Source organism: Triplophysa dalaica, chromosome 21, assembly GCF_015846415.1.
Source record: "Triplophysa dalaica isolate WHDGS20190420 chromosome 21, ASM1584641v1, whole genome shotgun sequence".
In the NCBI taxonomy this organism is placed as follows: domain Eukaryota; kingdom Metazoa; phylum Chordata; class Actinopteri; order Cypriniformes; family Nemacheilidae; genus Triplophysa; species Triplophysa dalaica.
The window spans coordinates 17,626,816-17,698,904 of NC_079562.1; the positions used below are offsets into that span (position 1 = coordinate 17,626,816).

Genomic DNA, 72,089 nt, shown 5'->3' on the forward strand with positions numbered 1-72,089 from the left:
AAACATCGTCGTGTTCAATGTCCTGTGCTCGTTCATTGTACGTTTCCTTGTAGCTCCATGTCCATGTCCATGATCTTGTCTTGCCTTGTTCCTGTACCCCGGTGTCTTGTAAGTTTAGTTTTGTGTAGTTCTAAGTATTTGTTAATTTAGTGAGTCCGTGTCCTTGTTTCAGTTTATTTAGAATCCTGTCTTGTTTTCCCTCTTGTGGGTTTTTGTTTTGCCATTTTTTCTTGTTTTGTATAAATAAATATCTGTTAAGGATTACAAACACAACAATTTGGCGACGAGGATTTAAGAATACGTTGTCGGCAGGATGGCTGGATACATTGGAATAATTAAGTCATTTGACAGTGCCACGGATGATTGGAAATTGTACTGTGAACGGATCGAGCAGTATTTCGAAGCTAACGATATCGCCGTCGATACACGTGTGTCAGTATTATTGAGTTCAATTGGAGGAAAAGCTTATGCGTTGCTGAGAAGTCTTACTGCCCCAGTGAAGCCGGCGGAACTCTTTGATGACATTGTGAAAATAATGCAGGAACATTTAACTCCGAAGCCGCTACTCATAGCGGAACCCTTCAGATTCCATAAGCGGAACCAGGATGAGGGGGAGTACATTGCAGCTTATGTGGCTGAACAGAAAAAGTTGTCAGAACACTGTCAGTACGGAGATGGACTGAATGATGCGCTGAGAGACCGCTTGGTTTGCGGCATTGTAAACGAGAACACCCAGAAAAGATTGCTCATGGAGGCGGATCTTAATTTTAAGCGGGCAATGGAAACAGCCGCAAGAGACGCAGTTGAGCTGCGATCAGGAGTGAAGATGTCAGTGAATAAGGTAGCTACTGTGTACAAACCCAAAATAACAATGCAAAATAATGAATTGTACTGAATTGAAATACAGGAAATGCAACAAACTGGGACACATACAAAGAGCATGTCGTTCGGATATCTCATTTAATGAAAGAGACAGACAGTGAAAGGCTTCAAGGAAGACATACAAAGAGTTGCATGTTGTTGCTCCTTAGTTGGATGATGAAAGCGATACATGATGGCAAATTTGGATATTTACAACCTGAAAAAATTATTTACAGACGCAATTTGGCTAACTCCACAAGTTAATGGACAAACTGTCAGAATGGAGTTAGACACAGGCTCAGCTGTATCAGTGATGTCGCAGGGTGAGTGTGAAAGACATTTCAAGATAGCAAAATTAGACCCATCACCTGTCAAACTAATAACATATGAAGGAGAGCCCATAGTTCCCCTCGGAGTGATGCCTGTGACGGTAAAATACAACTACCAACAGGTCGAGCTAGATCTATATGTAGTGCAGACAGAAGGACCAGCACTCTGGGGACGTGATTGGCTGAGGAAGCTAAAGTTGTACTGGGAATCCATTAAAAGCCTACAAGTATCCAACCCAGGGTTATAGCGTACCCAGAAACAACTAAAGGAAGTGCTGGGTAAAGCTACAACCGTGTTTCAACCAGGTATTGGAACTCTGAAACACATTAATGGAAAAATAACTCTTGAGGAGTCTGCAGTTCCTAGGTTTCACAAGGCACGTCCAGTTCCTTATGCTATCCGCCAGAAAGTTGAAATTGAGCTAGATAGGTGTAATACCCGGGTAAATGGGAGGAAGAAAGGAGGTGGGGTCAGTGATACTGGGAGGTGTTATGAATCTCAATGGGAACCCAATTGCAAGGCAGGACAACAGGAGGTGAAGGGGTAAACAGATCTATTTATTACAAATAACAAGACAAAACAGGCAAAACAAAACCCACAATGGGGAAAACAAGACAGGAGAAACTATAAACTTTAACAAGGACACTAACTTACTAAACTACAAAACAAACACTGGGAACAAACACTAAACTAAGACTTACTAGACACAGGGTTGATAGACAGCATACAAAGAACAATGACTAACAGGAACCAGGCAAGACCTCAACAGGAACAAGGTAAACATCTACAGCATACAGACACGTCTAAAACATGCAAGGTAACACTTACAATGAACGCGCACAAGACAATGAAACGTGAGGACTCTTATAGGGAAGATAACAAGAGGGAACAGGTGCAAGGGATTACAATCAAGGAAAGCTAATCAACACAAACTAGGGAACAGGAGGGGAGGAACGATGACGAGACAAGAGAGAGATGAAATCGTCTCTCTCCCACATGAAACAGAGGATTCTGTATGATTCCACCTCTAAACCAAGAAATACCTGACAAGGAGAGGTGGAACCATGACAGGGAGGTAAGATTCCTTCTTTTATTCGGTGTCTCACAAGACGTTGCGCCACTGTGCTTCAACAATAAACAATATCTCAGAATATTAAACTCCTCTCAACTTTTCCAGAACTTTGTCCATACGTTTCTCCAAGGCAGGTCTGCTGTCACGTCTCTCAGTATCCAGCTCTCTCTCAACTTTTCCTCTGAATCCTGCAAGCCTTTAAGCGGTCTCCTCACCAATCACTGTAATGAGACGCAGGTAATCTTAATCTGCAATCGACCTACTTGTTTACCGTCTTTCACGTGTCTCTCCTACCCGGTGCAGACGTCACTAAACCACGCCTCCCTAGCTACAATAGCTTAGAAGCTGAAGGAATCCTTTCCAAGGTTTATTGGAGCCCCTGGGCAACCCCAGTCGTTCCAGTTGCTGAAATGGATGGGACTGTAAGGCTGTGCAGGGATTTTAAAGTCTCCATTAACCCTGTGCTGCAAGCAGAACAATATCCACTTCCAAGAATTGAGGATATTTTTGCTAACCTTTCAGGAGAACAGTTTTTCAGCAAAATAGATCTAGCAGAAGCATACTTGCAGATGGAAATAGAAGAGTAAGTGTAAAGTGTACCTAGGGCTGGGCGATTTTTCAGATTTTTTTCGATAAATTCGAATATACCTTTTAACAATTTAAATTTTTAAATTGAATCGAGACATCGAGATTAAAAAAAAAAGTTTATCATGCACATCCAATTAGATACGTTGAAAATACTTGTCAATACCACTTGATGGCGCGCCTGATCCACCTGACCGTGTCTCAACCGCTTACTCCGAAATCAGTAAAGTAGAAGTTAACGGCTAACATCATGGAGACGCCTGGCTCTTGGCATCTGGATGAGCTTGTATCAAAGAAAGGTAGTAATGTTACTTCAGTGATTTGGAAATGGTTTGGATTGAGAGGTCAAACGTCAAACAAACTTTGGTCAAATGCAAGATATGTCAAAAGTCAGTTGCAACCGGCAGTGGCAGCACAACTAATTTGTATCAGCATTTCTGACAGAGACATCAGGCTGAATGGCTCGAATGCACCAAATTAAGAGATGAAATCAACACAGTCAGCCATCCGAAGACGACAGATCCACCTCGAAATGCACAACATCAGGTTTCATTAGCGGCATCATTTCCCAACGTCATTCCATATGATAAGAAGTCACACCGATGGCAAGAAATAACAAATGCTGTGGCATTTCATATCGCAAAGGACATGGTTCCCATGCACTGTGGAAAAGCAAGGGTTCATAAAGATGCTACACACCGTTGATCCAAGATACAAGTTACCAAGCCACAAACATTTTACAGAAGCCGCAATTCCCCGAATGTACACTGAAACACGCGATAAAGTGTCGGAACAGCTTTATAACGCATCTTTCTTTTGCAAAGTTGTACTTCTACACCTTCTTGACGACTGTAAAGTACACTGAAAAAGAATTGCGCACTGCGAGTGTTGAAAGAGTTACATACTGGTCATTTAGGAGTGGTAAAGATGAAGTCGCTTTCACAGAGTTTCGTTTGGTGGCCGGGAATTGACCAGCAAATAGAACAACTTGCCATGTGTTGCTCGGGATGTCAGCATGTTCAAAAGATTCCACAGACTGTTCCGTGGCATCCTTGGGAATGGCCTACATCGCCATTGCAACGAATACAAGTTGACTTTGCAGGGCCGTTTATGGGACATACGTTTCTGGTCATTGTTGATGCTTGTTCTAAGTGGCCAGACGTTTTTGATATGACCACTACAATGGCTAGTCAAACCATTGCAGTACTGAGAGATCTTTTTGCAAGGAGCGGTGTTCCACAACAGTTGGTGAGTGACAATGGTCCCAAGTTTGTGGCTGAGGAGTTTCAGATGTTTTTGAGGAACAACGGCCTCAGGCATGTAACATCAGCACCATGCGCTGCGACCCATGACGAATGAAAGGATCTCACTTAGCCAGAAGCTGCACAACTTCTTGTTTGCATACAGAGACGCAACACACGTCACCACTAATCGAACACCTGCCATGCTGTTCATGGGAAGACCTCTACATTCCAGGCTGGATTTGGTGAAACCTAACTTGAAAAGAACTGTAGAGGACAAACAACTGAAACAATAAACATAAGGACAGACAACACGTGAGTTGGGAATTGGAGAGTGTGTGCTCGCTAGAGATTACAGAGGTGATCACAAGTGGATGCCTGATAAGGTTAAAGAACGAACTTGACTGCTCTCTTATATAGTAGAGGTTGCTCCAGACACCACTTGGAGAAGAAATATCGATCAGCTGAAGAAATCAAATGCTTCTCAGGGAGATGTGGAGAACATGTCTCTTCCACCTTCCGTGCCTGTTACCATTTGTAATGATACCACTACACCACAAGATGTTGTTAAACCAATCAGTGAAACACCACATACCCTAACTCCATCCTGTGTTCAAGGACGTTATTCTACACGTTTGAGGAATCCTCCACATCGACCTGAATTGTAAGAATTGAATAGAAGGAATTAAAAAAAATATATATACAGTATATAATAATTAAGCTGGACATTATTATTTTTTGAAAACAAGTTGTATCTGCTCTGAAAACAATTTCCTTGTTAACTGACTTATTATCTAGAGGGGAGGAATTGTAGTTGTTGTTAAGTATGTCCATTCTAAGAGAGTAACTCTGTGTACTTTTTCGGTTGGCCAATCCCGTGTGGGACGCCAGTAAAGATTGTTCAGTAAAAGAAGTAAGACAGTTCGTTGGTGTCTGATCTTTATTGTGTTAAGGAGTACAAACACATTAACTTTGTTTTTGAGAATGGCAAACGTTTGTAGAAGTTTAGGGCAGTCTGAGCAGCAGGTGGTTGTTGATCCAAAAGAAGCCATTCTCACATTAGTTTGAGTGTGGCCAGCTGAGTTATCCTTAAGAATTTTAATTGTATGCAGTAACCTGTCACTGTACAGTTACTATACAGTTTTTACAAAGCATTCTTACTTTTCATTTTACAATCAAATAGAAACATTTTCATTTTGCATACAAAGGTGTTTAATTTGACGATGGAAACAGTCCAACAGTTCTCCAAATATATTCGTTAAAAATGAGAAAATGCTGCTCTTTTAGGCTTTGCACTAGTGATGCGCAGATAGCCGTTAAATCCGCAGGCAGATTAAAAAGGGAGAGTTAAAAACAAAACAAAATGGAGGAAAAAAGCATTTTAGCGAGGTGGTTAACGAGGATGAATCAAGTGCTTGGTATGTAATATGCAACGACTGTGAACGGCTAGAAAATTTACCGTTATCCAGTCATTCATGATATTCAAAGTAAAGTAAAGCCTGTGTTTATATTATAAAGAAAATGGCCAAAGACAAACTTTTGTTTTATGAATCTTAAGATCAGCGTATTATTTTAATATCAGAGATTGGCAGTTTAGTTCTAACGTCTGATAGATCCAACTATGAGATATTGCTTGTAGATCTTATAGATCTAAAGTTTGAGTCCAGTTTCACTAGATCTCTCTCTGTCAGGAACAAATTAAACGTGGAAATATCAACTCCGTTGTGAGTCAATTCTTTAACCCAACCACCAGGGAGATATAGAGCTGAAGGGAAGAACAGCAGGCAGGAGACGAAGTGATGTTAAATAGACAGAAAAATGATTTATTGAATTATCTCCGTTGTGCGTTGATGTTCAGTCAAGCTCTTTCAAACTTCGTCTGACTAGAAACAGATTCAATATGTGTTTTAACTATTCAAGATTACAGTATCAAAACATTATTATTATTATGAACCATGAGATGGAGACCAATGGATACTCATATCAGCATAAGTCACAATACAACTCCCAACGAGGTTAAACAACAGGAAAGTAAGGAACAAATAATAGTATAAAAGAGAATAATAAAATAACTGAATGAATACATTTGATAGATGAATATTATAATAAAAGGGATAAATGAAATAAAATGAAATAAAACAAGAAACAAGTGTGTTTTTATCAAGATCTATCACGTCACTGAATCTGATAACATCATACTTAAAACAAAGAATTAAAGTAATTAAAGTGACGATCAGGTGCGGATATCTATATCAGATTTCAAATCTAGGCTTATGCATGGTGGATCCGAGGATCTCTACTTCGCACATTGCATCTTCATCAACTTTTGAACGTGGTATGTACCAGCTACAGATGCCGTCACTGTCCCTCAGACAGACGTACTCCAGAGACTGAGGAGATTTGGCATCCCACTTACATTCATTCACAGATTGGGGACAACATGGACTGCAAGAACACCTAGAGATCTGTGGAGAGGACAGTTTGACATGAGTTTGAGGTGACATACAGTTTTATATTGACATGAGTTTTGTGTTGTTTAAGGAATAGTTCACCAAGACCATATATATTCAGTTATGTTTTCTTTATCCTCATGTTTCTCCAAGAGATGCAGAGTACAATTTAGAGACTGAAAGCCTCTAAATTATGACAGAAATGTTATCTTTTTGTGAACTTTCTGTTTTAATAAAGCAAAATGCATGGCAAAGGTTGCCTAATTCTTGAAACTACACCATTTTGGAACAAAATTGTGAACAACAAATTAAAATTTTCCAAGGTTTTGTATGCTGTATATCATTACCGTGCAGTTACAGCCCATCATATACGTTTGTTTGAAGTTTTCCTTTTCCTTTAAGGAGAGGTAATCCCATTTCTTGACAAGGCCACACATCATCACCTTGATCCCACCTTCAAACCGGTTCCCTTTTAAAAAAGAGAAATAAAGAAATTGGAAATGGGAAATTTGCTGTAAAGTTTTTATCTGTCTGACAAATTCTTTATTGGACGACTTTTGATATGATAAATTAGAAGAGGGTGAAAAATAGAGGGTGTGATGGCTATAGTTTCCCAATGCAAATGTGGATCTAAAAAATACATATATATATATTTTAATTGAACTTGCAGCAGACTGACAGGTAAAGAGGATGTCTTGCAAATGCTGTCAGAGAAGAATAGCAACTGTAGGGCAGAAATGCATTTTCGATTATGATTAAATATTCTTAGGGCACATGAATTAAAAAATAATGAACCACATAGATAATTAATTTATAACGAACACTGCGTTTTTTCTACTAGTGATGATTTCAGAATGGCAAAACTCTGCACTGCGCAGTTGCAAAAGTGCTCAAGATGTTGTGGACTTGGGATATGGCTTCTTTATTTTGCTGTACCGTTGCTATGGTGCTGTAAATAGTTGCTATAGGGCCTGGCTAAACGGTTCCCAATGTGACATGTACAAACTGGTTGGTCAATCAAAATAAAAGTGTCATATCTTAATAATGTGTTTGCACGGTTGCTAGGGTGATCTAATTTTGGATAAAGTATGGTAGAGCTAGGACTTGCGAAGGCAATTGGCCACTGAAGTAAAAAGAGATATGAATTATTCATATATTTATATGTCGCTAGGGTGCTCTAAATGGTTGCTAGGGAATGGCTAGACGGTTGCCAGGGTGATGTGTAAAGACTTCTTGCCTGATCCAGTGATTTTCCTCTCATACTTTTCAATTGAAATGAATATGGTTGCTTGGGTGTGGCAGCACATTAGAACGTCACTATTTATTTCCTGCATGCTTAGATAATTCAATGTGACCACCAGCAAGCTCTTTGACATTCGGATATGACTAACAAGTTTCTTCACCCGCTCGATTAACATTGTTTAAAACCGTATGCCTCTCCTTAAAAGGCCAGTGGATTTGACACCTCAGTCTTGGATCTACGACCAACAGTGCGGGGCGAGTTACACACCAAATAATTATTTACAGTGAGGGAAATCATTTTGTAAATTTGCCTGCTTACAAAGAAATGAAGGGTCTTTAATTTTTATGGTAAATTAGATTTATTTTAACTGATTTGCATTTCATTCAGTGAAATATGTATTTGATCCCCTACTAACTTGCAAGAGTTCTGGCTCTACAGATTGGTTATGTGCCTATATGTACCACAGATTAGTCCTTCACTTTAAGAAAGTACTCCTGAGTCAGAATGCTACGTACAGTATGTAAAAGATGCCTGCCAACCGAATCTGTATCTTCCATTTCTACCTTTACCATGGTCAAGATTAAATAGGTTTAAAATGATGTCAGGGACAAGATTGTAGACCTTCACAAACGTTGAATATGCTAATAAGAGGCTAAACTCCAATTTACTGAGCGACAGCCAAGAAACCTTAAAGAATTAAAGAGTAGTGGACTAAAATGTATCCTGACACATGTGCAAACCTGGTGATTAACTATCAGAAATGTCTGACCTCTGTGCTTGCCAAGATGGGTTCCTCCACCAAGTATTAAGTTATATTTTGCTCGGGGATCAAATACTTATTTCACTGACTGAAATGAAAATGAATTTGTAACCTTTATATAAAAATATTCCCTTGATTTTTTTATATTCGGTCTCTATCAGTTAAAATATACCCACCATAAAAATGATAGACCCTTCATTTCTTTGTAAGCAGATAAGAAAACAAAAGAAAATAAGAATTGTCAGGTTTCTTATGGTAAGTCTAGATTTACTGTGAGAAGCAGAGGTGTACCTGTAAGCACGTATTGCCCATAAGCCAGTTTGATGCCACACGTTGATGTATCTGTGTAGACATATTGAATTCTGTTTTCATTGATAGAACCTTTCAATACCTGAACAATTGGTAGTAGTTATTTGTGTATATTCTGGAAACTTGAAATTTGTGATACTCTTTCTTTTTTCTTTTTCAAGATAAATGTTCTGCAGACGAATGACTAACATTATCTTGCATTAAATTAGATTAGCTCACCTTGATTATTTCGATTCTATACCGAACCAAGTTGATATGATTCCTAACAGGAATCCTCCCTCCGGTTACGTTAGCTAAAATCACTGATGGAATATAAAGTGGCTTAAATGTTAGAAAATGCTGTTTTGTATAAACATCATATACATGACTATACAGCTCTGTGGAGTTTTCACACACACACTAATATATTGTTAATATAAAATATTTCATTATTATTGTCTCCTAACAACATTCAACTGTGTGTCACGCTCTGTGCCTGTTCTTTTGATTTCACTCGGCTGGGCAGCCATTAGCTGATTGCTGCTCCCCGGACCCATTCAACCCACACCTGTTACTAGTTACGGTCTTCTATTTAAACCTGTCTTTGTGTTTGGTCTGTGTGGGTATATCTTGTATTCTATGTGTATGGTGTATGTATTTTTCACCGCTGGACTATGTTGTGTGATCCCTAACAAGTTAAGGATTATTCTACTCTATCTTTTTGTCCAGGGCCATCAGCAGAGGAAGTAACTTTTTGATCATTCAGGACAGTGAGATTACCTTGAGGGCTGCTGGTCGGATGTGCTTCGGCTTTACCCTCGGTCTACTGTTAGCTAAGGCAGACACTCGGAGTGCTCTGTTGTTTTTCTGTTATCCTTTTTTTGCTCGATCCTGCATCTGAGTCTTTCTGTTCCGTGACACTGTGGACATTGTTGTTTGTTTCTGAATCATGAACAATTCCATCGCATTCCGTAAATAGTACTTTTACACTTGCTTGATTGGAAAATATTTTTTTTTCCAAATAATTGCTTTATAGATAAATGACAAATCAACTGAAATACAGCGTTCCCTTAAGCTAAATGTGTTCTGTTGTTTACAAAATTTCATTAACAAATTATATTGGTAAAAAAAAATGTTGATATTAGATTTGACGTACCTATTTCAGAAGTGCAAAATTGATTTTGGGGGTGACTGAGTGAACAGCGGCAGCTCTCTGCTGTCTGTATATTCAGCCCTACAGACAAGAAGATCAGCACAACACCAAACAGTTGGATGCCCATCACGTACAGCAGAAGTCAAATGATACTTTCTAATGATTAGGTCTGATTTACAGGCTGTGATAGAATTCCTACTTTTCTCTCGATGGAAGTTGATGCATTTTATAGCTCACATGTCTGAGGGAGGGACCTGCCTCTCCTACCAAATAAGTCCCCTCCCACATTCTTGTGTGTTGATGAATAAGTCCTGCATACAAAAAGAAAATACTAGAATACAATTATGTATTCAATTCAATTCAATTCAATTTTATTTAAAAAAGCGCTTTTCACAATGTGCATTGTTCCAAAGCAGCTTTACAAGGGCAAACAGGAAAAACACAAAATGGTAAAACACAGCACAGTGCATGGTGTTTATAGAACGAGCAAGATCATTCTAATAAATCATATCTAATTAAATAAATAAATAAATGCAGTCTCCCGGTGAGCATGCAAACACTGCCCTGCTGTGGTGAGGAAACCAAACTCCAATGATTGGTTAATGGAGAAAAAAACCTTGGGAGAAACCAGGCTCAGCCAGGAGGTCCAGATCCCCTCTGACGTGTCATAGCTGCACTCAGTGACCCCGACCAAAAGCTACCGAGCAAATATCAACGAGGAAAAGGGAGAGCCCACCATCAGCAACCCAGAAGGTCCTACTCGCCGAAAACAGTGCAGGGTCACCCCGGTCCCACTCCACGATCGACACCAGAAAACAGAGGAACAACCAGGGAAAATAGTAATGGCATGTTGTAACTTTATTCCTCTGTTGTCCGACATCAACTACAAAACAAGGCCAAACCGAACCGCCACAGCAGATGAATCCCCCTAAACACAACCAACGAGCCCCCTCACTCCCCACAAACGGCCACCCAGGAACCTCCAATCAGGGCCACTGAATGCAGCTATAACTTCAAACTGCTGACATGTGATGTAAATTTAGCATTAAATACCAAGTATTGTAATTTCAGCATTAAAGTGACAAGTAGTCCGTAAAGTGACTAAACTGTTCCGATGGTCATATTTCTCTTGGGTGGTGGTGGAATTGCCTTAGATGGAGCTGGGATTGTCAATCAGTCTGCAGCTGTAGCTGGCGTAATCTCTAGTTGGGAATGGACATATGTCGATCATCTGGACCTGGACGAACTTCTTCCTACCTCGGGATGGGCATCCCGAGGCAGAGGCAGAAAGAGAATAATAAGCGTAGCTGCTGTTCATTAACTAAGCATTAAGTGAAAGCTTGGCTGAAAAGATGTGTCTTGATTTGTCATGTGTTGTGAGTCTAGATTTAAATTGGGAGAGTGTGTCTGACCCTCGAATAGTATCAGGATGGCTATTCCAGAGTTTAGGTGCTACGTATGAGAAAGCTTGACCCCCTTTGGCGGATTTAGTTATTCTAGGTGTTATCAGAAGTCGTGAGTTTTGAGATCTTAGAGACATGATGAGTTGTAATGTGATAAAAGCTCCGTTAATTAAGTAGGGGCTTAACCGTTTAAGGCTTTGTAAAAAATTAAAATAGTTTTAAAATCAATACGATACATAATGGGTAGCCAGTGAAGCGATGATAAAACTGGGGTTATGTGATCGTATTTTCTTTACCTGGTAAGAACTCTGGCAGCTGCATTCTGAACTAACTGTTGTTTGTTTATTGATGATACAGGACAACCACTAAGTAGAGCATTACAATAGTCAAGTCTAAAGGTCACAAATGCATGAACAAGCTTTTCTGCGTCAGCAATACATAAAATATTTAGTAATTTGGCAACATTTCTAAGGTGGAAGAAGGCTGTTTTTGTGATATTTGAGATGTGATTTTTAAATGACAGGTTGCTGTCTAAAATAACGCCTAGGTATTTAACTGTATTTATTGGAGTAACAGTGCAGCCTTCAATTTGCAGGTTGTAATCTGAGATATTCTGTTTAGTTGTTTTTGGTGCTATTAGTAATATTTCTGTTTTGCTAGAGTTTAAAAGGAGGAAACTACTAGTCATCCCATGTTTTATGTCTTCGATTCACTCTGCCAGTTTGGATAGCTTAAAGGAATCATCAGGGCCCGGTTTTTCAAAAGTAATCCACTAGGATTTTGGATAACGGATTGGATCAAATCTTGAAAATGTGTTTTTCAAAAGAAAAAATGGATAAGATAATCAGATCAGATCACGTAATCCAATCTTGGTTTTGATCCGGATCAAACCCTTTAGTTTGGGTTTTTCAGAACTTTTTTGTAGGATTTGGATCACTTTGAAAAATCGGGATTAAACTGATCCCATCAGAAGGGTGGATTCAGTGTGGAATCAATGCCCAAAATGTAATGAATAATACTATATTTGGATCACGCAGTATCTTACAAGATATCATATTTATTCATAAGGTTTTAATTTATTTGTTCATCCGTCTGTTTGCTGGTTCTGGCATAATGCAGGAGCTTGGTTAGGGTCTCCAAGGGGCTCAGGTGCATCATTGTCAGCAGAGAGAGGGACATTGTGCTTAGCAGGGATGTTGTGCAGGACAATACAGGGACGGTTATGTTGCATGTTTGCTTTCTGTGGTTCCACTCTCAGAACTCCATTTAAAGTCTCAATTGCTCAATTGTTTGTGTCTCAGGACTGCTGGAAGAGGATGGGGTGGGGTTTTTCTTGTTTTTAGTTTTTTTTAAATGTGTGTGTTTCCATTTCAAATAAAAATAAACTTATATTGACCCCACACTGGCTATTCTACTTGTTGCTCTTTACATATCTATAGTTCTACATTGCGATTTCCTATCCTGTTTGAGCACTGGTTATCCAGCACTGGTTATCCAGATTTGGTGATCCTGAAAAGTTCCTATCCGGATCAGATTGATCCAATCCGATGTTGCTTTAACAAACTGGCTCCAAAAGTAAGCTGGATAACGTGATCACGGATCGCAAAAAAGGGATTACTAAATCCGGATCAATTTTATCCGGATTAAACCTTTTGAAAAACCGGGCCCTGCATAACAGTGGAAGCTAATTCCATGTTTTCTAATAATGTTGCCAAGGGGCAGCATGTATATGGAGAAAAGCAAGGGTCCTAAAACCGATCCCTGAGATAATCCATAATTTACTTTCGTGAGATTTGACGATTTCCCATTTAAATGGACGTATTGATATCTGTCTGTTAAGTAAGATCTGATCCATTGTAGTGCCTGTCCCTGAATACCGGTATAATTGTGTTAACGATCTTATAGTATTTTATGGTCTACAGTATCGAAAGCAGCACTAAGGTCAAGCAGGACTACGAGTGAGATGTTACCTTTATCTGATGCAATAAGAAGGTCATTTGTAATTCTAACGAGCGCAATTTCATTGCTATAATGCTGTCTGAAGCCAGACTGATTTTTTCGTGTATGTCATTATTTTGTAGGAAAGTACATAACTGAGTGGACACTACTTTTTCTAGTATTTTAGACAAGTATGGTTAAAATCGGTCTATAGCTTCATTGGGTTCTAAGTTTGTTTTTAGATAAGAGGCTTAATTACAGCCAGTTTAAAGGATCCTGGGACATGTCCTAGATTAATTGACGGGTTGATAATGTTATAAATGGGCTCAATTGCAACAGGTAGTAACTCCTTTAATGATGTAGTTGGAATGGGGTCTAATAAGCATGTTGTCGGTTTGGATGTTGCAATAAGTTTAATGAAATATTCCTGATTTATAGGAGAAAAACACTGTAGCTTTTCTTTTTGGGTGATGGTCGATACTAATTCTTCAGACGCACTTGGAGGTTTGGTTTTAGCAATGTTGTCTCGTATTTTTTCAATTTTCTCTGTAAATTTTTTTATGAATTCATTGCTACCAAGGTGCGCAGGATAGCCTGGTCAGGTGAAGTCTGTTTGTTTGTTTGCTGAGCAATTATAGTAAAAAAAAATTAGTTTTTGTTAGTTTCTATGAGGTTACGATAGTGCTCGGCTTTTGCTGCTTTTAGTGCCTTTTTGTAACAGTTTGCTCTCTCTTTCCATGCAATTTTAAAGACCTCTAATTGGGTTTGTTTCCATTTGCCCTCCAGTTTACGTGTTTCTCTTTTTAGGGCGCAAGTGGTGCTATTGTACTATGGATCTATGATCTTTTCTTTAATTTTTTTTGACTTCATAGGTGTGACCGCTTCTAGTGTATTAGAGAAAATAGTGCCCATGTTGCTGGTCATGTCATCGAGCGATTCTATATTTGTTGGCAAGGTTATTAAAGGAGTCAGATCTGGCAAGTTCTTTACGAAACTATCTTCAGTAGTTGAGGTGATAGTTCTACCCTGTCGATAACAAATTATACAACTGATTTCTGCAGTGCGCAGTGTACATGTTATAAGATGGTAATCGGAAAAATTGTCACTTTGAGGTATAATAGCGATATTGGTTAGATCGCCTCCGTGAGATATAATCAAGTCTAGTGTATGATTAAGTCGATGAGTACGTCTATATGTATAATGCCATGTGTTGTGAAGTATAAATCAATCTGTAATTTATTACGGCTCGGTGCATTATTTTATTATGTTGGCTGGAGAAAGCCAACATTCTGATGTAGCACTTAAACTTATTATTATTATTCTGAGACTACATTTTCTGACTTTAAATCCTCCTACAGCTTTCAAACTACAGTCACCAAACTTCACACGGATATTCAAAATGATTTGAGGAAGTATGCTTTATCTTTTTTTAGGGATCAGACTTATGGTTTTCCTCAAAAACCTGATCAAACTGCCCAAAAGGTCTTTACCCCACTTACATTGATAAAATGTTCAGCTGACTATGTTTAATTTCAAACTTCAACTGTAAACTCTCAAACATAAACACACAATCACCTTCCATAAATCTCTCCACTCTCTTTCTGTTTCTCTAACTTAAACTCACACGCATGCACACACACAGACACACACACACACACACACATTTGCACAGTTATCTTCATGAGAACATATATTGACACAATGCAATCTCTAGCCCCTTACCCTAACTCTAACCATCAGGACTGAGTACCTGACCCTTACCCACACACCTTACCTTACACACACACAAGCAAACTCACTCTAACACGTGTGGGACAAACAGCGTGGGTTGCCCATTAACTAGTGCCCGTGCTTGTCGTACTGTTCGTCCAATCACATGTCCCCCCGGAACGTATAAAAGGGGAACTTTAAGCCATTCTCATGTGACTGCGTATCGCTGTGCGCCTTGTCCGAGGGCTGTTCCTTCGGAGTGCAAAGTTCCCCTTCCTTACAGGTTGGTTGCTGTGTTTAGAGAGCTAATTTTAATGCGTGTTTGTGTCTTTATTATCGTATTCTCTTTTTAACAACAGTAGCTGGCTTGCGGCTACCTGAATTATCCAGGCAATCTATGTGTTAGCTGGTCCATAACGACACATTACTGATCTGCGTTGTTTCCGCTGTGACAGGCAGAACAACGACACGTTCCCGGAAGTGGTAGATACAACCCCGGAGGGTAAGTTTATTAACAACAGAGTGAGCAAAAACGAGCCACAGTGGGCAAAAGTGAGCCACAGTGGGCAAAAGTGAGCACCCCAGTCCCCGGGAGAACGGAGGTAATCCGGAGCGTGTCCACGCTAGACCAGAGGCCGTGGGATTGAGCCGGATGGGTCCGTTTAGAGGGCTTGTAGCGTCCAACAACGGTATATCCTGACTGTCCTACTCTTCGGTTCCTAGGTCAACGAAAACAGAGACATAGCATATCCATTACCATGGGTATAAGCTTGGTTAGAGTGGAGTTGGTGCTCACCCATCTCTTCTCAGCAGTCTCCTTTTAAAGGCTGCCGTGTTTGTCTCCTCATGAGCGGCAGGTGTGCCGCTCTGATTACCTCTGTCTCCGTGGCGACGCTGATGGTGCAAGGGGTGACTCGTCACACCGCTCAATGCTGCTCATTAGTGGTGTGGGATATGACTCCAATAAGGTATGTGGTAGCAGTTTAGTCTATAATGCTTAGTAGCACTGACCTGGTTTTAACGTTCTCCTCCTTCACTCTTGTGCCATGGCGTGGTGTTGCCGTATCCGTGTCACCGGTTTGCTAAAAGTAGCTGCTGTAACGTAGGCGCTAATGAGATGGAAGGTAGGCCCTAGGACTGACTAAAGAGGCTTTTCTTGTTAAACTGTAGAGTAACCTATGTATTTTTAGGAGCATCTGTCGTTGCGCTCTGGCGCAACATTTCCGACGCTGCTGAAAACATGCAATATTACCCTACGCTGCTGCTTATACACAAAGTTTCCTGACGACGCCGTTTATATGCTGCTGCGGCTGCTGTCTTTGGCTCTTGTTGTTTTTGTTTTGTATCTTAGTTTTTTTTCTGTGACATTTCTGATCCAACTTCATCTGGAGTTTATTTAGAGCGCTTTAGGCCATTCCGTTGTCCTCCAGAGAAGCTGTTGATTTATCCAATTGTTGCTATCCTGGGGAGAGTTTAGTTCCATTTTGCTTATTTACGTTGTTCATTCCTAATTTAGTAATGTTAATCTTTCTTAATTTTGTTTTTATACAGTGTATTTGATTTGAACCATTGCTTGTATTGATTCACTGTTTCTTTTGTGTTCTAGGGGCCAAGTCCCAGGGTAGAAACTAGACTTGCGTGGCGTGACTTGTGCACTTGATGATGTAATAAGTGTGACTTGGAAGCTCAAGCTCCATCATTAGCATACCTGTCCCTGGTAACCTTTGCTCCTTTTGTGTGTGTTTGTGTGTGTGTATATGCGAATGCGCATCATGTGCCCAAGTTGTCAATGCGTTGATGTGATGTTTTAAAGAGACTTTTATTGATTGAATATAATCAAGTTTTGTATTTTTTATATCTAGGTCTTGTGCCCCACCTTTACACTGAAGAACCTGTTTGCACACCTTTGTGGGTAACTTCCTACTTCCCTGGTAACAGGGTGGCGAAGTCTTCTACAATTTTCTCAAAATCTTTTCCCCATACCGCTCTGCCCCACAAGCTATAAAAATCTCTTCACTCCCTTTATCATTGTCACGTAAACTCGCTTACACGCACAAACTAACTTACGCAAACTATATAAATCTCTTTACTCCCTTTGTCATCCTATCACATTAACTCACATGCACACACCCTCTACAAATCTCATCACTCCCTTTCTCTTCCTATCTATTCATCCTTCTATCTATATATTCATATATCTATTCATCCATCAATCTACTCATCATTTCTCAACAATATGCATGATAACTAAAAGCAAAGCGCTTGTTGATCAAAACCGATTATCTGATTCAAACAAGAAATGAGCCAAAGGGATTGAGAAAAACTGATAGCAAAACAAAGGTCAAGAGTTCAGTTTCCTGGGACTGTGCCTTTTTTTAGTAAAAACATTGACAGGAGCCAAATACAAATTTTCCACAGTTTCTACTGATTGAGAGAGGAAATAGTGCTGTTGATTTACTTAAAATGCCCTTTTATCTAGCATCCCGTATAATAGCTGCAAAGTTTAGACTTCTTTAACAACTGAATAGCAGGCAAAGGTAACTTGTATACATAATTTAAGCAAATAAAGAGACCAGGACTTGAAATTAACTTTTTCCTTAGAAGCACCGGTAGCACCAACGTCAAGAGTTAGTAGCGTCCACCGAGAAATTAATAGTTTAAAACAAGTTAGTAACAATTTTACCATTATAACATGCATGTGATGCCTGTTGTGTTTTACATAGTCACAATTGATTCATGATGTCCTGAAATCGTATTTTTTATCATAAAACAAGGGCTTAAATTAGATATGTGAGAGGAACGTTATCAGATCGTGCTGTCAATCCTCCTTACTGACCCTTATTTCTCTTCATAGCATATAGAGAAACAGTTCCAACTAAAAACACATCATATTATATGCTTATAATGAGCAGATATGAGGGGAACACGATCGTTTTTTGAAAATATTTGTTTGTGAGTATTTTTTATACAACCTAACTTGCAATTGCTATACTTGTGCAGCTGTTCAGCCGCGAGGTGCGCGCTCCCATTGCGACGGGAAAGAAGTATGTATGTTACCGCTTATGTGCGAGACGCACATAAACATCCAAACACCTCAGTTTAGCGCATGTTTATATAGAAAAATTATGGTAATGTAGTGCTGAGGCATGAAATACTTATTCTGTGTGAATGACTGGTCACAGTGCAACAATGTTAAGGGACCCCACTGAAACAGTGTCGTGCTGCGCCGCGTTCCACACGTTGTTTAAGCGACATACACCGGTCATGTGGTATATTAAAAATTCATACCATAACAACAATACACCGTATTCGGTTTGAACCGGTGTATCGCCCAGCCCTACTTCTTACAGACCAGAATAAATCAGGCAAACTTGTCCAGTTGAACACAGAGCACACACCGCAAACTGCACTATCAGAATCAGAAGAGCTTTATTTTTCCAATTTTCCCTGTCTTTCTCTCTGGAATTGTACAGGTCCTGAAGTGTGGGGAGAGGAGCACCAATAATCTTCTCAGCACTACCAACTGTTCTTTGTAATCTTCATAGGTCTGATTTGGTGGCCGAGCCAAGTGCACAGAACAGATTCGATGACTGCTGAGTAGAACTGAGACAGTAGCTCATGTGGTAGGTTGAACTGCCTCAATTGATGGAGGAATTATAACCTCTGGTGGGGCTTCTTTACAACGTAGTCTATGTGGGATTCCCACTCCAGCTCCTGAGAGATGGTGGAGCCCAGGAACCTGAATGAATCCACAGTGCTGTCCAGAATGTAGGGGGGAGGAAATTATGGGATTATGGAGGGTTACTTCTGAAATTAACTGTCATCTCCAATGTCTTGAATACATTCAGCTCTAGGTTGTTTTTACAGCACCAGACAGCCAGCTGAGCAACCTCACAGACTGTGGTGTCATCTTCCAACTTCAGGAGTTATTCGGAGTCTGTAGAGGTGCATTCGTTTGTGTAGAGTGAAAATAGCAGTGGAGAAAGAACACATCCTTGAGGAGCTCCGGTGCTGATGGTAAATGTACATATACACAACAATGATGCAAATATACACCACAAACTCTGTTTCCCTGCTGAATTCTAGTTGAAATGGTGAATGTGAGCTAAAGCAGTTTATTTTCCTCAAACCTCTGAGTTGAATCAGATCTTGGGGTAATGACCATATCTGTTGTGAAAAGACATGGAATGTGTTCTTGTGTCCTGCGGATATAAACTGTGTGGACACATGTCCAGAGGTCTTTTGAGGTGTGTACATCTGTGCCATTAAAGCCATATATGGAAAGAATGAAAAGGATTTCATCACCGATGGGAGAGCAGAGATTTTGTTTTTTAATAGACAAAACGACTTTCTGATTTCTGAAATTGAATATTAGCAGGTTAATCTTAACACCACATGCTATAAACTGAAAACCTTTTTCACAGAAAAATAAACATGTTGTCTCAGTACAAATACAAGTGGGAACATTTAAAACAAACCCAACTAAATCCGTGACAAATCTTTCATAGTGTTGGGAATAGTTCTTTTATCATATAAAGTTTTAAAACATAACATTTGCCCACAGATATTTAATAAAATATACATCATTATGTGTTAAAATGCCAAAGTAAAATGAAAGGAAGTAGATCTAAGTTTCTCTGAAGCATTTATTGTCATGATTCTCAATGTGAGACATGACGTGAGAACCCAATTGCAGGCAGACATGGACGGTATAGATGGAACAAGGGTGTTTTATTAAACATAAAACATGAACAAAACTAAACAAGCAAAACAAAACCCACGAGGGGGAAAACAGACAGGATGAAATATAAACTTTGACAGGAAACACTGGGATGGGACCACAGGACTCGGGACCACAGGACTCGGGACCACAGGACTCCCGCGACGTCGCCCCCGAGTCTCTAGCCACCCACCCAACTCGGACTCCACCAGAAGAACCGGCGGCCATGGGGCTCGAGCCAGAGGGTACTGAGTCCCCCAGGGCAGCGGCGGCCAGGACGAGACCCTCCGCAGCGCTCGACCGTGGGGTGAAAGTCCCATGTGGAACCTCACCCCCGGGATCACTCCGGTTGGTCACGTACCTGACCATGTCCGCAAACCCTAAGGGAGCCAGCAGCCTCTTCTCCGACGATGTGAGGCGCCGGGTGAGGCAGCAGTTGAAGATCGTCTTCAATTCCGCCTCACCAAACTCGGTCACCTCCGCCACCGCCGAGAATGCCCTGGCGAACTCCCGGTCACCGTAACTCCCCTGGCGGAATCCAAGCAGCAAGTGGGCTTGGCGAGACCGCAAGGACGACGTCGTACCGTCCATGCTGCCTACTGGGTTCGATTTTGGCTCGTGCATTCTGTCAGGATTCTCAATGTGAGACATGACGTGAGAACCCAATTGCAGGCAGACACGGACGGTATAGATGGAACAAGGGTGTTTTATTAAACATAAAACATGAACAAAACTAAACAAGCAAAACAAAACCCACGAGGGGGAAAACAGACAGGATGAAATATAAACTTTGACAGGAAACACTGACTAACTAAACTACGCAAACAAACACTGGGATACAAACACTAAACTAAGACTTACTAGATACGGGGAACAGGAACAGGAACAGGAACACGAGCGCATGCAGCATGCAGCATGCAGCATGCAGCTTGCAGCATGCAGCTTGCAGCTTGCAGCATGCAGCTTGCAGCTTGCAGCATGCAGCTTGCAGCTTGCAGCATGCAGCTTGCAGCTTGCAGCTTGCAGCTTGCAGCTTGCAGCTTGCAGCTTGCAGCTTGCAGCTTGCAGTTTACAGTTTACAGTTTACAGTTTACAGTTTACAGTTTACAGAGCATAACATCAAACAGCATAAACACATTCAATGCACGAGCAACGAGACAAAGAAACATGAGGATTCTTATAGGGAAGATAACAAGAGGGAACAGGTGCAAGGGATTACAATCAAGGAAGGCTAATCAACACAAACTAGGGAACAGGAGGGTTGGGCAATGACGCGACTTGAGGAGAGTATGGAAGACCGCAAGGGTCAAAAATATCTCTCCTCACATGAAACAGAGGATTCTGTATGATTCCACCTCAAAACCAAGAAATACCTGACAAGGAGAGGTGGAACCATGACATTTATCTACTACACATATAAAGTCACCTTAAAGTTTTCTGCAGCAGACATGATTCACATTTACACTGATTCATTGCTGAATGTCACTACTCTGGTTTTCTAGGTGTTTCTGTCTTTGGATGCCCAAACATGATCAGATACACAACTGCTTTGTCATGTAATCAGCTTTCTCGCTGCGCAGGTTTTCTCTGAGGAGTAAATGGGCTGAGAGAATAAAAAATATAATTAGCTCACTACAAGTATTCTTAAAGAAACCTGTATGGTCGAAACATTTCTGGTGAAAATTCTAAATGTTCCATACAAACATCCATGGCATTAAACGGCTGATATTCCCCACAACTCAATGTGAGAGGAGGATTTTAGTGATGCTAGACTGTGTTAAGAAATTAAATAAGTGAAGCTTCACCAAATAATTGAAAATGACTACATTATAAAAATGGCATTAGAGATAACGTGTAAATGTTGGGAGTATTTTATTGTATAATTGTTAATGTTGTTAATGTTCACAGTGTCATCTTCGACAAACAGGTTTGAATGAATGAATAGATCACAGTAGTTGAATAACTTCTCTCCACTGGGTTACCTCACAGAACCAGTAAACATAATATACATCAAAATATATTTCTTGACCTCAAATGAGTGACAGTTCCTACCAGTTTTGTTCGTTTCTCCCCATGGACTGTTAATTTGCCACAATCCCTCACCTGTTTTTGTTCTCATTGACATTTGCAACTGCAGCCCATTATCTAGTTCATGCCATCACCTGTGTAGCCTTTGTTGTCTGTTCTATTTAAGTTCCCCCCTTACATGGTTATTAATGTTACTTAGTTCATTTTTCTTGTGTGGATTTACCTTTGTTCCATGGATGTTTTTGTTTGTTGGATGTTTTTGTTTTTTGGATAACCCCTGTTTTGTGGATGTTTTTGGGATTATCTTTTGTTCCTGGCTGCACATTTTATTAAACCTTTGGCACCTATAATTTTTTTGGTGCGGATTCGTGTCAACAAAGGTCAATGTGACACCTTCCCACAATGTTTATGAGAGATGATTTTGAAGGATTGAGAAGGAGCCTTGGCCACATAATGTGATTTAAAAAGATTTTAAATTTAGTTAAATTTCCAGCACAGAAGATGTGTTAGTTATTGTCCCTCCCCACTGGTGTGCCACAGTGACAGAACAGTTAAATTGTACAAGTACTTATTGTTTACGACAAAACCTGACACCATACTCCATACAAGTAACAAGAGTTGCAAAATTCACCAAAAAAGAAAGAATAAAATATATATATAAAAAAAGATGCTGCTGTCCTTCTGAAACCTACTGTAGTATCTCCATATGTCATTAATCTTTGTTATTAGTCACACTTTAAGTTTGTGAATGGGTTTTACAAATATCTAATCAATTATCTTGAGATTTTTTAACACACTGTATTAAATAGTTTTAAAAGTATAGGATTTTCGAATTTCCTGAAAAACGGCTAATTTGCAGGAACAAAATTAAAAGAAGGACGGCAACGATATGAAATGTTCTGTATGTCGTTCACTGAGAAGACAATCCTGGAACTCACTAAACAAACAAACACTCAAAAAACATCTTATTCTGATTGCTGTGCCGAGTTCTTAGCACGTTATAAAACTCACTGCTTCTTGGGGCTTTTTGCTTTAATCCAAGATGTCAAATGATTTAGTAATCGAAATATCAGTTAAATAGTTCTTATAATATCAACTTTTTGCCAGTTTGACACAAACTTAAACTCTCTTTGTTTGCACAGTGTAAATATAGTTTGTGAATTTTGGTGACAGTTTAAAAAGCAAAAATATGACCTCTTCAAACGTAAGCATAACATGTTACGCATGTTAAAGTGTTATTGATGTTTTGTTGTAGGCAAAGCAATAAGCCCCAAGAACCAATGTGTTACAGTGCATTTTATAACAACTAAGTGCGTTCAAAAAGGATACTGGACAACAGCCCGTTCCCCACAAAGACCTCCAATGACTCTTCAACCTGCTCATGCATATGGTCGTCAAACTTAGATGACATTGAAGGACATGTTTTCATGACACTTAACTAAAAACTCCTATATCAGTGACAGTGAGTTGTCACAAAAAATACATAATATTGTAGAATTTAAAATAATTTCAAAAGGACATGCACTTTATGAGCATGGCCCCCCCCTTGCCTCGGGGGTTTCCTCCGGGTACTCCGGTTTCCTCCCCTGGTCCAAAGACATGCATGGTAGGTTGATTGGCATCTCTGGAAAAATTGTCCGTAGGGTGTGAGTGCGTGAATGAATGAGTGAGTGTGTGTGCCCTGCGATGGGTTGGCATTCCATCCAGGGTGTATCCTGCCTTGATGCCCGATGACTCCTGAGATAGGCGCAGGTTCCCCGAGACCCGAGGTAGTTCGGATAAGCGGTAGAAAATGGAATGGAATGGAATGCACTGTATGAATACTAAAAAGCATGCACAAAGATACTATGATCTTGTTGTCTTTGTACAAACCACCCTTTGGTGTATGCCCTGTAGCATAAGACACACACTCAGAATTCACATTTGAAAGTTTGAATAAATGTGTGTGAATATGTTTACATTTATCTACAGAGATTAAGGCCTTAAAGAAAAGCCCAGCTGACTCTATTTTGGCAAATTTGTGATTTCAGAATAGAAAGCTAGTTTTCCTAATGAAAATGAAGCATTTATAGGACAGTTAACATTTGTTACATTGTGCACATTGTGTACATTTGTGTACATTACATTGTATACATTTACTGTATCACCCGCGGAAATAATATAACAACTCATTTCGATACATAGCTAAACAAATCAAGGGAAATATTAACCAAACATGTGCACATGGATGCAGTAATATTGAACATTGAAAATGTAACATGAGAGTCCAATTTTTTTTGATTTCTCCTTTTTTTCAGACACACCCAGTTCATCCTGATGAGTTGAATCAGGTGTGTTGGGTTAGGAAGACATCCATAATGTGCAGTGTTGGGAGGTCTCTAGGGCCAGAATTGGGAAATACTTGACTGGACTATGTTTTGGATGAACTAATCCTAATGTCACGTACCATACAGAACAGATATGTTGTGGTCCTTTACCTACCAGCAGAGCTGAGCTTCAACCCTGCTCAATGAAGAGATTGTGGATGGACCGCCTGCAGTGCAATCGGGCTCTTGTGCTTTATGCTCGAACTGATTTTGCCAAGTAAAAAATGTTCCTACGAGGAGCTTGAAACAATATTTCTTTATAAAAACCCAATCTGAACCCCAAACATTAACTCTAACTTATCTCTAAAATCAGAGGAACATTTTGAATAACAATAATGTGAAAGCGCCCAGCTCTGTTTGAAGGCCAAAACTTCATACAGCATACACAAATTGAAGAGGAGCAGAGCAAGAAGTGAGCCTTGTGGAACGCCACAATTCATGGGTGTCCAGTCAGATGTTGTCTATGTTTACATAGTAACCTTCCCTTGAAGGTATGACCTGAACCATTTAAGTACCAACTCAGAAAAACCTTCCCAGTTTTCCAACCGATGTAGGGGTAGGGTGTGATCTACTGTGTCACAGATCTAGTTATAACATAACTGATATCTTGCCTGAATGAGAATTCAATCCAATTTCATTTGATGCTGACGGAACCCAGACTGATAATTGTCCAGGTAGCCATTTGAGTTTAGAATTTGGTCAGCTGATTGAAGACAACCTTTTTCAATGATCTTGCCTATAAAAGCAGAGCGCCCTTGCCTGTTTGACACAGAGCGTCTCCCAGCTAGAGTCTCCATTTTGATTTTTGCCTGACCACATTTGGGCATTCTTCATCCATATTCATTCTCAAGATGTACAGGTGGTAGAATACCAAAATTGTATAGTCGAGTCTTAGCCACATCTGGGGTAGATGAAGCTAATGCAGCAATTTGTGAAACTCTTGACAGTCTGATATAACGAGCACATTAAGGTTCCTGCCAACGGGTTGAGTCCTCAGTTCCCATTGTTTGCATTTTTACTGCAGGTTTGTCTGAGCTCACTATAATCCCAGAGGTACTGGGTTCACAGAACTCATCGGCTACATGCTGAGGGGGTCCACGGCAAGGCTCAGCTGTGTGTTCCTGTAGGGACGGCAGTATCGCAAGTAACTTTGTTTCGGGAACTGCAATGTTTTGTAGAAGTTTGTCACAGTCTGAGCAGCAGGTGGTGGTTGATCCAAAAAGAAGGCATTTTCACATCAGCTTGAGTGTTGACAGTTATCCTTGAGAATTTCAATTGTCAGCAGTGCAGTAAGCTGGTTAACCACTAAGAATATCCTGGTTGCTGAGAATTCCAAATGTTTTAAAGTATTTCCTAGAGTCTTTGGCTTTAGTGCCTAATTGTATAGTCTGTGCACTGTACTGAATTGCTGGTGTTTAAATAAGATAAAGCATGAAAGCAGAAATGCAAAGCACGGAGCGCCAGTAAATGCGTTCGAACAGTATAATAAAGCCGGACGTATGTATTTCCCGTATACTTTTGACATGTTTCTCAATATGCATTTTTAATAAAGTCAATTGAAAAATATCACTTTTTAAGAAGCATGCTTACTTTTCATATTACAATCAAATAGTAACATTTTTATTTTGTATTCAAATTTCTTATATATTCTTAAATAAAAACTTCTTTAAAATATGAATGCGTTTTAAATGCATTTTTCATCAGTTAGACGCTAATTTGCAGGTCGTGTGCGGATATCTATATCAGAGAAAATTATACAGCAGGGTGGATAATTAATTTGAAGCAGCGGATGCGGTTGACATTTTAGCTCATCTGCGCATCTCTACTTTGCACAATGCATCAACATCAACTTTTGAATGTGGCATGTACCAGCTACAGATGCCTTCACTGTCCTTCAGACAGACGTAATCCAGAGACTGAGGAGAGTTGGTTTCCCACTTACATTCATTCTCAGATTGGGGACAACATGGACTGTCAGAACACGTAGAGATCTGTGGAGAGGACAGTTTGACATGAGTTTGAGGTGACATACAGTTTGACATTGACATGAGTTTTGTTTTGTTTAAGGAACAGTTCACCAAGACTATATATATATTCATTTATGTTTTATTCATCCTCATGTTTCTCCAAGAGATGCAGAAACAATGATGACAGAAATGTTATCTTTGGGTAAACTTTCTGTTTTAATAAAGCAAAATATACTCTCTTTAATGGAGGTTTGCATGGCAGAGGTAGGCAAATTATTGCAACTATGCAATTTTGGTAGAAAATTGTGAACACCAGAGTAAATTTTGCAATGTTTTGCATGTTGTATATCATTACCGTGCAGTTACAGCCCATCATATACATTTGTGAGAAGTTTTCTTGTTCCGTTAAGGAGAGATGATCCCATTGCTTGACAATGTCACACATCATCACTTCGATCCCATCTCTTAACCGGTTTCCTTGAAAAAGAAGAAAAAAGAAGGAAAGAAGGAAAGAAATTGGAAATGGGAAATTCGCGGTGAAGTTTTTTTCTGTTTGACATATTCAGCATTTGACAACTTTTGATATCATAAATTATGCACAGTGAGTAAATTAATCAAATGAGAAAAATAGAGGGCGTGGCTTGTGTTTTCCAATGAAGATGTGGATCTAAAAAAGCAGTTGCTTTTAATTTTGAAATAGAACTTGCAGCAGACTGACAGGTAAAGAGGATGTCTTGCCAATGATGTCAGAGAAGAATTAGTAAATTGAGTAAATTTTCAGATTTTCATTAAAGATTTTTAGGGTAAATTCATTTTTAAAAAGAATGACCCACGTAGATAAAGCATTTATAATGAACACTGGGATTTTCAACTAGTTGGCACTGCGCAGTTGCAAAAGTGCTCAAGATGTTGTCGACTTGGGATATGGCTTCTTTATTTTGCTGCACCATTGCTATGGTGCTTTAAATAGTTGTTATAGTGCGTGGCTAAACAGAAACCATTGTGATACGTACAAACTGGTTTGTCAACCAAATTAAAAGATAATTTTTTTGTTAATGTGTTTGTATGGTTGGTAGGATGCTCTAATTTTTTGATAAACTATGGTGCATTAAGGACCAGGGCAATGCCTTGTGACCACTGAAGTAAAAAGAGATGAGGATTATTTATATATTTAAAGGGTGATATGTAAAGGGTGATTCGAATGTGCTGCCACACCCTAGCAACCAGTTACTAGCGAAAAACATGAGTGGAACATCACTGGATCAGGCAGGAAGTCTTTAGATTAGATGATTAGATTAGAAAGTTGAATCTAATCTAATCTAATCATCTAATCTAAAGACTTCCTGCCTGATCCAGTGATGTTCCACTCATGTTTTTCGCTAGTAACTGGTTGCTAGGGTGTGGCAGCACATTCGAATGTCACTATTTATTTCCTGCATGCTTAGATAATTCAATGTGACCACCACCCTGCTCTTTGACATTCTGAGATGTCTAACAAGTTTCTTCATCCGCCCGAAGCGCATTACTTAAAACACTATGCCTCTCCTTAATAGGCCAGTGGATTTGAGACAGCATTCTTGGGTCTACGACCGACAGTGCGGGGCGAGTTACACACCAAATAATTATTTACAGTGAGGGAAATTAATATCTGATCCCCTGCTGATTTTGTAAGTTTGCCTGCTTACAAAGAAATGAAGGGTCTATCATATTCATGGTAAAGTAGATTTATTTTAACTGATAGAAACCGAATATCAACCAAAATATCTGAGGGAAAAATCTTTATTTATTTATAAATTGATTTGCATTTCAGTCAGTGAAATAAGTATTTGATCCCCTACTAACTAGCAAGAATTCTGGCCCCACAGATTGGTTATTTTACATTTACATTTTTAGGCATTTGGCAGACGCTTTTATCTAAAGCAAATCTTCCATTTTAACCTCTCCACCACCTTGGTAAAGACCAAATAGGTTTCAAGGATGTCAGGGACAAGATTGTAGACCTGCACAAACCTTGAACATGCTACAGACAGACGCTTGGTGAGAAGGAGACAACTGTTGGTGCGTGTCATGAAACTCGGAGGGGAGAACCCAATTGCAGGCAGACACGGGGATAAGGGGGTTTAACTAGATAAATGAAGATGGGTCGTGAATGTGCCTTTAACATGACAAAGACACAAAACATATTGCCAAGACAACCAAAGAGTGGCTTAAGGAGAAGCACATTCAATATCCTAGCCAGTCTCAAGACCCTAGTCCTATAGAAGATCTGTGAAGGAGGATAAACTCCAATTTAATGAGCGACAGCCAAGAAAACTTAAAGATTTACAGAAGAGTGGACTGTATGTATCCTGACACATGTGCAAACCTGATGACCAACTATCAGAAATGTTTTAACTCTGTGCTTGCCAACAAGGGTTTCTCCGACAAGTACACTCTAAAAAATGCTGGGTTATTTGTTTAACCCAACAGCTGGGTTGAGCCTGTTGGGTCATTTTGTTGGGTTATTTTCTCAGTGTTGGGTCATTTTTTGAGTAACCCAAACGCTGGGTTAGCAGTCTGGTCCAATTGAGTGACAGTTGAGAGAGTAAACCCCTCCCACTCCTCTACGCATCAGACAAACTCTACCTTCGCGGGCATTTTGATCCACTTCATCTCGGAAAGTTGTTATTCGGAGAAGAAAAGGTATGTTTACGAGTTTTTAATGTATAAAACTATTACTGTACAAAAAAAAATGCAAAAGTATGCAAAATTCGGCTGTTCGCATTAGTTTTGAAAAGTAACGTTAATCTAGCTTCGTTAGCTTTGTATAGCTAGTCTGTAACGTTATGCCCACGTTGTTCTAATTTACAGCTTTTTAATCATTTAAACTTCCTTTTTGGTGAACATTTCCTCTGAAATGTGTGACTTGTGTGAGGAATTTAGTTCAGTAACTTACGCAACTTGATATAAGGTTGACACGAGAGAGCGTCGTGTCAAAAGCAAACATCCAGCTCATTTTTTTATTTTAAATACCGCTAATGTTCGGTGAGGGAACTTAGTTTAAATAGTCTTTTAGACGAGAATTTAGTTGTTAAGAACACAAATACGTGATTTATATATAAACATAACGCCTCTTTGAGATTTTGTTAAGACGCTGTCGGAGGTGTGAGCTTCAGGCTGTCAGCGGTCGTGGCTCCGTGGAGAGCAGCTCTATCTCGGCCATTGCCTCGGGAGTAGCCGCTCTTATAACGTTAGTGGTTAACAATGCGATATAATTAATTTTGGGTATATGAAACGAACAATTGTTGCTCTTTTTAGATTTCTACTTATTCCCGAGTGTGTCGAATTAGTTAAGAGTTGTGTTAACGTTTATAATATTATTTTTTAAGACTGTATTTCAGTTTCTGTACTATATCCTACTCTTCTTTTTCCCCCCACTGACAGGTTGCAGAATAACAGCTAATATTAATGGATCATTCTATTCAAGAGAAAGTCAACTGGAACTTGGATATTTTCATAACAGGCTTAAAGGTAAACATTATTTAGGTAAAATGTTAATGTACTTCTTTATATGTTTATTATAATCCATTGTGCTCTGGGTAGGCCAGTTTCCTTACATTCTTCTCTTGTCTCTTTTTCTCTTTATAGATGAACAAATTGATAAAGAAACCCTCCTGCTGAACATCCACTTCCAAAAGTGCACGCCACACTGTTGTCTACAACTCCTAGGAAAAGAATCCTCTTTAGTAAGACTGCTCCGTGGATATGTCAGGTTAAGCAGTGCTGAAACCGAAAGAACTAACGCTCTTTAAAATGTTTTGTGAGTTTATATGAAGAGGAAAGTTACGGTGTCCCTTTTTCACATCCATAACGCTTGTTTATTTCTTTTTTTATAGAAAACTTGTGCATAGACTGATATTTTATCATATAAATGCGGTTCTATCAACAAGGGTTTAGTAAAATACTTTTTATAGTGTTTTTATGTCGCATCCATAACGCTGGAATTGCCCTAAAGCATTTTACTCGTGCCACTTTGTTAACTGTATATGAATTTTTGAAGTGTTAAGTTGTCTAACTATTTATATTTACTTGTGCCACTTTAATAACCTTGTTAAATGTATATGTTAAAATCTAAACTAATGTAATTTATTGAAGTTAATTTTCCTTAAATATGTATAAACATACATTTCATCAAAGTGTTTTATATGCCATTTTATTGTTCATTGAGCATAACATATTGCATGTTTTTATGAATTCCTTTTGTTTTGCATTTTGATCCTTAATAAAACTTTTGATTCTTACTGATGCCTCGAGTATTTCTCTGTGATTTTGTTATTATTATTTTTAAACATTTCGGGTTTGTTTAAAACCAGCAATGTAATTTTTAAGCAAAAGTTGATTGAAATAAAACAACCCAGCATGTTGGGTCAAAGATATAACCCAACTGGCTGGGTTAAAATAACCCAACGCTGGGTTTGTCCATATTTGACCCAGCGTTGGGTTACCAAAATAACCCAAATTGGGTTGTTTTAACCCAGCCTTTTTTTAGAGTGTACAAAGGTATGTTTTGCTCGGGGGTTTCTCTTTACTGTATATTGATATGCGTTGCCTCACAGGTACCACTCATAAATAAAATATTAAAACAAAAGAAAATAAGAATTTGCCGTGCTTACCATGTTTTTATGGTAAGTTTAGATTTACTGTGAGAAGCAGAGGTGTACCTGTAAGCACGTATCTCCCCTGATCCAGTGTGATGCCACATGATGATTGTGGATCTGTGTAGACATATTGAATTCTGCTTACGTTGTTAGAACCTTTCAATACCTGAAAAAGGAATTTTCATTATAATTAATATTGACAGTATGTTATGGTGAATATTCTGCAAACGTCTTTCTTTCTCTTTTTCAAGAAAAATATTTGGTTAAATAATTAACATTATATTGCATTAAATTGATTCTGATACATTTGAGAAATGTGTATGCTTGAAAGTACAAGTAGAATAGTTTACCTGGATTGCTGTGATTTTATACCGAAATAAGTTCCTAACAGAACCCCCCTTTCCGGTTACGTCAGCTAAAATCACTGATGGAAAATAAAGTGGCATGAATGTTAGAAATGCTGTTTTGTATAAACATCCTGAACATGACTATACAGTTTTCACACACTCACTAATAAATTGTTTATATAAAACATTTCATTATTATTGTCCCCTATCAAGAGTCAACATTGGACATTATTGTTTGTTTCTGAATCATGAACATTTCTAGCTCATGCTTGATTGGAAATAAAAAAAAGTATTAAAATTTGCTCATGGTTTTATAGATAAATGACAAATCAACTGGAATGCAGCGTTTCCCTCAGATAAATGTGTTCTGCGGTTTACAAAATTTCATACAAAAATTATATTGGAAAAGTTGTGAAAATAATGTTGATATAAGATTTGACGTACCCATTTCAGAAGTGCAGAATTGATCTTGAGAGTGACGTTGTAAACAGCGGCAGCTCTCTGCTGTCTGTATATTCAGCCCTACAGACAAGAAGATCAGCACAACACCCAACAGTGTTACACCCATCATGTACAGCAGAAGTCAAATGATACTTTCTAAGGATTTGGTCTGATTTACAGACTGTGATAGAATTTCTACTTTTCTCTCGATGGAAGTGGATGCATTTTATAGTTCAAATGTCTGAGGGAGGGATCTGCTCCTCCTACCAAATAAACCCCTCCCACATTCTTATGCGTTGATGAATTTGTCCTGCAATCTGTAATTTATTAAGGGTTGGTGCATTTTCTTATTCTTTGATGAATAACATTAACATTAGTAATTATATGGGGCCAGGCGCAATACCAGGAAAGATAGAATCCAGTTTTTCTATGTCACTGGTGTGTGTGTGTGGTACACAGTATCAGTCATGTGTGTGGAGTGAAATTCTACAACAGTGGGAATAGTCTGTTCTTTATTTCAAATAAAATTTAACTTCACTGTAAAAAAACTGTAGTCTTAATTAATTTTACAAAACCAATGCAAGTCGATGGGTACCAACATTTGTTTTCCATTAACATTCTTTTCTGAATCATCATATAATGATTATGTTTTTCAATGGCACTTCCTTAACTCAATTGAGTACACACACCCGTCATATGTAGGGGTGTAAAGCAGGGGTTCCCAAACTTTTTCATATCAGGATCCACCTAGGCAAGTACAATCAATCTCAAGACCCACTATAATATTTTAAAATGGAAAACTGCATTCTGATTTACAACAGAGAGCAGTTTTTATTTTCCTTTTCATATGAATGAAATATAGTTTCAATTAATTGCAATACCAAAAGGCTTATAAGAAACACTTAAAGCAAATTTCAAAACAGCAGCCTGATAGTTATGTTATGATCAGTGTTGGGAGCAATGCGTTACAAAAGTAATGAATTACAGTAAAATATTACGTTTTGCTGTAACGCAGTAGTGTAAGGCATTACTAATACATTATCAGTAATATTTTACTCGGTACATGTTCAGTAACACTTGCGTCACAACAAATGTTTCGCCAGGGAGACATTAACAACTCAAAAATCCTGCAAGTAAATTCTAGGATCCTGTTTGTGAAAACTCCCTCCGTCTGGCATGATTTCAGTCTCTGAGCTAAAAGTCTGAGGCTATTGGCCCCGCCCGGTGCGCTGTAAACCTAGCCCGTGTTGCCAGGGTCACGGTTTTCCCGCACAATAGGGGTGATTTGAAAGTGGAGTTGCAGGGAAAAATTATGGAGCCGCAGGTTCCACCACTTGATTCTTCCGGCTGCCAAATATCACTTTGAGCATCGCTATATGCAAGGGCGTAGATTTGGTTTGAATATTGCTCAATTGGGGGTTGAACGTCCCAGATAGCACACGAACATCACGGAGACGTCTATTTGATGTGGGTGTTTACATCTGGAAGACGTATTTTTTGGAGTGTTTGCTCATCTGCAATACGTCTATATGACGTTTCCTGTTAGAATATGTCTTTAAGGTGTAATGATTTAGAATTTATGTTAAAGTGACATCTTATAGATGTCTATCAGATGTTAGTAAACAGCAGATGCTTTCCAGATGAATTGATCTTCAACAGACATCTTGCAGACATAAGTGTGCTATCTGGGGTTGTATGCTGCCTGTTATTTTATTTTTATTTTTTAATGTGTATTGTTATTGGATAATTTATTTCTATATTTGTCTGTCTGTCTGTCTGTCTGTCTGTCTGTCTTTCTGTCTACAGTGAGGAAAATAAATATTTGAACACCCAGCTATTTTGCATTTTCTCACACTTTGAAATCATGGAAGGGTCTGAAATTGTCATCATAGGTGCATGTCCACTGTGAGAGACATAATCTTTAATAAAATCCAGAAATCACAATGTATGCTTTTTTTTAACTATTTATTTGTATGATACAGCTGCAAATAAGTATTTGAACACCTGAGAAAATCAATGTTAATATTTGGTACTGTTCTGCCCCTGCTTCTCTGTGTGGGTGACGTGATCTAGCCCGTAACATTAGTTCGGCAGATAGCTAACAGTTTCCCTGAGACAAGGAATGAAGCTTGTATATCCCTTCCAAAACTTTACTCAGGAAGTACTGTAAAACTACAAAAACACAAGAATACATCTCAGTATTTCACATAGGTACAGACGTAGTTGAAATATTGTCTGTTTAAAGCGTAAAGAAATAAATGTGTTGGCTTAAGGCTAACTTCAATGGGAAATTCCGTTAAGATGCTAGCATTTTAGCATAAATGAGCAAATACACATTTAAAACAAACTTAAACTTGTTAACAGAGGATATCATAACTAGTAATCTTAGTACTTAATGACAAGATAACTGTATGAGTCTGTACTTATAGGCAAACGTTTTTCTGGCCAACTTAAGTCCAGAGAAAAAAAATAGGTGACCGTTTCTTCAACATGTCTCTTCAAACTACGGCAAGACTGTCCCAGAGAAACACGGAGTTTGAGCTCCCTCCAAAGATTCTCTATTGGGTTTAGGTCTGGAGACTGGCTAGGCCACGTCAGAACCTTGATATGCTTCTTACAGAGCCACCCCTTGGTTATCCTGGCTGTGTGCTTCGGGTCATTGTCATGTTGGAAGACCCATCCTCGACCCATCTTCAATGCTCTAATTGAGGGAAGTAGGTTGTTCACCAAAATCTCGCAATACATGGCCCCGGTCATCCTCTCCTTAATACAGTGCAGTCGCCCTGTCCCATGTGCAGAAAAACACCCCCAAAGCATGATGCTACCACCCCCATGCTTCACAGTAGGGATGGTGTTCTTGGGATGGTACTCCTCATTCTTCTTCCTCCAAACACATTTAGTGGAATTATGACCAAAAAGTTATATTTTTGTCTCATCTGACCACATGACTTTCTCCTATGACTCCTCTGGATCATCCAAATGGTCAATGGCAAACTTAACACGGGCCTGGACATGTGCTGGTTTAAGCAGGGGAACCTTCCGTGCCATGCATGATTTCAAACCATGACGTCTTGTTGTATTACCAACAGTAACCTTGGAAACGGTGGTCACAGCTCTTTTCAGGTCATTGACCAGCTCCTCCCGTATAGTTCTGGGCTGATTTCTCACCTTCTTAGGATCATTGAGACCCCACGAGGTGAGATCTTGCATGGAGCCCCAGTCCGAGGGAGATTGACAGTCATGTTTAGCTTCTTCCATTTTCTAATGATTGCTCAAACAATGGACCTTTTTTCACCAAGCTGCTTGGCAATATCCCCGTAGCCCTTTCCAGCCTTGTGGAGGTGTAAAATTTGGACAGCTCTTTGGTCTTGGCCATTGTAGTTGTTGGATTCTAACTGATTGTTTGGGGTGGACAGGTGTCTTTATGCAGCTAACAACCTCAAACAGATGCATCTAATTTAGGATAATAAATGGAGTGAAGGTGGACATTTTAAAGGCAGACTAACAGGTCTTTGAGGGTCAGAATTCTAGCTGAAAGACAGGTGTTCAAATACTTATTTGCAGCTGTATCATACAAATAAATAGTAAAAAAATCATACATTGTGATTTCTGGATTTTTTTTAGATTATGTCCCTCACAGTGGACATGCACCTATGATGACAATTTAAGACCCCTCCATGATTTCTAAGTGGGAGAACATGCAAAATAGCAGGGTGTTCAAATACTTATTTTCCTCACTCTATCCATCCATCCATCCATCCATCTATCTATCTATCTATCTACAGTTGAAAGAAAAAGTATGTGAACCTTTTGGGCTTACTTGGATTTCTTCATAAATTGGTCATAAAATGTGTTCTGATCTTCATCTAAGTCACAACAATAGAGAAACACAGTCTGCTTAAACTAATACCGCACAAACATTATATGTTTTCATGTTTTTATTGAACACAACATGTAAACATTCATAGTGCAGGGTGGAAAAAGTATGTGAAACCCTAGGCTAATGACTTCTCCAAGAGCTAATTGGAGCCAGGAGTCACCCAACCTGGGGTCCAAGCAATGTGATGAGATTGGATGTGTTGATTAAAGCTGGCCTGTCCAATAAAAAACACACACCAGTTTTGAGTTTGCTGTTCTGAAGAAGCGTTGTCTGATGTGAACCATGCCTCGCACAAAAGAGCTCTCAGAAGACCTACGATCAAGAATTGTTGACTTACATAAAGCTGGAAAGGGCTACAAAAGTATATCTAAAAGCCTTGATGTCCATGTGTCCACGGTAAGACAGATTGTCTACAAATGGAGAAAGTTCAGCACTGTTGCTACACTCCCTAGGCGTGGTCGTCCTGTAAAGATGACTGCAAGAGCACAGAGCAGAATGCTCAATGAGGTGAAGAAGAATCCTAGAGTGTCAGCTAAACACTTACAGAAATCTCTGGCACATGCTAACATTTTTGTTGACAAATCTACAATAAGGAAAACATTAAACAAGAATGGACTTCATGGGAGGACACCACTGAGGAAACCACTGCTGTCCAAAAAAAACATTGCAGCACGTTTGAAGTTCGCAAAAGAGCACCTGGATGTTCCACAGCATTACTGGCAAAACATCCATCCATCCATTTTCTACCGCTTATCCGAACTACCTCGGGTCACGGGGAGCCTGTGCCTATCTCAGGAGTCATCGGGCATCAAGGCACTCGCAAAACATTTTGTGGATAAATTAAACCAAAATTGAGTTGTTTGGAAAGAACACACACAATGTTTATCAAGACATTTTGCAAGAAAACTTAAAACCATCTGTCCGCCAACTGAAGCTTAACAGAGGATGGACGATGCAACAGGACAACGACCCAAAGCATAGAAGTAAATCAACAACAGAATGGCTTCAACAGAAGAAAATACGCCTTCTGGAGTGGCCCAATCAGAGTCCTGACCTCAACCATTTGAGATGCTGTGGCATGACCTCAAGAGAGCGATTCACACCAGACATCCCAAGAATATTGCTAAACTGAAACACTTTTGTGAAGAGGAATGGTCCAAAATTTCTCCTGACCGTTGTGCAGGTCTGATCTGCAACTATAGGAAACGTTTGGTTGAGGTTATTGCTGCCAAAGGAGGGTCAACCAGTTATTAAACCCAAAGGTTCACATACTTTTTCCACCCTGCATTATGAATGTTTACATGTTGTGTTAAATAAAAACATTCTAACATTCTAATAAAACATTCTAATAAAAAAAATCTAAAATTGTGCGGTATTAGTTTAAGCAGACTGTGTTTCTCTATTGTTGTGACTTAGATGAAGATCAGAACACATTTTATGACCAATTTATGAAGAAATCCAAGTAAGCCCAAAGGGTTCGGTTCACTTTTTTTTTCTTTCAACTGTATCTATCTATCTATCTATCTATCTATCTATCTATATGCTTTAACTGATTACAAATTCAACATAAACATATATGAAAGAGACAACATTTAGACATTTATTTTAAGATTTTTACATTCCACCTTATTGCATTTTAATTGTTTTTAAAGGGAAACATGAAATTTAGATGCACAGAACAGTGATTATGATTACACAGGTTAAATGAAAGCTCCAAATATCTGCTTGCATCTCTCACAACCAACAAAAAAATTTGGCACACCAACTTGTTGTCTAAGAGGTCCAACTTGTCTTGGTGGACATGACAAGCTGCCACATGATTCTGTCTCTTTTGTGACATACTTGAGAGTAGCCAAGTTTTTAACCTTCCAAGGGCACTAAAGCTCCTTTCTGCTTCAGAAGATGACACTGGTACAACCAGAAGCAACCTGACCGGAGTTTCCACTTCACTGAAAAGGCCACGGACTTCCACTGACAAACCTTTAAGAATTTTTAAGAATGTTTTCTGCCTCCATACTGGATTCGTGTATAATCCTCATTCATAAAATTCTAACATAGAAGAGATTATAAAAAGAAAGAAATTATGTATTGAAAGGGCCAGTATGCGGCTGTTTTAATGAGTGAGCCACCTAAATTATTCATTCATCCAATCCGTTCAAAAGTCAGATTATTTTAGGAAGAAAACAAACATCAATGTGAATACTTTTGTCATTGATAATTACAGACACTATTGAAAAATGAACTAGCAAAACAGATGGCTGCTTTGGTAACTTGTAATACTGATAGTTATATATAAATACATTGCAATGGATTAGCTAGCTAACATATATGGTGTGTACTTGGCTATTATTACACAATATTCTCATACCTCATTCTCAGTACATGCTTTATTTTTTTGCATCCAACCAACTTTACAAAAGTTGCTGCTTAAATTTTTATATAGCAATTTGCATAAACTCCAGAATGTTATGAAGACTGATCAGATGAATTGCATAGTCCTTCTTTGCCATGAAAATTAACTTAATCCCAAAAAAACCTTTCCACTGCATTTCATTGCTGTCATTAAATCCTTTTCTTATCTAGCGCCTAAACTTTGGAATATTCTTCCCTGCACGGTCCGGGAGGCAGACACACTCTGTCAGTTTAAATCTAGACTAAAGACTCATCTTTTTAATCTTGCATACACTACACCTCCGTAATATTAATCCTCAGAGGATTTAGGCTGCATTATTTAGATCAACCGGAACCAGGAACACATCCAACAACAAATGATGTACTTGTTGCATCAAAGAGTGCAGAACAGTACTCTACTCTCAGCCAGTCTTGTCTCTTTGTTCCAAGGTTACCGCAGGATGCAGTTCATGCCCAGACCTGATGGCAGAGCTGAGAATGGGAAGCGGTGACCTGACAAGTGCTAAGAGGATAGAGCTGGATAAAGGACGCGACAACTTTGTTTTTCCTACAACATTTCAAATGCTATTAGATTGTTAATGATAATCTTTAATCCTTAATTTTATATTTTTATTAAGCCTTGTTGTGCAAGCACTGTTGAGCTTGTGCAGAGGCAGCAGCTTTTGCCAGAGGGGAACTGGAATCCCCTGGTTGGGCCTGGGTTCCCCTGAGGTTTTTTTTCTCGATGGGAGTTTTGGGTTCCTCACCACCGTTTGCATATTGTTTAGCACTATCTGCCTGGGGGGGCTGCTTTAGAATTCATACTTGTATTAAATGTGTCTCATGTACAGCTGCTTTGTAACAATGAAAATTGTAAAAAGCTCTATATAAATAAAGTTGAGTTGAGTTGAGTAAAGGACTTGCTGAGATGATTTCAGTAATCATCTTGTTAACTCAGGTGAGAATGTTGACAAGCACAAGGCTGTAGATCATTATGTCAGGCTGATTGGGTTAGAATGGCAGACTTGACATGTTAAAAGGAGGGTGATGCTTGAAATCATTGTTCTTCCATTGTTAACCATGGTGACCTGCAAAGAAACACGTGCAGCCATCATTGCGTGGCATAAAAATGGCTTCACAGGCAAGGATATTGTGGCTACTAAGATTGCACCTAAATCAACAATTTATAGGTTCATCAAGAACTTCAAGGAAAGAGGTTCAATTCTTGTAAAGAAGGCTTCAGGGCGTCCAAGAAAGTCCAGCAAGCGCCAGGATCGTCTCCTAAAGAGGATTCAGCTGCGGGATCGGAGTGCCAACAGTGCAGAGCTTGCTCAGGAATGGCAGCAGGCAGGTGTGAGCGCATCTGGTGTCAAGAAGGGCAGCAAAGAAGCCACTTCTCTCCAAAAAAAAACATCAGGGCCAGATTGATCTTCTGCAGAAAGTATAGTGAATGGACTGCTGAGGACTGGGCCAAAGTCAGATTCTCAGATGAAGCGCCTTTCCGATTGTTTGGGGCATCTGAAACGTATGAAGTGCTTGTAATTACATTTCAGTACATCACAGAAACAACTGAAACAAAGATCTAAAAGCAGTTTAGGAGCAAACTTTTTGAAAACGAATATTTATGTAATTCTCAAAACTTTTGGCTGTATTTGTATGTTAACGCTAATTGGATGACAGAGGGCTAATCATGTTTATGCAATAATGTGTTTGAATCAAGATATCTTCAAACACATCTTACTAGTTCCTTTTAAGGCAGAAGATATCTTCAAATGAATAGGTACTAGTAGTTATTCTGTTTTTGATATCAGTACTAATTTCTGACCAGTTTGTATTACAATAATGACTAGTATCTTTTTGATACTACTAGTATGTATTCATTCAATGCTAGTACTTGTTTTTAAATAGTGGATTTGTATTCAATGTTTAATTCATTAAGAACTAGTAGTTATATATTAGACACTAGTGTCTTTTACGGTTGTTACTAGTAAAATTTCTTATCTTACTGGTCACAATTGTTTTTTACATGATGACTAGTCAGAAAGACCATTGTAGAGTTCAATCGCAAGTCTTACTAGTAAAATAAAATATCTCACTAGTCACTATTGAAAAAAGTACTAGTTTCTCATGAATAGTTACTAGCATAAATCTAATAAGTACTAGTAGCTGATAAACATGTATACGTTTCTGATAAATAAGTACTAGTATCTAATAAGTATATATTTATTATGGGGGGGGGGGCACGGTGGCTTAGTGGTTAGCACGTTCGCCTCACACCTCCAGGGTTGGGGGTTCGATTCCTGCTTCCGACTTGTGTGTGTGGAGTTTGCATGTTCTCCCCGTGCCTCGGAGGTTTCCTCCGGGTACTCCGGTTTCCTCCCCTGGTCCAAAGACATGCATGGTAGGTTGATTGGCATCTCTGGAAAAATTGTCCGTAGGTTGTGTGTGCCCTGCGATGGGTTGGCACTCCATCCAGGGTGTATCCTGCCTTGATGCCTGATGACTCCTGAGATAGGCGCTGATGCCCCGTGACCCGAGGTAGTTCGGATAAGCGGTAGAAAATGGAATGGAATGGAATATTTATTAGGTACTAGTATCCAATGAATAAGTCCTAGTATCTAAAAAATAAGCATCGGTATCCGTTTGGCAGGCTCACGTATCTTGAAAATAAGTACTAGTACCTAATAAATAAGTATCAGTACCTTAAGAATAAATACTAGTACCTAATAAATAGGTACTAGTGACTATCGGAAGACACACTAGTCAGAACTGAATAGTTGATATCTAAATGACAGATCTCCATAGAAATCAATGGCAAAAATCTGAAATGTGTTACTAATAACAATAGAATAATTACTAGTCAATGATGTAATAAGTACTAGTCTCAAATAAATAAGGACTAGTATCTATTTAATAACTACTAGTATCTAATGATTAAATACTAGTATGTAATGAATAAGTACTAGTATCTAATGGTAAAGTACTAGTTTCTATTGAATAAGTACTAGTATCTAATAAATAAGCACTAGTATCTAATTTTAGGTACTAGTATGTCATGAATAAGTACTAGTATCTAATGATTAAGTACTAGTATCTATTGAATAAGTACTATCATCTAATAAATAAGCACTAGTATATAATTTGTAGGTACTAGTATTTAATTAATAAGTACAAGTATCTAATTGAACAGTTACTAGTGACTAAACAATAAGTACTAGTAGCCTAAAAATAGACACTAGTAAACCTCAAGGGTTAAATGACAAAATGGCTTGCCATACTCTGTCACGTTATATACGTTTACCGTAATGGCTAGTGTAAGCGCGCACAACAAAACCACGTGAGGGCAAACTTGACCGTCGTTTCGCTGAGCCCTGTTGTTGAGCATCGCGTGTCTCCCACACTCGCTCGGAATTGACCAAGTGAGCCAAAGAGGATATTCACTGATAAACGTTCAAAAAGCAAATGTTTTTCCACTATAACAGAATAAAAATAGTAAAAAAAATAGTAAATGTCCCTTGCAGAAAGTAATCGTTCGGCGCTCGATACCTGTGACCAGAGTTGCAGACGTGACACGGTGCGTTTATAAGCATATACAACAAACACATAAACGCGTTTTGTAAGTATGACTACATTGCCAATAGCCAACCCATTCTCATGAAACAAAAATGCACGCTGTACGGGGACAGCACATGGAAATCAACCCGTACACATAGAAAACTCCATATGTAGCCTTTCTTTCACTGTTGACGCTGATGAAGTCCCGCATAGAGGCATTCATCCCCGAACTGTCCAGTAAAATAAGTCTTAAATTCGTTTTGGCGCTCCAGACATTCAACATCCATTAAGGAATGCCTGATGTAATGACACAATTGTGTTGTCATTGTGGCCTGCCTTTTACAATGACGCCATTAATGTTTTGAATAAATATAAGTGAATAGACTAATTAATAAAAAATAATTTGAGTTCTTTTTTATATAAAATTTATTTATGTTCGACACCGTTTAAGTTTTTTTTTCTGCTCTATCCCTACCTTCATAGGGGATGCTTCAGCCCCCACAGGAACCCCACTTCCCGCGGCTTAAGTATAGCACTGCTACAAAATGTTTCTGATAATAGAGTCCCCCACTATTAGAGGTTTGGGCTCGGCTGCATTTTGAGCAGAGCGCCGTAGCCTGATTGACAAAGAGCGTCTGCCAGCTGCAGTGTCCACTTTTGATTTTTGCCTGTCCACATTTGGGGATTCTTCACCCATATTCATTAGTGCTTCAAGATGTACAGGGGGTGGTAGAATACAAACATTGTCTAGTTGAGTCTGAGCCATATTTGGGGTAAATTAAGCTAATGCAGCAATTTGTGAAACTCTTCACAGTCCGATGTTATGAGCACCTTTAGGTCTTGCGCCCTGTTTCTTCCAACGGTTTGTGTCCTCTGTTACCTATGTTTGCATCTTTCCTGCAGGTTTGTCTGAGCTCACTATAATCTGTTGAGATGTACTGGGTTAACGGAACTCACCGTCTGTACACTGAAAAAAGTGAGACTTTGGACCAACTTGTTAAAATCAATTTTATTAGTTTCTCTCAAATGATATTTATGGCTTGGTTCAAATAAATATTTATACATTTGATCAGTGTTTTCTTTAGTTGGGCTCTTGACTCTTATATTTTTCAGTTTTAATTGTCTGTTGTTACAGTGTGTTACAACACATTTATTGAGCCGATAAAACTTAGAATCCATTGGAGTCAATTTATTGGTCATTGCGCGGTAATAATAATAATTACTTAGCAGTGAGTTATTAATGTCTGCATGTTGTGTGATCCTACTGTGTGAGATTAAAACAGTGGTACTAAAACACAATATGAACTAATGGAAAACTTACTGAATCAATTGGATATCAAGAATCAGTGTATGAATCTCAACAATGGTGACAACCAACAAAAGAAAGCTTCATGCGGTTATGCATGCTGGGTAACATCAAAGTTCAAAACTCATTCATGACTCCCAGCTTGCATTGCATTTGATCTGTTTATCTGAATTAGTTTGATAATTTTCACCATTGTTGAGGTTTGTATGATGACTGTTGATGTTTAAGTGTGTCAAGATAATTGTCTGTTTATTTTATAACAGTATATTTGCATTTGTCAACCAGGACATTTAAATAAAGTCATAAAAGATCAGTTTCCACATCATTTTGTATCACTTCTCATCTTTATCAAAACTTTACAGACATCACAAAAACTTAACCTTAAAGCAACTCTTCTTTTCTTATTTATGCACAAGTGTTCTTATTAAAAGACTATTGTAAACATTTAAAGAGAAGAGACCAAAGTAATTCAACCAAAGTCAGGGATCAAGAGCACAACTAAGCAAACACTGATCAAACAATGGTAGTTTGTGAAATGTATATATTTTGATTTGAACCAAGCCATAAATATAATTTGAGAGAAACTAATAAAATTGCTTGTCACAAGTTGACATAATTCGTTTAAGTTTTCCAAAGTTAAAGGTTTTTTTTTTTTTATGTTGATCCAAAGTCTCACTTTTTTCAGTGTATGCACTGTAAAAAAATCCTTTAAAATTTACAGTAAAATACTGGCAGCAGGGTTGCCAGCCAGTTACTGTATATTTTACAGCCACAGTACTGTAATTCAATTTACAGGCATTTTCTGTAATTGCATAATACATGAAAAAAATGTAATTTTGAATAGCAACAGTATAATGCTGTATTTTTTACAGCCAATTGCTTGATTTTAATTTACTGTAATTAGAAGAAATACATAATCACTGTATATCCAGTATGTTTTGCATTCTGTAAAACAGTCCACATCTTGGTCCATCAGAGCACAACAAGTAGCTAGAACTATGGAAAAGAAAAAATAGAATAATGTCAGATATTCAATTTATAGTCAGAGAAAAACAGAGGACAACATATACAGTCAGAGAATATTAAAATTATGTAATTAAATGATGAGATCTGTGTGTGTGTGTGTGTGTGTGTGTGTGTGTGTGTGTGTGTGTGTGCTTCTTACTTTTCATCGATTACACTGAAAATTCATCATTGTGTTTAGAAGAGCGGCAACATGTGGGTTCACTTCAACCTTTTTCTTCTGTATCCTGGCATTTTAGATGACCCTTCTTCTTGTTCCACTCTCTGGATTAATATCTACAAAGAGTCAGGAAAAACTAAATGTTATATATCAAATATACAAAATATATTATATTAAAACACATTAATTAAATGATCAGCTTGCTGGTGTTAAATAGGGGAGACTTCTAAATAATTTGCACTAAAAAAATGCATATCTCGTTGAGAAATATTATTTTAAAGGTCTTAGCAGTTATATAACATTAACATATCTATAAAATGCAGGTAAGGAAGTAATACCTTTCAATGGACTCCAAGATACACGCTGCCCCATCCTGGTACTCAAGATTGAATATGTAACATGCTATGAACAGAGTGGGACGGCCAGACATGAAGCTGTGCTGAGCACAGTCACACACAACATAACCTTCAGTAGTCAGCATCCAGTGGCCTGCATGTGAAAGTGTGTCCTAAAACAAACAATACCACATGTGACAATAGTTAATAGTTACTATAGACTTTTATCTTTAAGCTTTTTACATTTAAACTACATTTTAGTAAAGTGACTCCACAAACAAACTCTAAGCAAATTACACAGAGTAACTTACACTTAAAACTGTACTTATACAAGACAACTAACGTTAGGGATGTCACGGTCAAGAAATTGTCACACTAGTATTTGTAACGGGCCGTCTCACTCCCACCCTCGAACGGTCCTATATGGGAGAAAGACCTGCTCTAACGATGAGGGTGTCGGTAACGTCATTTGCTCAAGCTCTCATCTGGCCTCCGTTACATAAACTGTATATCTAGCTGGTTATGTACACTAATCACTTTACCGGGCTATCCTCCGTGAACATCGACTTATCTCAAGCTTTGGCGACTTGTTTTAATTTGGGCTCTCGATTTAACGGATAACTGCATTTGCACATTTGAATAACACCACAAAATAATCACGACCGAGTGTGATCTTCAACACTAAAGTCCCGTGAATCCCAACTGTCGAAGCATGTAACTTTTACCGTGTCTACGGCCGTTGCGATGTTCAACATTTAAAAACAACCGTCAACTTACTATTACAATGAACTGTAGCTCGTCACATACCGCCTTCGCTCCTGGTGTGAACAAAAACTCTAAATAACATGAACAACTTCTGTCCTCAGGTGCTACAGCGACGGAGAATGTTTGAAATCTTACCGCGACGGCGCTGCTGAAACTCCTTTGGTCCCCGCGGATGGAGGTTGAATCCGGGGTTACCAACATGAAACGCGAATGTAGATACCTCTATATAACGTTACCAGTATGATTGTTACCAAATATGGAAAAAAACGTAATAAGTCACTTACCACAGGTGTGAATCACTCATTTTACGCACTACCCCAATCTCGACTGTTGAAGGTCATCCCGCCATTGTAGATTTGAAATTTACCGCAATATTCTGTACATATGAGTTAATCCGTCACGTGACCTCAGAATGCATTGCACTTTACAGCAATATTCTGTATTATTTAAAAAACAGTCAGCTTCTGTAAAATAACTCTGTAGTTTTTACAGCAATTCGTTACAGTGTGCTTAGGGATCCACGGCGAGGCTCAGTTTTGTGTTCCTGCAGGGACGGCAGTATCACAAGTACTTTGTTTCTGGAACTGCAATCTTCTGTAGAAGTTTGTGGCAGTCTGAGCAGCAGGTGGTTGTTGATCCAATAGAAGCCATTTTCACATCAGTTTGAGAGTGAGCAGCCGAGTTATCCTTAAGAACTTCGATTGTCTGGTAGACCACTATCCTAAATAAGTCCTGGCTGCTGAGTAGTCCAAAAGTTTTGAAGTATTTCCCAGAGTCTTTAGCTTTAGTGTCTAATTGTTTAGTCTGAGCACTGTACTGAATTGCTGTTGTTTAAATAAGATAAATCATAAAGCGGAAGCGCAAAGCACGGAGGACTATTAAATCCGTCTGAAAAGTAGCAAAGCCGGAAGTATATAGAGTGGGTACGGAAAGTATTCAGACCCTCTTAAATATTTCACTCTTTGTTATATTGCAACCATTTGCTAAAATCCTTTAAGTTCATTTTCCTCATTAATGAACACAGAGCACACCATATTGACTGAAAAACACAGAATTGTTGAAATTTTTGCAGATTTATTAAAAAAGAAAAACTTTAATATCACATGGTCCTAAGTATTCAGACCCTTTGCACAGTATTTAGTAGAAGCACCCTTTTGATTTAATACAGCCATGAGTCTTTTTGGGAAAGATACAACAAGTTTTTCACACCTGGATTTGGGGATTCTCTTCCACTCCTCCTTGCAGATCCTCTCCAGTTCTGTCAGGTTGGATGGTAAACGTTGGTGGACAGCCATTTTTAGGTCTCTCCAGAGATGCTTAATTGGGTTTAAGACGGGGCTCTGGCTTGGCCATTCAAGAACAGTCAGAGAGTTGTTGTGAAGCCACTCCTTCGTTATTTTAGCTGTGTGCTTAGGGTCATTATCTTGTTGGAAAGTAAACCTTCGGCCCAGTCTGAGGTCCTGAGCACTCTGGAGAAGGTTTTCCTCCAGGATATCCCTGTACTTGGCCGCATTCATCTTTCCCTAAATTGCAACCAGTCGTCCTGTAGCTGAAAAACACCCCCACAACATGATGCTGCCACCACCATGCATCACTGTTAGGGCTGTATTGGACAGGTGATGAGCAGTGCCTGGTTTTCTCCACACATACCGCTTAGAATGAAGGCTAAAAAGTTATATCTTGGTCTCATCGGACCAGAGAATCTTATTTGTCACCATCTTGGAGTCCATCTATTGAACAGAAGCTGCTCTTTGTAAATAATTTTGATCTGTTCTGCGAGCGACCAAGGCTCTTCCGCCCCGACGGGCTGCACCCCAGCAGCATTGGAGCGGAAATTCTGTCTGACAACATCTCAAAGACGCTACCCACCATTTGACTAGTAAGTATAAATTTTAATTTTAATCATAGTCTGTGTTGCTCTCACCCACCAGTTAAGAATGTTACTGCTTCCAAATGCATAGAAACTGTGTCTGTCCCCCGAATAATACAACCAAATAATAATTTATTTTAAAGTCAGAGAAAAAATCTTATCATGATTAAACCAAAAGACAATATATTTAATGAGCAAAACCAACGCCTAAAGTTTGGGCTACTTAATATTAGATCACTTAATCCAAAGGCAGTTATTGTAAATGAAATGATCACAGACAACAGTTTTGATATACTTTGCCTTACTGAAACATGGCTTAAGCCAAATGATTACTTTGGTCTAAATGAGTCTACGCCACCAAGCTACGGTTATATTCATGAGCCACGTCCGGTTGGTCGAGGTGGTGGTGTCGCAACAATCTTTAGAGACTTTCTTACCGTTACTCGGAGAACAATGCATACATTTAAATCATTTGAAGTGCTTGTGTTGAACATAACTGTTCCAAATAAAAGTAAAAAAACAGTGCTTTCTCTTACATTGGTTACTGTGTATAGACCCCCTGGGCCTTACACTAATTCGCAGTTCGAGTTCGCAGAATTCTTATCGGATCTATTCGTTAACATCGATAAAGTACTGATTGTTGGAGATTTTAATATCCACTTAGATATTGCTAACGATCCATTAGCTGTGGCGTTTAAAGAACTGCTAGACTCTTGTGGTGTAACACAATACATCAATAGACCTACTCATCGCCTTAATCATACACTAGACTTGGTTATATCTCACGGAGCCGATCTAACCAATATCGATGTTATACCTCAAAGCGACGATGTTTCCGATCACCATCTTATAACATGTACACTGCGCACTCCAGAAATCAGTTGTATATCTCGTTATCGACAGGGTAGAACTATCACCTCAACTACTAAAGATAGTTTCGTAAAGAACTTGCCAGATCTGACTCCACTAATAACCTTTCCCACTAACATAGAATCGATCGATGACATGACCAGCAACATGGGCAATATTTTCTCTAATACCTTAGAAGCGGTCGCACCTATGAAGTCAAAAAAGATTAATGAAAAGATCATAGCACCATGGTATAATAACACCACTCGCACCCTAAAGAGAGAAACGCGTAAACTGGAGCGAAAATGGAAACAAACCCAATTAGAGGTTTTTAAAATTGCATGGAAAGAGAGTGCAAGCTGTTACAAAAAGGCACTAAAAGCAGCAAAAGCCGAGTACCTCCGTAACCTCATAGAAAATAACAAAAACAATCCAAGGTTTTTATTTAGTACAATTGCTAAACTAACAAACAAACAGACTCCACCTGACCTGGGTATTCCGCAGCACCTTGGTAGCAATGAATTCATGAAGTTTTTTACTGAGAAAATCGAAATAATACGAGACAACATAGCTAAAACCAAACCTCCAACTGTGTCAGAAGAATTAGTTTCAACCGTCACCCAAAAAGAAAAGCTAGAGTGTTTTTCTCTTATAAATCAGGAATATTTAATTAAAATTATTGCAACATCCAAACCGACGACATGCTTATTAGACCCCATTCCGACTACTTTATTAAAAGAGTTACTACCTGCTGTAGTTATGCCCATTTATAACATAATCAACTTGTCAATTAATCTAGGACATGTCCCAGGACCCTTTAAGATGGCTGTAATTAAGCCTCTTATCAAAGAACCAAATTTAGACCCCAATGAACTTGGAAGCTATAGACCGATTTCAAATCTCCGGTACTTGTCTAAAATACTAGAAAAAGTAGTGTCAACTCAACTGTGTACCTTCTTACAAAATAATGACATGAACGAGAAGTTTCAGTCTGGCTTTAGACCGCATCACAGCACTGATTTGATCTTTGACTTTTGACCTTAGTGCTGCTTTCGATAATGTAGACCATAAAATACTACTAGATCGTTTACACAATTATACCTGTATTCAGGGACAGGCACTGCAATGGTTCAGATCTTACTTAACAGACAGATATCAATACGTCCATTTAAATGGGAAATCGTCAAATCTTACGCAAGTAAACTATGGATTACCTCAGGGATCGGTTTTAGGACCCCTGCTTTTCTCCATATACATGCTGCCCCTTGGCAACATTATTAGAAAACATGGAATTAGCTTACACTGTTATGCAGATGATACTCAGCTATATATCTCATCAAGACCAGATGATTCCTTTAAGCTATCCAAACTGGCAGAGTGCATCGAGGACATAAAACATTGGATGACTAGTAATTTCCTCCTTTTAAACTCTAGCAAAACAGAAATATTACTTATAGCACCAAAATCAAGTAAACAGAATATCTCCGATTACAGCCTGCAAATTGAAAGCTGCACTGTTACTCCAACAAATACAGTTAAAGACCTAGGCGTTATATTTGACGGCAACCTGTCATTTAAAAATCACATCTCAAATATCACAAAAATAGTCTTCTTCCACCTTAGAAATGTTGCCAAATTACGAAATAGTTTGTGTGTTGCAGGCGCAGAAAAGCTTATTCATGCATTTGTGACCTCACGGCTTGACTATTGTAATGCTCTACTTAGTGGTTGTCCTGTATCATCGATAAACAAACTACAGTTAGTTCAGAATGTAGCTGCCAGAGTTCTTACTAGGTCAAGAAAATACGATCACATAACCCCAGTTTTATTATCGCTTCACTGGCTACCCGTTAAGTATCGTATTGATTTAAAAATTCTTTTAATTACTTACAAAGCCTTAAACGGTTTAGCACCTACTTACTTAACCGAGCTTTTATCACGTTACAACCCATCACGCTCTCTAAGATCTCAAAACTTAGGACTCTGGACAACACCTAGAATAACAAAATCCACCAAAGGGGGACGAGCTTTCTCATACGTAGCACCTAAACTCTGGAATAGCCTTCCTGATACTATTCGAGGGTCAGACACACTCTCCCAATTTAAATCTAGATTAAAGAAACATCTCTTCAGCCAAGCTTTCACTTTATGCATAGTTAATGAACAGCAGCTACGCTAATTATTCTCTTTATTCTCTTTCCGCCTCTGCCTCGGGATGCCCATCCCGAGGTAGGAAGAAGTTCCACCATGTCCAGACGACCGACAGATGCCCATCCCCAATTTGAGATTATGCCAGCTACAGCTGCAGACTGACTGACCATCCCAGCTCCATCTAAGGCTATTCCACCACCAGCCAAGAGAAATATGACCATCGGACCATCCCAGCTCAGACCACTACATCCCCAAGCAAGAGCAAAAGACGGACTATTTGTCTTATTAATGCTGAAGTTACAATATTTGGTATTAAATGCTAAAACTTAAATCACATGTCAGCAGTTTGAGTGCAGCTATGACACGTCAGGGGGGATCTGGCCCTCCCGGTTTAGCCTGGTTTCTCCCGAGGTTTTTTCTCCATTAATCAATCATTGGAGTTTGGGTTTCTCGCCACAGCAGGGCAGTGTTGGCCTGCTCACTGGGAGACTGCATTTATTTATTTAATTAGAAATTAGATATTATTTATTAGAATGATCTTACTCGTTGTATAAATACCATGCACTGTGCTGTGTTTTAAGTTTTCTGTTTTTCCTGTTTGCCCCTGTGAAGCTGCTTTGAAACAATACACATCGTGAAAAGCGCTATATAAATAAACTTGAATTGAATTGAATTGAATTGGAGTCCTTCAGGTGATTTTTAGTAAACTCCATGTGGGATTTCATGTGTCTTGCCCTGAGGAGAGGCTTCCGTCGGGCCACTCTGCCATAAAGCCCCAACTTTTGAAGGGCTGCTGAGTTGGTTGACTTTCTACAACTTTCTTGCATCTCTGGAGCTCAGCCACAGTGATCTTTGAGTTCTTCTTTACCTCTCTCACCAAGGCTCTTCTCCCCCGATAGCTCAGTTTGGCCGGACGGCCAGATCTAGGAAGGGCTCTGTTCGTCCCACACGTCTTCCATTTAAGGATTATGGAGGTCACTGTGCTCTTAGGAACCTTAAGTGCAGCAGACATCTTTTGGTAACCTTGGCCAGATCTCTGCCTTGCCACAATTCTGTCTCTGAGCTCTTCAGGCAGTTCCTTTGACCTCATGATTCTCATTTTATCTAACATGCACTGTGAGCTGTTAGGTCTTATATAGACAGGTGTGTGCCTTTCCTAATCAAGTCCAATCAGTAAAATCAAACATAGCTGGACTCAAATGAAGGTGTAGAACCATCTCAAGGATGATCAGAAGAAATAGACAGCACCTGAGTTAAATATATGAGTGTCACAGTAAAGGGTCTGAATACTTAGGACCATGTAGTGACCTCGTTTGGCTCTCATCGGAGGCGTTCTCATTTCCTCACTCCCCGTCCTTGCCAATATCTTCCCTGCTTTGTCTCCTGTCTTGTCTCGTCTCATCTATTGAGAGACTCTCTCTGCACTGCTCTCGAAACTTGGAAATTATGGATCTGATCAACTGGTCCCTTAGCGCAATTGACACACTTTTCTCGACGAGAAACAAAGGTTTGGGTGAACCTGAATGCCCTGACGGAACGTTCGCAGCTGGCTACACGATGGATGGGTGGGAGAGATAGCGGATCGTGTGTCTGGCGGCTCTTTCCGTGGAGGACATTGAAGATATCTACCTTTTTGGAACCATGATAACAGGTATTATGCTGATTGGATTATGCTTTGGCCTGGGTTATCGAAAAATTCTTAAAACGGGAACAGCTGTCCAAAGCCTCACAAGGTTGCCCGTTTTGACCGAGGCTGTGGGAAGAGCGGTCAGCATTGAGACTGTAACTATTAATCGCAATATGGATTACATCTTGAAAAAGCTCACGGCTATGGAAAGGAAAATTGATGATGCTAGAGACCAAAATGGACAAAGAGAGTAGCCGTGGAATTGGAATGCGGTTTACTCGCCTCAAGACGAAACAACTGCAATCTTATCTTTTCGGCCCCCCTGAACCAGGATTGGCCTTGGCCGAGGCCGATACTGGAGAAACAACCCTGAAGGGCAATGTGGCGAGACGCTCTTGCGTTCCCTCCCCCATCATACACACACACACAGACTTTTGGACCATATCCCTCATACAGACACACACAAACACAGACTCTGACCGATTCCAAACCTCCGTCGCTTTGACCCGCCAGCTTGGCAAGCGTGTCTGTGTTAAGCGCCGTAATGGCTGTAGGACCGGATGGCTGCTTGCCGGAGCTGGATTACTTACCCTGTTGCAAGTCTTGTCTATGAGTACTGTGTGCTTGTTTTTCTACCCACCTTTCTCATGTTACATTTCGTTGCATAGTACTTGTACATGTGTAATGACAATAAAATTGAATCTCAATCTCAATGTGATATTTCTGTTTTTCTTTTTTTTTAAATCTTCAAAAATGTCTGATGTCAGACAATGTCAGAAAAGTGTTTTTCTGTCAATATGGGGTGCTGTGTGTACATTAATGAGGAAAATAAATTAACTTGAATGATTTTAGCAAATGGCTGCAATATAACAAAGAGTGAAAAATTTAAGGGGGACTGAATACTTTCCGTACCCACTGTATATCCCCGAAGTCATAGTTGAACAATTTGCTGTTCACCCAAGTATACTAAACAAATATAAAATATCACTGGGATTATACTTCAAATATTTTCTATACAAAATATTATGTAAATTTGTTGCCTTTATTGTAGTCATCATCAGACATGGTAGTACAGCCCCACAACCCATTTAAAATAAGTTGATTCTAAATTAAATAAAATGTTGTGTATCTTTTAGCCCAATTCATCACTTTCTCAACTAATGATGTAAGTTACAATTTGCGAAAAGCCGAGAAATGTTCCTCTGCCATCAACAGATACCTGAGCTAAAGGCTGAAATGATTCTCAAAGTGAACAGTATGATGAAGAATGTGTACCTTTAATGGATGTTAAAAGCAGTAAAATCATCCATAGAATGCATAGATGATAAAATAAGGGATTTACATCAGCAGCTTATTAAACATTGTGATCTTTTTTAAATTGACTTTTCATCAGAAAGATGCTAATTTGCACTAATTTAAAAGAAAAACTTGTGTGACAATGGTAGATGAGGGTCCATTTAAGCTCATCCGCGCCTCTGTTGGCACACAGCATCAACATCAACTTTTGAACGTGGCATGTACCAGCTACAGATGCCGTCACTGTCCTTCAGACAGACGTACTCGTGAGAATGAGGAGAGTTGATTTCCCACTTACATTCATTCTTAGATTTGGGACAACATGGACTGTCAGAACACGTAGAGATCTGTGGAGAGGACAGTTTGACATGAGTTTGAGGTGACATACAGTTTGACATTGACATGAGTTTTGTGTTGTTTAAGGAATAGTTCACCAAGACTACATATATTCAGTTATGTTTTATTCATCCTCATGTTGCTCCAAGAGATGAAAAGTACAGTTTAGCGACTGAAAGCCTCTAAATGATGACAGAAATGTTATCTTTGGGTAAACTTTCTGTTTAAATAAAGCAAAATATACTCTCTTTAATGGTGGCTTGCATGGCAGAGGTTGGCTGATTCTTGAAACTATGCCATTTTGGTATAAAATTGTGAATACCAAAGACAAATTTTCCAAGGTTTTGTATGCTGTATATCATTACCGTGCAGTTACAGCCCATCTTATACGTTTGATTGAAGTTTTCTTGTTCCGTTAAGGAGAGATGTTCCCATTGATTGACAAGGTTACACATCATCACCTTGATCCCATTTTCCAACCAGTGTCCTTTCAAAAAAGAAAGAAAGAAATTGGAAATGGGAAATTCGCTGTAAGGTTTTTATCTGTTTGACAAATTCAGCATTTAACAACTTTTGATATCATAAACTATTCACAGTGAGTAAATGGGATATCAAATGAGAAAAATAGAGGACGTGGCTTGTCTTTTCCAATGCAAATGTGGATCTAAAAAAGCAGTTGTTTCATTTTGAAATAGACTTGCAGCAGACTGACAGGTAAAGATGATGTTTTGCCAATGCTGTCAGAGAAGAACAGCAGCTGGAGGGCAGAAGTGCATTTTCAGATTTTGATTAAAGATTTTTAGGGTAAATTAATTTTTAAAAAGAATGACCCACATAGATAAATCATTTAAAATGAACACTGTGATTTTCAATTAGTCTGCACTGCGCAGTTGCAAAAGTGCTCAAAATGTTGTGAACTTGGGATATGGCTTCTTCACATCGCTGTACCGTTGCTAGGGTGGTGTAAATAGTTGCTATAGGGCATGGCTAAACGGTTACCATTGTGATACGTACAAACTGGTTTGTCAACCAAATTAAAAGAGACAATTTTTGTAAGTTTGTTTGTACTGTTGGTAGGGTGCTCAAATTTTTTGATAAACTATGCTGAATTTAGGAACAGGGCAATACCTTCTGAATACTGAAGTAAAAAGAGATATGGATTATTTATATATTTACACTGTTGCTAGGGTGCTCTAAATGGTTCCTTGGGAATGGCTAGACAGTTGCCAGGGTGATATGTAAATACTTCTCGTCTGATCCACTGATATTCCTCTCATGCTTTTCAATTGAAATGTAACTGGTTGCTTGGGTGTGGAAGCACATTCGAATGTCACTATTTATTTCCTGCATGCTTAAATAATTCAAATGTGACCACCAGTAAGCTCTTTGACATTCAGAGATGGCTAACAAAATTCTTCACCTGCCCGATGACCATTATTTAAAACGGTATGCCTCTCCTTAATAGGCCAGTGCATTTGACACACGCTTGGTGAGAAGAAGCCAACTGTTGGTGTGATTATTTGGCTTTTATCTCTGCTACGGGTACAGGATGACTTCACCGCATTGAGGGGCTGAGGGACCGGCCCTTGTACCATATAATCTTGGACGATCACCTCCTCCCCTTAACTAGATCACTGCAGATAAGTCGTGGATGTGCCTTTAACATGACAAAGACCCAAAACATATTGCCAAGACAACCAAAGAGTGGCTTAAGGAGAAGCACATTCAATATCCTAGCCAGTCTCTAAAGTCTAGTCCTATAGAACCTTAAAGATTTACAGAGGAGTGGACTAAAAATATCCTGACACATGTGCAAACCTGGTGACCAACTACCAGAAATGTTTAACCTCGGTTCCTGCGAACATGGGTACAAAGTTATGTTTTACTCTGGGATCAAATAATTATTTCACTGACTGAAATGCAAATCAATTCATAACCTTTATATTACATTTTTCCCTGTTTTTTTATAGTTTGTCTCTATCAATTCAAATATACCTAATATAAAAAATTATAGACCCTTTATTTCTTTGTAAGCAGGCAAACTTACAAAATCAGCAGGGGATCAAATTAATTATTTCCCTCATTGTATATTCATATGCTATATCAAAATATGCTTTGCCTCACAAGAACCACTAATAAATAAAATATTAAAACCAAAGAAATAAGAATTGTCAGGATTTTTATGGTGAGTTTAGATTCACTGTGAGATGCAGAGGTGTACCTGAAAGCATGTATAGCCCCTGATCCAGTGTGATGCCACAGGATGATGAATCTGTGTAGACGTATTGAATTCTGTTTGCGTTGTTAGAACCTTTCAAATCCTGAAAAAAGGAATTTTCGTTATATTTTGTATTGGTAGTATTTTATTGTGACTATTCTGCAAACTTGAAATGTGTGATACTCTTTCTTTCTCTTTTTTTCAAGATAAATATTCTGTAGATGAAAGACTAACATTATATTGCATTAAATTGAATTATTTCTGATATATTTTAGGAAAGTGGATGCCTGAAAGTAGATTAGCTCACCTTGATTATTTTGATTTTATTCTGAAACAAGTTGATTTGATTCCTAGCAGGAAGCCTCTTTCCAGTTACGTTAGCTAAAATCACTGATGGAAAATAAAGTGGCATAAATGTTAGAAATTCTGTTTTTTTTGTAAACATCCTGAACATGACTATACAGCTCTGTGGAGTTTTCACACACTCACTAATATACTGTTAATATAAAATATTTCATTATTATTGTCCCCTAACAACATTCAACCGTGGACATTGTTGTTTGTTTCTGAATCATGAACATTTCCAGCACATACTGTAAATAATACTTTCACACTTGCTTGATTGGAAATGAAAAACTGCTTTTAAAAATTGCTCTTTTTTTAGATAAATGACAAATCAACTGAAATATAGCGTTTCCTTCAGATAAATGTAATCTGCAAAATTTCATACAAAAATTATATTGGAAAAGTTGTGAAAATAATGTTGATATTAGATTTGACATACCCATTTCAGAAGTGCAGAATTGTTCTTGAGGGTGACGTTGTAAACAGCGGCAGCTCTCTGCTGTCTGTATATTCAGCCCTACAGACAAGAAGATCAGCACAACACCCAACAGTGTTACACCCATCATGTACAGCAGAAGTCAAATGATACTTTATAAGGTTTAGGTCTGATCTGCAGTCTATTATAGAATATCTACTTTTCTCTATGTAATGGGATGCATTTTATAGTTCAAATGTCTTAGGGAGGTATCTGCCACTCCTTCCAAATGATCCCCTCCCACATTCTTATGTGTTGATGAATTTGTCCTGCATATTAAACTATAAAATACGAGAATACAATTATGTACAGTGCCATGTGTTGTGAAGTATAAAAGAACCTGTAATTTAACATAAGTAATTATATGGGGTCGGCCCAATACCAGGAAAGTTAGAATCCGGTTTGTCTATGACACAGGTGTGGGTGTGTGGGGTACAGTATTTTGAATCAGGTGTGTGGACAGAGTTTCTACAACAGTGGGAATAGTCTATTTTTAATTCAAATCAAATAGATCTTCAGAGTAAAGGAACAGAATTTTACCAATGGGTACCAAAATTTGTTTGCAATTAACATTCTTGAAATATTTTATTTTGTGTTCTGCAGAAAAATTAAAGACATAAATGATTTTGATTTGTTTTTGGTGAACAATCCATTTAATTTAATTTAGTAATGAATATGATATCATTTGATCTGTCACTGTAAGTACAATTTGCAGCTTTCTAAAAGAGTTAAATGTGTATACTAAAAATCCAATCAGGGGGTTAGGGTGTGTCGGCAGAGAGGCATAATGACCACACGCCTACTGCTGGTGTGCCACGCTCTCCAGGGAACTCGGCTCTGTAGCCAGTGTTGCAACGGTCTCATGTGCATCAACCTGAGGGATATTACTTCCGTCAAGGATGCCATGCCCACGAGCCTCTGAAATTGTTTCAGGGGGACCGCTGACTGCTTGAAATGTTAAAAAAGAGATTAAAAGATATTGCTTTGCACGTTGGATGGCTTGCTCTTTTCTAGGTTGACCTGTAGTCCCAATCAATCTATGTGCCGGAGCACAAGGTCCCCGTGTGTACATAACTGATCTCGAGAATGTGCCAAGATGCGCCAGTCAGCGAGATAGTTTAGTACCCGCACATATCTCTCCCTGAGGGGAGTGAGTAAAATCTTCGTAAAGACTAGTGGGGACACACCGAAAGGGAGGACTCTGCACCGATATGCTTGACTCTCGACAGTGAACCGTAGGAACGGGCAATGAGAAGCTTAAATCGAGACACGAAAGTAAGCGTCCTTCAGGTCGATTTACATGAATCAATCCTGACATCTGATAGACGCCAGGCCAGGATGTGCTTCTGCGTGAGCATCCTGAAAGGCAGCTTGTGCAGGTGCCTGTTCAGGGTACGCATATCTAGGATGGGGCGCAACCCCCCGCCTTATTTAATAGAGGGACGTGCTCGATAGTCTTCGCCAACAGGGTGGCGACCTTGGCCCATAGTACGGGAGCATCCCTGCCTCTGATCGATTTTGAGACGATGCCTCACTTGGGCGGAGGTCTGGCAACTGCCAAAACGCCCAGGGGAAGACGGCACACGAAGGGACAGTCTGCTGCATTACGTTGTAAAAATCCAGCAGTAATTCGGCGTAGAGTTTGAAGTCTCAAAGTCGATCATGTGTGAAGGCTCCGAAAAACAAAGGTGAATGAATGCTGCACACCATCTCCTTTTTATAAACGGATATCCGGGGGGGTCTGGAGTCCGGCATGCTAATTTCATTCGCCAATTTCATCTGCCTTTTTCTAAACTAGTCGAAGTTGATAGGTTCTCAAGGGCGAACCACATCTGTCAGTTTCTCCACAACGTTGAGAGATCGACAGAAAGGGAACATGCCGTTCAGATTTCGTTCCGGTTGTGATGTCCAAAGCGGATTTTATTATAATGTTACCACCCCTTATCCTACACAGTTCAACCCACCGCACTCCTCCGACAGCAGGGTACGCGACGCCATGGCTAAAGTTTGGGAACAACATGCATTCTAGTTGCTGCACAGAGTCCAAACCTATGAAGAGGGAGGAGTGGATTTATTTTATTTTTTGTGGAAATCCATCAGAAACTATGAGTAAAAACCTTCTTGTTTGCACAAATCACTTCAAGCCCAAGAGCTTTTCAACCTGGGACAGCACAAGCAGGATAAGCTTCAAAGTTGTTCCTCAAGAGAGACCGAGACTGACTGAACGGGACAAAACTCCCAATTTGAATGATATTTTTAAACAGTCTGAATTTACGTAAATGTACCATATATATAGGAGGATTACGTTAGCATATGATAGCGAATGTAACCAAGTCAGTCACGGGCTAAATAGAACATTCAAAGCCAGTGTTAAACTTACTGTATATAAGTGGATATGGACACTTGGAGTTTAACTGAATGAATGTGAATACATTATGTGCGTACATCTGGTTAGGGCTACGAACCAGTTGCCTCACAGGGCGACAAAAAAACCATCATCACCTCCTCCTGATTTAAACCGCGCCGAGGCTCACCTGCTTAAGTCCAGCCAAGCAGAGAGCTTTCCTGAAGAAGTCAAGTGCTTGAAGGACGATAGGCCTGTCTCCCCTAGCACCAGGCTGTGTTCCCTTGCTCCAGAGATAGACCCAGAGTCTATCCTTATCTGAGTTGGAGGTCGATTTAGGCGCATTGCATCTGGCCCTACTGACATCCCGTGGTGCTTGATCCCAGCCATGCTGCCACAAGACTCCTTATCAGAGACGCGGATGCACACATGTTACATCCGGGCCCTGACAGAGTCTTCGCCGAACTGAGGTGGCAGTATTGGATTCTACGGGGGAGACAGGCTGTGAAGAAACATCAGAGAACCTGTCCGGAGTGCACCAAATGGAGAGGAAAGCCTTCGGTTCCCATGATGACAGACTTTCCTCTGGCCCGTCTGCAACTCCTAAAGCCCCCATTCTACTCTACAGGAGTGGACTGCTTCGGTCCATATGTCATCAAGGTTGGAGGCCGGAACGAGAAGCGATGGGGGGTGATCTTCAAGTGTCTCACGACACGCCGTGTCCACCTAGACCTGCTGGCTGGTCTCGACGCAGACACTTTCCTCCTGGCACTGAGAAGGTTTATAGCACGATGAGGAACCCCCGCGGAGATACTCTCAGACCAAGGGACTAAATTCTGAGGGGCTGAGAGAGAGCTCAAAGAGGCGTTCACAGCTATGATCCCAGATCTACAAGAGAGACTTGCCAAGCATCATATTAAGTTCCGGTTCAATCCTCCAGCAGCGCCTCACTTTGGTGGGGTTTGGGAAACTGAAATACAGTCCATCAAGAAAGCTCTCCAGGTGGTTATTGGCACGCAATCCCTCCATGAAGACGTCCTTCTCACCCTTCTGATCCAAATCGAAAACATCCTCAATGCCTAGCCCTTAGGCTATGTTTCATCAGACATATCTGATCCGGATCCAGTGACGCCTTACCTACTGCTTATGGGGCGGCGAGACGCCTTCTTACCCCAAGGGTCCTACGCTCCTGACACCCTCACAAGACTCGAGAGTGCAGATGGTCATGTCCTGTCGGCCGAGGTTCAGGTCGGGGAGAATACCTGTTTGCGGCCAGTGGCACGTCTGGTCCAGCTGCCTGCCATACCAGATGACAGTGGAACCAGTCCAGGGACTCCAGCAGCAACCTCAGGAATTTAGTAGTCTTAAATAATAGCTAGGCTATTCTTGGGGCGGTTGATGTAAATTCCCTATTACCAATACTGTTTTATTGTGAAGGACTTTTAGTGTGAAGGACTGTTTAGTGCTGAATTTAGTGTTTTACATCAGGCACCTCGTTGGGTGGCTAAGGGGTCGTTGGAAACCTAATATTGAGCTGACCTGACTTCCAGTTAATTTTACATTGATGCCTGTCTGAGTTTGTGATGAAAGCGGGTTATAACGATCCGTTAAGGATCACTAATTAGTTATTTGATATGGAAAAGAAGCGGCGGTTTGCGGCGCCTACAGTCGTGGCCAAAAGTTTTGAGAATTACATAAATATTGGAAATTGGAAAAGTTGCTGCTTAAGTTTTTATAATAGCAATTTGCATATACTCCAGAATGTTATGAAGAGTGATCAGATGAATTGCATAGTCCATGAAAATGAACTTAATTCCAAAAAAACCTTTCCACTGCATGTCATTGCTGTCATTAAAGGACCTGCTGAGATCATTTCAGTTATCATCAGAGCTTGCTCAGGAATGGCAACAGGCAGGTGTGAGCGCATCTGCACGCACAGTGAGGCGAAGACTTTTGGAAGATGGCCTGGTGTCAAGAAAGGCAGCAAAGAAGCCACTTCTCTCCAAAAAAAACATCAGGGACAGATTGATTATCTGCAGAAAGAATAGTGAATGGACTGCTGAGGACTGGGCCAAAGTCAGATTCTCAGATGAAGCGCCTTTCCGATTGTTTGGGGCATCTGGAAAAAGGCTTGTCCGGAGAAGAAAAGGTGAGCACTACTATCAATCCTGTGTCATGCCAACAGTAAAGCATCCTAACACCACTCATGTGTGGGGTTGCTTCTCATCCAAGGGAGTGGTCTCACTCACAATTCTGCCCAAAAACACAGCCATGAATAAAGAATGGTACCAAAACACCCTCCAACAGCAACTTCTTCCAACAATACAACAACAGTTTGGTGAAGAACAATGCATTTTCCAGCACGATGGAGCACCATAAGGCAAAAGTGATAAGTAAGTGGCACGGGGACCAGAATGTTGAAATTTTGGGTCCATGGCCTGGAAACTCCCCAGACCTTAATCCCATTGAGAACTTGTGGTCAATCCTCAAGAGGCGGGTGGACAAACAAAACCCCACTAATTCTGACAAACTCCAAGATGTTATTATGAAAGAATGGGTTGCTATCAGTCAGGATTTGGCCCAGAAGTTGATTGAGAGCTTGCCCAGTCGAATTGCAGAGGTCCTGAAAAAGAAGGGCCGACACTGCAAATACTGACTCTTTGCATAAATGTCATGTAATTGTCGATAAAAGCCTTTGAAACGTATGAAGTGCTTGTAATTATATTTCAGTACATCACAGAAACAACTGAAACAAAGATCTAAAAGCAGTTTAGCAGCAAACTTTTTGAAAACGAATATTTATGTAATTCTCAAAACTTTTGGCCACGACTGTATATAAACTAACGTTACTTGTGAAGCAGTTTTTTATTTGTTGTTTTTTAATGTGGTAACTGATTTGCAACTGTTGACTAAGTTGTAGCTGAATTCAAGTTAAGATGTACCCATTAAGCTAGCACACCTTCTCAAATATATATATATATATTTGTTCATTGCAGATACCAGTACAGTACAGAAGTAGTGAGATGGTGGTCTAGTAGGTTAAACCACTGAACTGGTGAATCAAAAAAGGTTGCTGGTTAGATCCCAGCAGCCACCACCAGTGTGTCCTTGAGCAAGACACTTACTCCATGTTGCTCCAGGGGGATTGTCCCTGTAATAAGTGCACTGTTAGTCGCTTTGGATAAAAGCGTCTGCCAAATGACAATATATAATATATATTGTAATATATAGAAGTAAATAAGATCAGTGTAAAGATTCAAACTGTAAGCAGTAAACACTGTTCTGTGTGTAATTTGGAGTGGTAATTCATCATTAAAGCCACGTCAACTGTTCTACTGTGTCCGGTCTCGCTCTCTAATCAGAGTGTCTGTATGGATGAGGTGTTCCAGCGAATCCACCTGAAACAACATACAGTCCTAGCTATCCCCAATAACGTGAATGGAGAAGAAATAGAAGAAGTTAATTAGAAGAGCGTACAGATCTTGAAACATTGTGCTGAACAAGAAGATAATTTATGTACTGAGGGGCGAGCCCATGTTAATCTTTATGAACAAAAAGCAAGATTTTAAATAAAACTCGGGACTTGACCGGTAACCAATGGAGAGAAGCAAGAACAGGAGTGATGTGTTGATACTTTTTAGTTCCAGTCAAAACCTTGCTGCTGTGTTTTGAACCATCTGCAACCGATTTACAGCTGAATTAGGTAAACCCAAGTATAAGGAATTACAATAGTCTAACTTGGAGGTGATAAATACATGAATAACAGTTTCATGGCCTTTCTTAGAAAGCATTGTCTTGATTTTGGCAATAGATCTTAGCTTAAAGAAACTGCTGTTAATCAGTTAATCACACTAATTTGCCTATCAAGTGTCAAATTGGAATCTTAAATGACACCAAGATTTTTGACATGGTTATCAACATTTTGAGATAAAGATCCAAGTTGATTCATTAAAGGTTCTGTGTGTAAGTTTCAGAGGCCACTATCGGCGATGTAGGAAATTGCAACCTACAGCTCCTCTATCCCCCTCTCCCTCCCATTAGAGAAGCTACGGTTGGCGTCACAGGACAAAAGGGTTCCGTAAATGATAGCGGCAACTGATCAATTGTATCTTCTCAAATCTTTGTTGACACTGTATTGCCGATAAACTATGCAACTTGGAAGTTTGGATTTTATCCTATCAATTATTAAATTACACATTTGTATGCACAGAAGCTAAGCAGTATTATAATATAATTTACACCCGATTTATGCAAATTATGATTGTAAAAATGATTTCTAACTTGATTTGCACACGGCCATGCAAAAAAGAAATTATAGTACAAAGTGCTTAAAACAAGGAAAAACTCACTTGATGATCATGCTCATCTATTAGCTAAAGCTATCAAACAAACAGTTCACTTATATAGTGGAAATTAGACAAACTTACCGGTCCAGCAGAAAGCTGGCAACTTTGGTGTTGCTTAGCAAACCCTTGTCCTGCTTCAGTGCCCTCCATTTGGGAAAAGCCACGTCGATGTTTATTCGGGTTTTCTCCCGTCTTTTGTCTCGACTTCGCCTTGCTGAATCGTATTTTTCTTTTTTTAAAGAACAGATTGACGCTCTATCGGCACTTGTGCAGAGTATGTGTGGTCCGCCATTATCGCAAATTTTGCTTCTTACTGCAACAAAGAACCGTTTATATTTCTAATGAAAAACACGACAAGTAAATGTTGTTATTGTTCTTCCTCTACTTCTGCTAATCCTTCTATGTAGTCGCTTTGCAAACTGCCTCAAAACACAGCCGAAGAAGAAGAACTAGTCCCGTGCATCCTTCGTTTTACGAAACGTGCTTAGTTTGTCTGTGTAGTGCTACTATAGAAACATGGCTGTGCACATTGATAAATTACATGTAAGGGTATGCCCGCGTTGTAAATACACAAAATATGAAAGGTATTTCTTCACCACTCACAACATAGTTTTGTATTATATATTACATTTTGGTGAAAAAATCCTTCAAAATCCTACACACTTTACCTTTAAGTCAGGGGTCATAACCGGTGAGGCGAAGATACAAATTGTGATAAACAGTATCAAATGCTGCACTTAAATCAAGTAAGACTAAACAGAACCTGCATCCAGAGTGAATAAAGTATCATTTAAAACCTTCAACATTGCAGATTCAATCATATTCAGCTCCCTGAAACCAGACTGAAATATGTCGAAAATATAACAATTACTCAGTTATAAGGAGATCTGATGGTAGACAACTTTTTCCAAAACTTTCGAAATAAAGGACAGTTTATTAGAAAACGGTCTGTAATTATTCAAGACATGCTGATTCAAGTGAGTTTTTATTAACAAAGGCTGTACTGTAGCATGTTTTAATGTAGTAGGTACCAGCCAATTGATCATTGACCTATTGATAATAGCAGTCACAGCTGGACTTAGAGCAGAGTAAACCTCTTTAAAATATCTGATTGCAAAACATGGGAAGTGCAAACAGAGGATTTCATACTAGAAACAATTGCATGAAGCTGCGAGGGTGAGATCACTTTCACAAGGGGGCATTTTTGGTAGTGATAATGGTAACCTCTGGGAAGAAATATTATGGAGAAGACCTTCAATTATATTGATGAAATGAGTTAAAAACCGATCACACAGGTCAGTAGAATCCTCAGATAGAACACTAGAGGGGGAATTTAGGAGGGCATTAATTGTATTGAAAAGAAACTTGGGCCTCTGAGAATTATCATTCAGACATATATTTAAACCGTGCCTCCCTAAACTGCTTTCATATACTGGTTAAGACAGTCCCTAAAAATGTCATATGACATGTGAAAATGTATCTCCTTCACCTACAGCATCCCTGCATTCTTGTCTGATCGTGCGAGTGGGACCATTTTTCCAGACTGCACTTTCTTCGTCACACTGGATTTTTGTAACCTAAGATGAACAATTAAGTATAATCTATTGTCAAAAAGCTGACCAAAATCATCAGGATGGAGAGAGGAGGAAAGAGTCTACGGATGCACCGATACCAGTATTACGTATCGGCCCGATACCAAGCTAATATACTCGTACTCGTAATGACAGACTGATACCAATGATTCAGACCTCACATGACATACATAGAGCCCTATGGTTGCCGCAATGCAGAAAAAGCGGACAGAATCGAGGAATCCAGGCATAAAAACAGTATTTGCCTTACAACACGGAATGGCACGGAATCTGACAAATTTATTATTTCCTAACCGCTAACACCTGACGAAATATTTACATACCGTTTTAATAAGTAGTCTGCTTGTTTTGCTTGGCTGTGAGTGAAAGAGTGGTGTGGTTGCGTGTACTGAACCTGAACGCATTCTGCTTGTGAAGTTTTCAGTGCCAGCGTTTCACTGCACAAGGACACGAACACATAAACAAACACCATTTGCGGCGATCTGTCAAAATGAAAGTCTGCTTAACCTAAACAAACGCTTTTTGGGAAATCCCGTAAAAGTAAAACTCTTGTTGACTTGAACAGGTTATAATACACTCACATTTTACCACACCACCCCCCCTTGAATTTTTATAATTCAACCACAGACTATATTGTTTACTTTAGCACACTGCAGTAAATGTGCTAGTAAAATTGTGCTAATTTTTTTTTTTTTACTTAATTTAAAATAGTCCTTAAATTTAAGTAGACTACAAAACAACCTACAAACCAAAGTAAAAAAATTACCAGCAAGATTCTGGTTTATTAACATAATTGTACATTATACAGGCATCGGTTATAGGTATCAGTGAATACCAGATCAAAAAATATGGGTACTCGTACTCTGTCTTTTAAAAATGGTATTGTTGAATCCCTAAAAGAGTCTAACCAAAGTTAAGAGCTTCGAAAGAGAGATGAGCATCAATAAAAGATCTAACAATGGAAGAATCAAAAAGTCTAAATAGACACGGTGAATGATATGATTAAGAGTGAGTAACAGCCGATATTGAGTCAAAAACCACTGGATAATGATCAGAAATAACAGAGTGTCAAACATTTTAAGATAAGAGACTGAAAAGCCAAGTGAGAAGTCCAGGGTATGACCCTTCTGGTGTGTGGGTCCAAACAAAAACACTTCAAAATAATAGAGTCTATGATATCTAAAAATTCTTTGACCAAAGGTTTAAACTGGCAAAAGACATGAATATTAAAGACACCCAGGATCAAAAACTGTCATAGTGTGGCAACAGAGGAGCCAGAAGGTTCAAAAAGTCTTGTATAAAATCCTTGTTCCAATTAGGAGGTCTAAACACCAGGGGCCCGTTTCAATAAGGAAGTTCAACCAACACTGAGTTAAAATCTGAACCCTGAGTTGATTTACTCAGAGAATCGTTACTCTGAGTTTTCAGTTTCAGAACAGCTGATTTGAGTTAGTTTAATCAACCCTGAGTAAGTTCACTCTAGGTTACGCGCGTGCAGCATGGCGATGAAAAGCCATCATCAATTGAGTGAAGATAGCACGATTCACCATGGCAACGGCACGTGACAAAAAGCGCTCTGTTCATTTCTCGCCAATCAAATTGAAGGAACTGTTACAAGCGTATAGTGAATATGAGCAGATATTTAGAAAAAAGTGCAACACAGCCGCAGCAGCAAAAGAAAGAGAGTTGGCGTGGGAGAAAAGTGCTTCACGTGTTAATGCGCAAGTTTATATGTCAATCACTTTTATATTTATTTTGTTGAAACTGTGAAAATGTAAATTATATTTAACTCTCTTGCTCTCATGTAGGTGAAATCCTTCTGCAATAAAAAGATCTTGGCAGCAGCTGAATATGAAATATACGACGGCGTCGTAAAAAAAAAGATTTCGAGAATAAAGTCGAAATGTCAAAATCTGACATGAACTACGAATTAACTCACTGATTCAGATGACGTACTTAAACATAATTTAAACTCTTAAACTACAACTTTCACGAAAATAAAATACGTATTACGACGAGTTTATTCTCGTAACATTTTGACTTTATTCTCGTAATCTTGAATTTATGTTATTTTTAACGTGGCACTAAAGCGCCGTGGTAGAAATACAATAACATCATTCATTCAGGAAAGTTTAAAGAAATAAAATAGTCTTGCTAGTAGGATGACTGATTGGGAAATGTTAAATATACTTCTTAAACTGGCCTTAAAAGTTAAGATAAAACGTCCAAACGGGGCCTCAGAATTCTCTCCCGACATAAATATAATTCTCTGCGAATTAATGCAGCTTCCTCATCTATGGGTTCATGAATAAACGAACATGCTATTTTAAGTTCTGTGTGACTAAATAGAGCGCGATTAGGAACTCTAATCAATAAACATATGACGTATGTCATTTCAACCCGCTCGCGCTTCGAAAAGGGGGCGGAGATTGTAACAAACCCTGCGTTTGCGGAATAAAACCTGCTCCCGACCAGGTTAGGTTCACGGAGTAGGTTACTCTGGTTACTCACCCGGAGTATAAGATACCTCGATTTCTGAAATGGGCTTGACTTACCTCGCGTTCTGAAACCAAAAACCCTGAGTATTCCGTTTTCTGGGGTTGACTTACTCGGAGTTTGCACTTACCCTGCTTTCTGAAACGGGCCCCAGGACATACAATTCAGGGTAGGGAGGTTAACCTTTAAGAGCTGCACCTCAAAGGTTTGAAAGTTTTACTCAGGTAGAAGAATCCACTTTTTTTAATGGTTGCTAATCCAGATAAAGATGAGTAACAGCTTTTTAGTAATTATAAAGGGAGTGCTTTTGTGCTTAATATAATCCATTAACAATGGTATAAAACTTGTATTTCATGCTGCTAAAACCAACAGCCACATACACAAAGTTTCGGGATTAACATCAGTATATAAATGCGGGACTCACTTAATGATTAACATATTGATAGCCATAGTTAGCTCCTGAATAAAGCAGACTTTCAGACTGAAATGGTTGAACAGACTGACTCACTCATAACAATCCCTTGCCGACCTGCTCGACGTACTGTACGTAACTATGTAAACTGCAAAGAAATAGTTGAAAAATCCCCACAAGACTAACACACAGACTGATAGCCGGTATTGTCACATTTTATATTTTTAATATCCAATAAACTAGTTTCTTACATTCAAACAATACTTTTGGAACCAATTGCATTATCACAAAGTGTCAATCACCCTGTTGTTTTCAGTGAAATAGTAAATACTAGATTTGATAAATAATGCTAGAATTATTCTATTGGACATACACTACTGTTCAAAAGTCATTTCTTTTCACCAAGCCTGCATTGATTTGATCCCATACAGTTGAAAGAAAAAGTATGTACACCCTTTAGGCTTACTTGGATTTCTTCATAAATTGGTCATAAAATGTGTTCTGATCTTCATCTAAGTCACAACAATAGAGAAACACAGTCTGCTTAAACTAATACCGCACAAACATTATACGTTTTCATGTTTTTATTGAACACAACATGTAAACATTCATAGTGCAGGGTGGAAAAAGTATGTGAACCTTTGGGTTTAATAACTGGTTGACCCTCCTTTGGCAGCAATAACCTCAACCAAACGTTTCCTATAGTTGCAGATCAGACCTGCACAACAGTCATGAGAGATTTTGGACCCTTCCTCTTTACAAAAGTGTTTCAGTTCAGCAATATTCTTGGGATGTCTGGTGTGAATCGCTCTCTTGAGGTCATGCCATAGCATCTCAATCAGGTTTAGGTCAGGACTCTGAATGGGCCACTCCAGAAGGCGTATTTTCTTCTGTTGAAGCCATTCTGTTGTTGATTTACTTCTATGCTTTGGGTCGTTGTCCTGTTGCATCGTCCATCCTCTGTTAAGCTTCAGTTGGCGGACAGATGGTCTTAAGTTTTCCTGCAAAATGTCTTGATAAACTTTGGAATTCATTTTTCCATCGATGACAGTAATCCGTCCAGGGCCTGAGGCAGCAAAGCAGCCCCAAACCATGATGCCCCCTCCACCATATTTCACAGTTGGGATGAGGTTTTGATGATGGTGTGCTGTGCCTTTTGTTCTCCACACATAGCGTTGTGTGTTCTTTCCAAACAACTCAATTTTGGTTTCATCTGTCCACAGAATGTTTTGCCAGTAGTGCTGTGGAACATCCAGACAGCAGTGGCTTCCTCCGTGTTGTCATACGATGAAATCCATTCTTGTTTAATGTTTTCCTTACTGTAGATTTGTCAACAAAAATGTTAGCATGTGCCAGAGATTTCTGTAAGTGTTTAGTTGACACTCTAGGATTCTTCTTCACCTCATTGAGCATTCTGCGCTGTGCTCTTACAGTCATCTTTACAGGACGACCACGCCTAGGGAGTGTAGCAACAGTGCTAAACTTTCTCCATTTGTAGACAATCTGTCTTACCGCAAACTCAAAACTGGTGTTTGTTTTCTTCTTCTTCTTCTTTTGTTTTATGCCGGTTTGGCAAACCCACGAAAAGGTGCATTACCGCCACCTACTGATCTGGAGTGTGGAGAGTACTTAGTTTTGGAAGAGAAAAATCCGTAAAAAAAAAAAAAAAAAAAAACTTAATTTCTATATTCTATCTATTGTTCCTGTGATTTTAAGGTATTTAAATAATCTTTTGTGTGCTCTTGATTGCCTTGGCCCATTTCCTAACAGTACTTTTAAATAGATATTATCTACTCCCAACCATCCTAATTCTTGTATTAATTGGGATCTCTCCCTTTCATATGCAGAACACTCATTAATTATATGCCTCACTGTTTCTAATTCTCCACATTTGTCACACTTTCCCGATTCATGCTTACCTATTTTAAAAAGAGTATAGTTTAATGCTGTATGTCCGATTCTTAGTCTTGAAATAATGACATCATTCTTCCTATTACCATATCTTTTTCTCTCATTTCCCACATACTCCTGAATCTGGAAAAGATGTCTTCCTTTACACCCACCATTCCATAACGTTTGCCATGTCTTACTTACTTCAGATGAAATCCTTCTCTTGAATTCATCTTTACTTAAAGCTATTCTAATTTCTACTTGTGGATGGTTTAGTGCTTTCTTTGCTAGCAAGTCTACTTCTTCATTTCCATCCACACCCACATGTGCAGGTACCCATAGGAATTTTACTTCTATTCTTAACTGCTTTATTCTATACAAACTTTGTAAAACTTCAAATATTAAGTCTTGCCTAGCTTCAGATTTACCACTTAGTAGACCAGAGAGCGCAGCCATGGAATCACTGCATATCACAGTTCTTTCTGGTTGGACGTCCTCGATCCACTGTAGAGCTAGTATGATAGCTGACAATTCAGTAGTAAAAACGGACACATGCTCTGATAATCTTTTTGCAATTTTTATTTTATAAGTAGGAATATATACTGCTGCTGCTGTTCTTCCAGACTCTGGTTCCTTAGACCCATCTGTAAATACCTGTAATACATCATAGTATTCCTTTATTATATACTGTTGAACCACTAATCTGTTGGTACGTTCATCTCTGGTTCTTTGATTCTTTTGTGAATTTGTAAATCTATAAGTGGCATAGGGAACAACCAGGGGGGGATTATTGGTATAGCAACAGAGGGAGCAATTTCATAGTCTCTCAACTCCAAGCTGTTCACCTCCTTCCTTACTACCCAACCAAAGCTTGTTATTTCTTTATATTCATATTCCCAACAATTTTCCAAAATTAATCTAACTGGATGGTTTTCCAGCTGTCCCTTTACACCATACCAGTACCTTAATCTCAACTGGGACCTACGTTGTTCTAGAGGCAATTCTCCCATTTCAACTTGCAAAGAGGCTACCGTAGAAGATCTAAACGCACCACAGGAAATGCGCAAAGCTTGATTTTGCATTACCTCTATCTTTTTAAGTAATGTTTTGTTTGCTGAACTGTATACTAAACAACCATAGTCTATGTTTGATCTTATCACAGCATAATATATTCTTTTCAATGACTGACAGCTTGCCCCCCACTCAGCTCCTGACAAGCACCTTAATACATTTATTCCTTTTTTACATTTTTCTATCATTTTCTGAATATGTATTCTAAAATTTTGTTTAGAGTCCATCCACATACCCAGAAATCTTACTACATTAACTTGCTCCAGCTGATAACCATACATTCTGATATTCAATCTTGGATTATTTATATTTTTCGAAAAACATATTACTTGTGTTTTTGCCACAGAAAAACGAAAACCCCAATTATTCGCCCATTTTTCCACCTCATTCACTGCTTTTTGCATTTAACTTCCCACAAATAGAACATTTCGCCCCCTTTTCCATAGTGCTCCATCATCCGCATATAATGATCTTCCTATTCCAGTATCTACGTTATGATAGATGTCACTAATCATTAAATTAAAAAGAATAGGACTGCTCACACTTCCCTGAGGAGTTCCGTTCTCAATTGGTAGAATCTGAGAAAATGCAGTCCCTACTCTTACTTGAATCGTTCTTCCAAACAAGAAACTCAGAATCCAGTTATACATTTTTCCGTCAATTCTCAAACTTTCCAATTTCAATAAAAGCCCCTCTTTCCACAACATATCATACGCTTTTTCTACATCAAAAAAGACTCCCACAAGCACTTCTCTATTAACCTGAGCCTTTCGAATCTCAGCTTCCAGACATACTATTGAATCCATCGTATTTCGCCCTTTTCTAAATCCACTTTGACATGCTGATAAAATGCTTCTACTTTCAATCACATATGTCAACCTATACATAACCATCCGTTCCATAATTTTGCATAAGTTTGATGTCAATGCAATAGGTCTATAATTAATTGGCTGAGAGTGGTCTTTTCCAGGTTTGGCTATTGGCACAATGACCCCATGCCTCCAGTCTTCTGGCATATTCCCTGTATCCCATATTTTGTTAAAGAGTCTTAAAATCATACTTAATGATAATTCTGATAAGTGCTTTATCATCTCATAGCAAATGTCATACTTGCCTGGAGAGGTTTGTTTGATCCCCACTAGCGCTCTCTTTAACTCATACAAGGTAAATTCTGAGTCCAACATACTTCCTGATGGAATCTTCTTTACATATATGTGAGCATTCTCCCTTACTTTCTGTTCCCTATATTTCCTCATATTCTCTGAAATATTTTCATTACTGTGCACCTTTACAAAAGTTTCCACTAACATCTCTGCTTTATCTCTGTCTTTTATTGCCACTTTTCCATTATCTACTAACTCTGGAATGTTGTTATTTCTCTGATTCCTTCCCATCTTCCTAATCATACTCCACACTTCATTAATTTCAATTTCTTCCCCAATTCTATTACAAAATACTCTCCAGTAATTTATTTTTGCTTTTCTTACTTCTCTCCTCACTACTGCCTGTGCTCTCTTGAAATTAATGTACTCATTAAACAATACTGATTTTCTGGCTTTCTTCATTGCTTTATTTCTTTCCCTAACTGCCTTACTACACTCTTCATTCCACCACGGTGCTGCTTTTTTCCTGTTCATAGTTTTCTTTTTTCCTATTACTTCCTCTGCTGTTTTCCTTAACACTTCCCTTATTTTCTTACTTAATTCTTCAATGCCTTCATTATCATCTACTATTTCACTCATATTGTTATGACTTAATTCTTTAAAAAGCTCCCAGTTGGCTGTAGTAAATTTCCATCTTGGAATTCTCCCCCCCA

At 39.0% G+C, this 72,089-nt stretch overlaps 2 protein-coding genes and 4 long non-coding RNA genes across 7 annotated transcripts; 2 read left to right on the forward strand and 4 right to left on the reverse strand.

Moving 5' to 3' along the window:
* Positions 1-6,335: 6,335 nt before the first annotated feature.
* On the reverse strand, positions 6,336-10,151 carry LOC130410083 (uncharacterized). The gene is made up of 6 exons (XR_008904973.1): positions 9,987-10,151; positions 9,611-9,750; positions 9,071-9,153; positions 8,834-8,884; positions 6,887-7,008; positions 6,336-6,554 (listed from the first exon to the last, which is right to left on the reverse strand). It is a non-coding gene; the product is annotated as an uncharacterized LOC130410083 (long non-coding RNA).
* Positions 10,152-15,286: 5,135 nt separating this feature from the next.
* On the forward strand, positions 15,287-17,020 carry LOC130410084 (uncharacterized). 2 transcript variants are annotated; one of them, XR_008904975.1, is made up of 4 exons: positions 15,287-15,317; positions 15,490-15,536; positions 16,641-16,751; positions 16,897-17,020. It is a non-coding gene; the product is annotated as an uncharacterized LOC130410084 (long non-coding RNA). The 2 variants fall into 2 exon arrangements; XR_008904974.1 differs by having other exon boundaries at positions 16,641-17,020.
* An 8,726-nt stretch (positions 17,021-25,746) lies between these two features.
* On the reverse strand, positions 25,747-31,723 carry LOC130410077 (metalloproteinase inhibitor 3-like). The gene is made up of 5 exons (XM_056734491.1): positions 31,544-31,723; positions 31,103-31,176; positions 30,816-30,918; positions 26,471-26,592; positions 25,747-26,139 (listed from the first exon to the last, which is right to left on the reverse strand). Exons 1-5 carry the CDS (start codon positions 31,668-31,670, stop codon positions 25,957-25,959), a joined length of 609 nt encoding a protein of 202 aa, XP_056590469.1. The 5' UTR covers positions 31,671-31,723; the 3' UTR covers positions 25,747-25,956.
* Positions 28,808-30,395, forward strand: LOC130410082 (uncharacterized). The gene is made up of 2 exons (XR_008904972.1): positions 28,808-29,625; positions 29,743-30,395. It is a non-coding gene; the product is annotated as an uncharacterized LOC130410082 (long non-coding RNA).
* Positions 31,724-43,335: 11,612 nt separating the features above from the next.
* LOC130410085 (uncharacterized) lies at positions 43,336-44,358 on the reverse strand. Its single transcript, XR_008904976.1, has 3 exons — positions 44,194-44,358; positions 43,838-43,971; positions 43,336-43,668 (listed from the first exon to the last, which is right to left on the reverse strand). It is a non-coding gene; the product is annotated as an uncharacterized LOC130410085 (long non-coding RNA).
* Positions 44,359-52,712: 8,354 nt separating this feature from the next.
* LOC130410076 (metalloproteinase inhibitor 3-like) lies at positions 52,713-56,270 on the reverse strand. Its single transcript, XM_056734490.1, has 5 exons — positions 56,087-56,270; positions 55,610-55,692; positions 55,306-55,405; positions 53,450-53,571; positions 52,713-53,095 (listed from the first exon to the last, which is right to left on the reverse strand). The coding sequence occupies exons 1-5, from the start codon at positions 56,211-56,213 to the stop codon at positions 52,916-52,918; spliced, it is 612 nt and encodes a 203-aa protein (XP_056590468.1). The 5' UTR covers positions 56,214-56,270; the 3' UTR covers positions 52,713-52,915.
* Positions 56,271-72,089: the final 15,819 nt, after the last annotated feature.

Coding starts and splice junctions, on each gene's coding strand:
- LOC130410077 (XM_056734491.1), bottom strand. CDS start 31,670: ATGATGGGTGTAACACTGTTGGGTGTTGTGCTGATCTTCTTGTCTGTA. Junction 31,177..31,543: donor ATTCTGCACTTCTGAAATGG/GTACGTCAAATC, acceptor ATTTTCCATCAG/TGATTTTAGCTGACGTAACC. Junction 26,140..26,470: donor TGATGGGCTGTAACTGCACG/GTAATGATATAC, acceptor TCCTCTCCACAG/ATCTCTACGTGTTCTGACAG.
- LOC130410076 (XM_056734490.1), bottom strand. CDS start 56,213: ATGATGGGTGTAACACTGTTGGGTGTTGTGCTGATCTTCTTGTCTGTA. Junction 55,406..55,609: donor ATAAAATCAAAATAATCAAG/GTGAGCTAATCT, acceptor TCCTTTTTTCAG/GATTTGAAAGGTTCTAACAA. Junction 53,572..55,305: donor GGGGCTATACATGCTTTCAG/GTACACCTCTGC, acceptor CTTTTTTGAAAG/GACACTGGTTGGAAAATGGG.